The sequence below is a fragment of the Lithobates pipiens genome, unplaced genomic scaffold, assembly GCF_037356315.1.
Source record: "Lithobates pipiens isolate NorthernLeopardFrog02 unplaced genomic scaffold, aLitPip1_a1.2 Scaffold_25, whole genome shotgun sequence".
NCBI classification, from domain to species: Eukaryota; Metazoa; Chordata; class Amphibia; order Anura; family Ranidae; genus Lithobates; species Lithobates pipiens.
This window is the reverse complement of record NW_027507787.1, coordinates 105,329,687-105,401,382: the sequence shown is the minus strand read 5'-3', so window position 1 is coordinate 105,401,382 and position 71,696 is coordinate 105,329,687. Positions and strand designations below refer to the sequence as shown.

The 71,696-nt window shown below is 48.1% G+C and overlaps 5 pseudogenes; all 5 read right to left on the bottom strand.

The window, feature by feature from the left end:
• Window positions 1-47,200: 47,200 nt before the first annotated feature.
• Window positions 47,201-47,319, bottom strand: LOC143931583 (5S ribosomal RNA; annotated as a pseudogene).
• A 104-nt stretch (window positions 47,320-47,423) lies between these two features.
• LOC143932239 (5S ribosomal RNA) lies at window positions 47,424-47,542 on the bottom strand (annotated as a pseudogene).
• Window positions 47,543-47,651: 109 nt separating this feature from the next.
• LOC143931645 (5S ribosomal RNA) lies at window positions 47,652-47,770 on the bottom strand (annotated as a pseudogene).
• Window positions 47,771-48,289: 519 nt separating this feature from the next.
• Window positions 48,290-48,408, bottom strand: LOC143931187 (5S ribosomal RNA; annotated as a pseudogene).
• A 756-nt stretch (window positions 48,409-49,164) lies between these two features.
• Window positions 49,165-49,283, bottom strand: LOC143931970 (5S ribosomal RNA; annotated as a pseudogene).
• Between the last annotated feature and the right edge of the window lie 22,413 nt (window positions 49,284-71,696).

The following is a 71,696-nucleotide window of genomic DNA, read 5'->3' as shown; positions in this document are numbered from 1 at the left end:
CCTGACACACGCTGACCTACCTGACATACATACACTGACCTACCTGACACACACTGACCTGGTCCCTGACATACAAACTCTGATTGACCTACCTGACCAGGAGGAGATAGACTTCATGTGTTCAGGTACTACAGCAGCAGCTCATCTGTGGTGCTGGTGTGCAAGGCAGCCAGAGGAGAAGAGGAGAGCCGCCCGTCCAAGTGGGTATTGATGTGGTGCGGCCGCCGCATTGTCATTTCTGCCTACTTCCTGCTCCAGCACAGCAAGCTGGGAGAGGACTAAGATTGCAGGAGTGTAGGCTAAGGGAGCCGCTGCGAATGCTGCTCAGGGTGGCGGTGTCATCCCTTTCTCTCCCTCCTGGGCTCTACACTCCACGCTACCATAACAGCTGTGGGACAATCCAGACCAGAAGTCGTAGGCCAGGCCCCACGAGCACTAGCGCGGAGGAGGAGGAAGTGCAATCCTCCTCTGCTTTGAATGTTGGGCAGTGTGGGCACAGTGGGCAGTGACGTTAATGGTTGCTAGCCGCCAGGCGGCTATAGCAATCAGTGACCAAGAGTAAAGTCGGGTGGAAGCGGGGCAGAGCTAAAGCTGGAGCTGGAGCCAACCATGGCTCAGTCTGCCCCTGTTCCCTGCATTCTGGACCGAGACTCTGGGCTACTGGTCCCAGACTACGGCCACCCCTAAAGATGCCTCTGTTTGTTCCCAAAGTAGGGACGTACATCAGAGTGCAATGGTCGGCAAGTGGTTAAAGCGACGCAGTGCCGAATCGCAAAAAGTACTCTGGTCTTTGGCCAGCCAAATGGTCCTGCGCTGAAGTGATTAAATGCCCACTCTCACACAGGGGGACACTCTCACACACATACAGGGACACTCACACACGGGGAGACACACACGGGGAGACACTCACACAGGGGGACACTCTCACACACACACAAACACAGGGGGACACACACACACACAAACACAGGGGGACACACACACAGGGGGACACTCACACAAGGTGAAAACACTCACACAGGGGGACACACACAGGGGGACACACACACACACAGGGGGACACACACACACACAGGGACACACACACACAGGGGAAGACACACACACAGTGGGAGACACACACAGGGGGACACACACACAGGGGGACACACCACACACAGGGGGAGAGACACACACACACAGGGGGAGAGACACACAGGGGAAGAAATACACACACAGGGGGAGACACACACACAGGGGAAGAAACATACACACACACACACACGCAGGGGGAGACACACACACAGGGGGACACACACACTCACACCACACATGGGGACACGCACACTCACACGGGGGGCACACACAATCACATGGGGGACACACACACTCACACGTACACACACACAGGGGGACACACACACACACAGGGGGAGACACACACACACACACACACAAGGGGAGACACACACAAGGGGAGGCACACACACAGGGGACACACTCTCTCAAACAGGGGGACACACACACACACACGGGGACACACACACTCCCACCACACACACAGGGGGATACACACTCACACACACACACACAGGGGGACACACACACACAGGGGGACACACACTCACCACACAGGGGGACACTCTCACACAAACACACATACAGGGACACACACACGGGGAGACACACACACACGGGGGACACACACACACGGGGGGACACACACAGGGACACACACATAGGGGGACATGACATACAAACTCTGATTGACCTACCTGACCAGGAGGAGATAGACTTCATGTGTTCAGGTACTACAGCAGCAGCTCATCCGTGGTGCTGGTGTGCAAGGCAGCCAGAGGAGAAGAGGAGAGCCGCCCGTCCAAGTGGGTATTGATGTGGTGCGGCCGCCGCATTGTCATTTCTGCCTTCTTCCTGCTCCAGCACAGCAAGCTGGGAGAGGACTAAGATTGCAGGAGTGTAGGCTAAGGGAGCCGCTGCGAATGCTGCTCAGGGTGGCGGCGTCATCCCTTTCTCTCCCTCCTGGGCTCTACACTCCACGCTAACATAACAGCTACGGGACAATCCAGACCAGAAGTCGTAGGCCAGGCCCCACGAGCACTAGCGCGGAGGAGGAGGAAGTGCAATCCTCCTCTGCTTTGAATGTTGGGCAGTGTGGGCACAGTGGGCAGTGACGTTAATGGTTGCTAGCCGCCAGGCGGCTATAGCAATCAGTGACCAAGAGTAAAGTCGGGTGGAAGCGGGGCAGAGCTAAAGCTGGAGCTGGAGCCAACCATGGCTCAGTCTGCCCCTGTTCCCTGCATTCTGGACCGAGACTCTGGGCTACTGGTCCCAGACTACGGCCACCCCTAAAGATGCCTCTGTTTGTTCCCAAAGTAGGGACGTACATCAGAGTGCAATGGTCGGCAAGTGGTTAAAGCGACGCAGTGCCGAATCGCAAAAAGTGCTCTGGTCTTTGGCCAGCCAAATGGTCCTGCGCTGAAGTGATTAAATGCCCACTCTCACACAGGGGGACACTCTCACACACATACAGGGACACTCACACACGGGGAGACACACACGGGGAGACACTCACACAGGGGGACACTCTCACACACACACAAACACAGGGGGACACACACACACACAGGGGGACACACAAACAGGGGGACACTCACACAAGGTGAAAACACTCACACAGGGGGACACACACAGGGGGACACACACACACACACACAGGGGGACACACACACACACAGGGACACACACGTGTGTGTGAGTGTGTCCCCCTGTGTGTGTGTGTCCCTGTGTGTGTGTGTCCCTGTGTGTGCGTGTGCGTTCTTCCTCCAGTTTCCCCCTGTGTGCTCCCCCCGTGTCTCCCTGTGCAGGTGTGGTGCCCAAGGGGGCCCCATGAGCTTCTATTGCCTGGGGGCCCCATTAGTTGTCAGTCCGCCCCTGGTCACCGAGGACCTTTTTGACATTCAAAGGTCAGGAGTGTGCCTTTTTTAGTCACCAAGGACCATTTTCGGCATTTAATCACTTCAGCGCAGGACCATTTGGCTGGCCAAAGACCAGAGCACTTTTTGCGATTCGGCACTGCGTCGCTTTAACCACTTGCCGACCATTGCACTCTGATGTACGTCCCTACTTTGGGAACAAACAGAGGCATCTTTAGGGGGTGGCCGTAGTCTGGGACCAGTAGCCCAGAGTCTCGGTCCAGAATGCAGGGAACAGGGGCAGACTGAGCCTTGGTTGGCTCCAGCTCCAGCTTTAGCTCTGCCCCGCTTCCACCCGACTTTACTCTTGGTCACTGATTGCTATAGCCGCCTGGCGGCTAGCAACCATTAACGTCACTGCCCACTGTGCCCACACTGCCCAACATTCAAAGCAGAGGAGGATTGCACTTCCTCCTCCTCCGCGCTAGTGCTCGTGGGGCCTGGCCTACGACTTCTGGTCTGGATTGTCCCGTAGCTGTTATGGTAGCGTGGAGTGTAGAGCCCAGGAGGGAGAGAAAGGGATGACGCCGCCACCCTGAGCAGCATTCGCAGCGGCTCCCTTAGCCTACACTCCTGCAATCTTAGTCCTCTCCCAGCTTGCTGTGCTGGAGCAGGAAGAAGGCAGAAATGACAATGCGGCGGCCGCACCACATCAATACCCACTTGGACGGGCGGCTCTCCTCTTCTCCTCTGGCTGCCTTGCACACCAGCACCACGGATGAGCTGCTGCTGTAGTACCTGAACACATGAAGTCTATCTCCTCCTGGTCAGGTAGGTCAATCAGAGTTTGTATGTCATGTCCCCCTATGTGTGTGTCCCTGTGTGTGTCCCCCCGTGTGTGTGTGTCCCCCGTGTGTGTGAGTGTCCCCGTGTGTGTGTGTCTCCCCATGTGTGTGTCCCTGTATGTGTGTGTGTGTGAGAGTGTCCCCCTGTGTGGTGAGTGTGTGTCCCCCTGTGTGTGTGTGTCCCCCTGTGTGTGTGTGTGTGTGAGTGTGTATCCCCCTGTGTGTGTGGTGGGAGTGTGTGTGTCCCCGTGTGTGTGTGTGTCCCCCTGTTTGAGAGAGTGTGTCCCCTGTGTGTGTGCCTCCCCTTGTGAGTGTCTCCCCTTGTGTGTGTGTGTCTCCCCCTGTGTGTGTGTGTCCCCCTGTGTGTGTGTACGTGTGAGTGTGTTTGTCCCCCATGTGATTGTGTGTGCCCCCCTTGTGAGTGTGCGTGTCCCCATGTGTGCTGTGAGTGTGTGTGTCCCCCTGTGTGTGTGTCTCCCCCTGCGTGTGTGTGTGTATGTTTCTTCCCCTGTGTGTGTGTCTCCCCCTGTGTGTGTATTTCTTCCCCTGTGTGTCTCTCCCCTGTGTGTGTGTGTCTCTCCCCCTGTGTGTGGTGTGTCCCCCTGTGTGTGTGTCCCCCTGTGTGTGTCTCCCACTGTGTGTGTGTCTTCCCCTGTGTGTGTGTGTCCCTGTGTGTGTGTGTGTCCCCCTGTGTGTGTGTGTGTCCCCCTGTGTGAGTGTTTTCACCTTGTGTGAGTGTCCCCCTGTGTGTGTGTCCCCCTGTGTTTGTGTGTGTGTGAGAGTGTTCCCCTGTGTGAGTGTCTCCCCGTGTGTGTCTCCCCGTGTGTGAGTGTCCCTGTATGTGTGTGAAAGTGTCCCCCTGTGTGAGAGTGGGCATTTAATCACTTCAGCGCAGGACCATTTGGCTGGCCAAAGACCAGAGCACTTTTTGCGATTCGGCACTGCGTCGCTTTAACCACTTGCCGACCATTGCACTCTGATGTACGTCCCTACTTTGGGAACAAACAGAGGCATCTTTAGGGGGTGGCCGTAGTCTGGGACCAGTAGCCCAGAGTCTCGGTCCAGAATGCAGGGAACAGGGGCAGACTGAGCCTTGGTTGGCTCCAGCTCCAGCTTTAGCTCTGCCCCGCTTCCACCCGACTTTACTCTTGGTCACTGATTGCTATAGCCGCCTGGCGGCTAGCAACCATTAACGTCACTGCCCACTGTGCACACACTGCCCAACATTCAAAGCAGAGGAGGATTGCACTTCCTCCTCCTCCGCGCTAGTGCTCGTGGGGCCTGGCCTACGACTTCTGGTCTGGATTGTCCCGTAGCTGTTATGTTAGCGTGGAGTGTAGAGCCCAGGAGGGAGAGAAAGGGATAACGCCGCCACCCTGAGCAGCATTCGCAGCGGCTCCCTTAGCCTACACTCCTGCAATCTTAGTCCTCTCCCAGCTTGCTGTGCTGGAGCAGGAAGAAGGCAGAAATGACAATGCGGCGGCCGCACCACATCAATACCCACTTGGACGGGCGGCTCTCCTCTTCTCCTCTGGCTGCCTTGCACACCAGCACCACGGATGAGCTGCTGCTGTAGTACCTGAACACATGAAGTCTATCTCCTCCTGGTCAGGTAGGTCAATCAGAGTTTGTATGTCATGTCCCCCTATGTGTGTGTCCCTGTGTGTGTCCCCCCGTGTGTGTGTGTCCCCCGTGTGTGTGTGTCTCCCCGTGTGTGTGTCCCTGTATGTGTGTGTGTGTGAGAGTGTCCCCCTGTGTGGTGAGTGTGTGTCCCCCTGTGTGTGTGTGTCCCCCTGTGTGTGTGTGTGAGTGTGTATCCCCCTGTGTGTGTGGTGGGAGTGTGTGTGTCCCCGTGTGTGTGTGTGTGTCCCCCTGTTTGAGAGAGTGTGTCCCCTGTGTGTGTGCCTCCCCTTGTGTGTGTCTCCCCTTGTGTGTGTGTGTGTGTGTCTCCCCCTGTGTGTGTGTGTGTCCCCCTGTGTGTGTGTACGTGTGAGTGTGTGTGTCCCCCATGTGATTGTGTGTGCCCCCGTGTGAGTGTGCGTGTCCCCATGTGTGGTGTGAGTGTGTGTGTCCCCCTGTGTGTCTCCCCCTGCGTGTGTGTGTGTGTGTATGTTTCTTCCCCTGTGTGTGTGTCTCCCCCTGTGTGTGTATTTCTTCCCCTGTGTGTCTCTCCCCCTGTGTGTGTGTGTCTCTCCCCCTGTGTGTGGTGTGTCCCCCTGTGTGTGTGTCCCCCTGTGTGTGTCTCCCACTGTGTGTGTGTCTTCCCCTGTGTGTGTGTGTCCCTGTGTGTGTGTGTGTCCCCCTGTGTGTGTGTGTGTGTGTGTCCCCCTGTGTGTGTCCCCCTGTGTGAGTGTTTTCACCTTGTGTGAGTGTCCCCCTGTGTGTGTCCCCCCCTGTGTTTGTGTGTGTGTGTGTCCCCCTGTGTTTGTGTGTGTGTGAGAGTGTCCCCCTGTGTGAGTGTCTCCCCGTGTGTGAGTGTCCCTGTATGTGTGTGAGAGTGTCCCCCTGTGTGAGAGTGGGCATTTAATCACTTCAGCGCAGGACCATTTGGCTGGCCAAAGACCAGAGCACTTTTTGCGATTCGGCACTGCGTCGCTTTAACCACTTGCCGACCATTGCACTCTGATGTACGTCCCTACTTTGGGAACAAACAGAGGCATCTTTAGGGGTGGCCGTAGTCTGGGACCAGTAGCCCAGAGTCTCGGTCCAGAATGCAGGGAACAGGGGCAGACTGAGCCATGGTTGGCTCCAGCTCCAGCTTTAGCTCTGCCCCGCTTCCACCCGACTTTACTCTTGGTCACTGATTGCTATAGCCGCCTGGCGGCTAGCAACCATTAACGTCACTGCCCACTGTGCCCACACTGCCCAACATTCAAAGCAGTGGAGGATTGCACTTCCTCCTCCTCCGCGCTAGTGCTCGTGGGGCCTGGCCTACGACTTCTGGTCTGGATTGTCCCACAGCTGTTATGGTAGCGTGGAGTGTAGAGCCCAGGAGGGAGAGAAAGGGATGACACCGCCACCCTGAGCAGCATTCGCAGCGGCTCCCTTAGCCTACACTCCTGCAATCTTAGTCCTCTCCCAGCTTGCTGTGCTGGAGCAGGAAGTAGGCAGAAATGACAATGCGGCGGCCGCACCACATCAATACCCACTTGGACGGGCGGCTCTCCTCTTCTCCTCTGGCTGCCTTGCACACCAGCACCACAGATGAGCTGCTGCTGTAGTACCTGAACACATGAAGTCTATCTCCTCCTGGTCAGGTAGGTCAATCAGAGTTTGTATGTCAGGGACCAGGTCAGTGTGTGTCAGGTAGGTCAGTGTATGTATGTCAGGTAGGTCAGCGTGTGTCAGGTAGGTCAGTGTGGGTCACGTAGTTCATCCTTTTTTCCCCACAAATAGAGAGGTTTTTTTTTTTTTTGAAGGTATTTGATTGCCTCTGCAATTTTTTTTTTTTGCGATATAAACGGAAAAATCTAAAAAATATTGAAAGAAAATTATATTTTCTGCTTTTTGTTATAAGAAAAATCCAATAAACTCAATTTTATTCATACTTTTAGGTCAAAATGTATTCAGCCACATGTCTTTGGTAATGTTAATAAGTGTATATTTATTGGTTTGCGCAAATGTTATAGCGTCTGAAAACGATGGTACATTTTCTGGAATTTACGCATCTTTTAGTTTATGACTGCCTATCTCATTTCGTACAAGGTTGCTTCAGCTGTTGCTGTCCGAAAAGGGTCATCATACAGGCGTGCCATAGCCTTGAAGAACTGATCCAAGGTATTCACAGAAGGGCTGCATTGTTCCAGCAGGCCATGGGCCCACGTCTGGGGATCGTCCCTCAACAGTGAAATGGTGAACCCCACCTTGGTCGCTTCTGAAGAAAATGTCTAAGGTTGCAGGGAGAAGTAAAGAAAACATGAGTTCTTGAAGGATCTGAATTTCCTTCGGTCCCCATAAAAGTGCTCTGGGGCTGGGACTCGTGGTTCTGGAGAGGTTGAAGTTGTAAAAACAGGAACTTGACCAGAGGAGGTGGGCGGTTCAAGAGTGCTGCAGGTGTTCCTTCAGCCAGAGATATCTTTCTTGGAGCTCCTGAATAGCTGGAGTAAGGGCCTTAACTTCTTGTAAAATGGCCTCCATTGGGGAGTCACCTCTGTCGGCCTCTGGCATGGCTGGATTATACTGTCACGATCAGGAGTGAGGCCGAGATGCTGAGAGGGCTCCCCTTGCGGCCGAGTGCAGCACAACCCTGAAGATGACACAGGGATGCAGTGCCCACAGTAGCACAGGTTGCCAGGTAGCAGCAGCAGAGGACAAGAGCCTGGGTAAACAAGTCTCTGGGGGCAACCGTGCTAGGAAGTCCAAGAGCGGAGCAGCAGAAGTCCAGAAGAGTAGTCAAGCCAAGACGGGATCGGGTGCAGGGAGCAGACAAGGAACGTCGGGTACAAGCCAGGAGTAAGAGCCAGGAGAACAACAGGAGCAGGTCGAGCAAGCCGAGTCGGTACACAGGAGATCGGATAGCAGAAATCACGGGTACAGGTACACAGGGGAGCTGACAATAATCCAGCGGTGCAGCACTGTCAGGCGAACGTTTAAATAGGCGAGGTGCCCAGGTCACGTCGTGAGCGCGTCGAGGCGATCGTACGGCTACGTCGAGTACGTTGCGTGTTCGTATCAACACCGCGTATGCCCGCCTGGTTAGACGTAGCGTCGGCCGTTCGTCTTGAAACTACCTTACGCTTCCGTAGGCGCTGACGCGCGTTAACACGAACGTACCTCGTGAGATTGCGCCTATTTCCCTGACAGTTGGTAATACGCTGAGAATAGAAAAAATTGTCTATCAGCATAGAGGTTGCCCTGATAAATTTGAAAAACTATGGGGGCCGTGGCTGGATACTAGTTTTTTTTCTGGATAAAAAAAAAAAGAAGGTCGACAACTTTATGTCAAACAAGGGGTCCGCTAGCAGGAGGAACAGACGCATTAGTCTTCCCAGGGGATCAGTTTTCACTGATCTATGCTTTTCCTCTAGTTCTGATACTTCCGCGCCTTGTCCGCAGGATTAAGCAGGAACAAGAAGAGGCGATTCTGGTGACCCCAGCCAGGTCCCAGAAGATCTTAATTTTTCAAGATCATAAAGATGGCAGTAGGAGTCCTTTGGACTCTGCCATTATAGCCAGACCTTTCTTGCACAAGGTCCGGTATTTCATCCAACTTTATGGACAAGGAGTTTATAAAAAGATAAAGATAAGACTCTATAAAAGATCGTGGGTGATCTCCTTCAGTAGTGTCTACTTTGACTAATGCCAGGAAGCCGGCTTCCACAATTACTTACTATAGAATCTGGAAGGCATAGGTTTCTTGGTATGGATCCAGGAGTTGGCACCCCAGGAAGTATGTCAATAGGCAGGATTCCTGCCTATGTGATCTGAAATGAAGCTGGCCTTGACTTTTATCAAGAGCCAGATCCAGGCCATGTCAATGTCTTTTCCTACGGCCTGTTGCTTCCTACTCTTGGTGCGTAGCTTATTCAGGGGGTAACACAGTTTATCCCCCATATCAAGGCACCTCTAAATACTTAGGATTTAAAATTGGTCTTGTCGGCTTTGTTAAATCAGCCGTTTGAACCTTACGAGAAATTCTCTTGGTTCTTTGACAAGTAAGATAATCTTTTTTTGCTTGCCATTTCTTCTACTAGAAGAGTATTGGAACTAACGACTCTGTCTTGTAAGAGCCATATTTCATCATGCATAAGGATGAGGTGGTTTGATGTCCTCATCCTGAATTCTTACCAAAGGTGGTAACAGGTTTTCATTTAAACCAAGATATTATTCTTCCCTTTTTCTCCCCAGAAGCCTTAATCTGGGGAAGAGAAAGCACTACAGTCACTTGATGTAGTAAGAGCGATCAGAATCTATTTAAATGCGACCGCTGAGATTTGCAAAACACGGGTTTTGTTTGTACAGCCAGAGGGTCCAAGATATGGACAGGCAGCATCAAGAGCCACTATTTTCCAAATGGATTTGTCAAGTGATTGATCAAGCTTCAGCTTAAAGAAGAAAATTCTTCCTTCTCATATTAAGAGCACATTCATCCAGGGCGATTAGTGCCTCTTGGGTGGTGCATTATTAGGCCTCTATGGCTAAGATCTGTAAGACCGCAACTTGGTCTTTGGTTCAGACGTTTATCTGTTTTTTTCAAATCGATATTAAAGGTCATGAGGATATTGCCTTTGGGCACAGTATACACTGCAGACTGCAGTATGAGTCCTCTGGCCTGCTGTTTCCTTGATTCTGTCTCCCCCCTTCAGTTGCCATTGCTATGGGACATCCCACATAGTTATTACTATGGCTCTGTGTCCCCTGATGTAAGAAAAGAAAATAGGATTTTTAAAACAGCTTACCTGTAAAATCCTTTTCTTTGATGTACATCAGGGGACACAGAGGTCCCTCCCTTCTTCTTCTTATACACTTTGATTGCTTGGCTACAAAACTGAGGACTCCCAATAATGGGAGGGGTTACATGGGGGAAGTTCACGCCTTAAGGGGCGTGCCAGTGTCCAGCACCTGATATGTCGATATAACCCACATACCCTGTTTCCCCGAAAATAAGACCTAGCATGATTTTCGGTGATGGCTGCTAACCTTCAATCCTGTGTCTGGGTTTTGCTGGAAACTTGTAGCCTCGAGTTCTCATCCCAGGAGTCAGGTGGGCTCCTATCAAGAGGTCAGAGTGTGTATCTGTGCAGTAAAGCTGAACGATTCTGGCTAAAATGAGAATCATGATTTTTTTTGCTTAAAATAAAGATCACGATTCTCGCTGCGTAACATCATCTTTTACAATATATAAAAAAATCGGGCTAGCGTCACTGTTTTTCTATTTATTTTTTATTTGTTGAAGTGTATTTTTTCCCAAAAAACTGTGCTTGAAAGACCCCTGCACAAATACAATGTGACATAAAATATTGCAACAACCGCCATTTTATTGTGTAGGCTCTGTTAAAAAAAAATATATGTAATGTTTGGAAGTTCTAAGTAATTTTCTAGCAAAAAATACTGATTTTAACTTGTAAGCAACAAGTGTCAGAAAAAGGTTTAATCTTTAAGTGGTTAAACTGACCTCATTTACACAAAGTTCATCCCTTTCATCTCTAAAAGTACTAAATGTTACAATGTTTATAGTTATCTCCCAGCGCTGACAATTTTGTGAAAAATGTGGCAAGCTACCTGTTTTTTTGACAGCTGAGTGAGCAGAGAACTTTCTGCACTTGTTACGGGAATGAATCAGGGAAATGCGCATAGAGATCGGGAGGGGGGGTTGAATCAAGATCACAATTTTTGAACGAATAATTGTGCAGCTCTACTGTGCAGCAAGGTGCAGCAATCTTCAAGGCTAAGCGAGTCTGAACAGCCGCTGGTCTGAGGGACTGGTATGCATAGCAGCAGGACTATGGAAGATTCTCGGTCTGAAAATCCGGCAGTGGCCGACCGGCCGGAATGAAATCTCCTGCGCATCGACATCGCGGCTCCGGCCACTCACAGCGCCGGAGCCGCGATACCCAGAAGATACACAGAGGGAGCATGTCAGCTCCCTCGGCGTGGATCGGGCCAGATGTCGGGGCCTCGTTCTAAGGTAAGTATTTCATAATGAGCTAGTATGCGGTGCATACTAGCTCATTATGCCTTTTGATTTGCAGGTGTTAAAAAAAAAATAGCGGGTTTACTACCGCTTTAATACAGTAAACATAAGGAACACAGCAAATCAATTTCCCTCATGCTTCTATGTGAAAAAAAAACAGCACACCCAGCTATTTTTGGTCACCGACAGGGGCGGACTGATGTGAAACATCCATAGTTTTTGCCGTATCCAGGGCAGAGGGAGTCCCTTTTAACGGCACAAAATGCGCCATCTTGGACAGGCGGTCTACTACCACCAAGATGGTCGTAAACCCTTCAGAGGGAGGTAACTCTACAATAAAATCCATGGAAATTTCTTTCCATGGTTTCTCCGGGACTGGCAGTGGCCTTAACAGACCCCAGGGTCTGGCGTTAGATCCCTTGTTACGTTGGCAGATGGTACAGGAGTCAACGTATTCTTTACAGTCTGCCCTTAAGGTAGGCCACCATAAGGACCGCTGTACAAGGTCAATCGTCTTCCGGACTCCAAAGTGGCCTGCTAGTTGGTGGTCATGGAAAGTCTTTAATACCAGTAACCTGGCTTGCCGAGGAACAAAAATCTTGTCCCGATGATATAGAAGCCCTCCTTGGCTTCTCAGGGAAGAAACTTCAGTTTCCATACACTGACTAGTGGCCTGCTCGATTGAAGACCTTAGATCCGGTTGAATCAGTAAGAAATTTTGGGGGGACAAAATTGTACTGGGTGGGACTCCTTCCGGGGTATCAGGAAACATCCGGGATAAAGCATCCGCTTTACTGTTCTTAGACCCTGGGCGATAGGTTATGTGGAAATTAAACCTTGAAAAGAACAAAGCCCATCGGGCCTGTCGGGGTCTCAGACGTTTGGCTGTGCGGAGGTACTCTAAGTTCTTATGGTCGGTAAAAATTAGAATGGGGTGAGCGGCACCTTCCAGGAGATACCTCCATTCTTCAAGAGCGGTTTTAATCGCTAGAAGTTCCCGATCCCCCACATCGTAGTTCCTCTCTGGGGAACTCATTTTCCGAGAGAAAAAGGCTACGGGATGCAGTAATGCCTTAGAACCTTGACGTTGAGATAAAATAGCCCCTGTGGCCACCTCCGAGGCGTCAACTTCCAGCACGTAGGGCAAGGCGGGATCTGGATGCTGCAGGATTGGTGCAGTGGTAAAGAGGGTCTTGAGCTGGTCAAAGGCGGACTGAGCTGCTGGGGACCAGTGGAACTTGGTGTGTTGGCGAGTGGTCTGGGTGATGGGGGCTACAATGGTGGAGAAGCTCCTTATGAATCTTCGGTAAAAGTTTGCAAACCCGATGAATCTCTGAACACTCTTTTTGTCAGAAGGAGCGGGCCAATCCAGGATAGACTTCACTTTCTGCGGGTCCATGGCAATTCCACCTGTGGTGATGAGTCCCAAGAAATGAATGGATTCCTTTTCGAAATCACACTTCTCGGCTTTGACATATAACCCATGTGTTCTAAGAATACATAGTACCTTCTTAACATGTACCCTGTGAAGTTCCAGAGAAGTTGAAAAAATAAGAATGTCGTCAAGATAAGCGACAACAAAGTGGTCTAAATGCTCCCGGAAGATATCATTAATGAAATGCTGAAAGGTTGCTGGGGCATTACATAGTCCAAAGGGCATGACTAAATACTCGAAATGCCCGAATCTTGTTCTGAAAGCGGTCTTCCACTCGTCCCCCTCCCGGATACGGACAAGGTTGTAAGCCCCACGTAGATCGAGTTTGGTGAAGATACGTGAGGTGTGGAATCTTTGGAAGAGTTCGGGGATGAGCGGAAGTGGGTAACGGTTTTTAATGGTAATATTATTTAATTCCCTGTAGTCCACACATGGTCTTAAAGTCTTGTCCTTTTTTTCCACAAAAAAGATGCCTGCACCGGCAGGGGATGAAGAGGGACGAATGAATCCTTTGGCCAGGTTCTCATCTATGTATTGTCTCAGGGCCTCAAGTTCAGTCTCAGAAAGGGGAAATATCCGGCCAAAGGGAATGGGAGCCTCGGGTAATAACTCGATGGGGCAATCATAGGGGCGTTGTGGAGGTAGGGTATCGGCTTTCTTCTTGTCGAACACATCTCTAAATTCCTGGTAAACTGCTGGTATGTGAGGAACTGGACTGGGTACAGGTTGAACGGTCAGACAACTGGGCAAGTCATGGGATACGGAATCCAGGCAATGCTGTTGGCAATAGGCAGATGTGAAGGATACCACCTTCTTGAGCCAATCGATCCGGGGGTTGTGAGCCTGTAGCCAAGGAATCCCTAGGATAACAGGGAACATCGGAGAACTCAGAACATCGAATTTAAGGAATTCCCGATGACCTGAATCGGTGATCGCCAGGATGGGTATTGTTTCCCTGGTGACATGGCCAGAACTAGGTAAGGAGCCATCGGCCAGATGGACAGTCAATCTCTGTTTCTTGAGGTTAAGTGGGAGAGCCAGACTCTTAGCCAGGGTTAAGTCCAGGAAGCAGCTACAGGCTTCGGAGTCAATTATTGCCTGTAGAAGAACTCCTTTACCTGCCACCATCAATGTGACCGGAAGGGTGATATGGGCGGAAGCCGACTTTGCTACCTGAAGGTGAAAAGGAGTGCAGTTGACTGGTTTACTTGCTCTTGTGGGGCAGTTGTTAATGAAATGTCCTGATTCCCCACAATAGAAACAAAGGTGTGCCTGTCGGCGATGAAGTCTCTCTTCGGAGGTTAAAGCGGGATGAGGCATGCCCTTCCAAACGGAGGTTACTGCTGGGCGAGCTGAAGGTGGAGCCTGGATAGAACAAGAAATCCGAGCGCGTTCAGACTGGCGCTCCCGTAGACGCCTGTCGAGCTGGATAGTGAGTAGGATAAGATCCTCAAGGGTAGAGGGAACCTCTAATCTGGCTAACTCGTCTTTGAGGGCTTCAGACAACCCCACCCGATATTGATATCTTAGTGCTGCTTCATTCCAGCCGGAATCAGAGCTCCAGGTACGAAATTCTACTGTATAGTCCTCTACAGGCCGCTCACCCTGGCGAAGGGCGTACAAGGTTGCTTCAGCTGTTGCTGTCCGAAAAGGGTCATCATACAGGCGTGCCATAGCCTTGAAGAACTGATCCAAGGTATTCACAGAAGGGCTGCATTGTTCCAGCAGGCCATGGGCCCACGTCTGGGGATCGTCCCTCAACAGTGAAATGGTGAACCCCACCTTGGTCGCTTCTGAAGAAAAGGTCTAAGGTTGCAGGGAGAAGTAAAGAAAACATGAGTTCTTGAAGGATCTGAATTTCCTTCGGTCCCCATAAAAGTGCTCTGGGGCTGGGACTCGTGGTTCTGGAGAGGTTGAAGTTGTAAAAACAGGAACTTGACCAGAGGAGGTGGGCGGTTCAAGAGTGCTGCAGGTGTTCCTTCAGCCAGAGATATCTTTCTTGGAGCTCCTGAATAGCTGGAGTAAGGGCCTTAACTTCTTGTAAAATGGCCTCCATTAGGGAGTCACCTCTGTCGGCCTCTGGCATGGCTGGATTATACTGTCACGATCAGGAGTGAGGCCGAGATGCTGAGAGGGCTCCCCTTGCGGCCGAGTGCAGCACAACCCTGAAGATGACACAGGGATGCAGTGCCCACAGTAGCACAGGTTGCCAGGTAGCAGCAGCAGAGGACAAGAGCCTGGGTAAACAAGTCTCTGGGGGCAACCGTGCTAGGAAGTCCAAGAGCGGAGCAGCAGAAGTCCAGAAGAGTAGTCAAGCCAAGCCGGGATCGGGTGCAGGGAGCAGACAAGGAACGTCGGGTACAAGTCAGGAGTAAGAGCCAGGAGAACAACAGGAGCAGGTCGAGCAAGCCGGGTCGGTACACAGGAGATCGGATAGCAGAAATCACGGGTACAGGTACACAGGGGAGCTGACAATAATCCAGCGGTGCAGCACTGTCAGGCGAACGTTTAAATAGGCGAGGTGCCCAGGTCACGTCGTGAGCGCGTCGAGGCGATCGTACGGCTACGTCGAGTACGTTGCGTGTTCGTATCAACACCGCGTATGCCCGCCTGGTTAGACGTAGCGTCGGCCGTTCGCCTTGAAACTACCTTACGCTTCCGTAGGCGCTGACGCGCGTTAACACGAACGTACCTCGTGAGATTGCGCCTATTTCCCTGACAGTTGGTAATACGCTGAGAATAGAAAACATTGTCTATCAGCATAGAGGTTGCCCTGATAAATTTGAAAAACTATGGGGGCCGTGGCTGGATACTAGTTTTTTTTCTGGATAAAAAAAAAAGAAGGTCGACAACTTTATGTCAAACAAGGGGTCCGCTAGCAGGAGGAACAGACGCATTAGTCTTCCCAGGGGATCAGTTTTCACTGATCTATGCTTTTCCTCTAGTTCTGATACTTCCGCGCCTTGTCCGCAGGATTAAGCAGGAACAAGAAGAGGCGATTCTGGTGACCCCAGCCAGGTCCCAGAAGATCTTAATTTTTCAAGATCATAAAGATGGCAGTAGGAGTCCTTTGGACTCTGCCATTATAGCCAGACCTTTCTTGCACAAGGTCCGGTATTTCATCCAACTTTATGGACAAGGAGTTTATAAAAAGATAAAGATAAGACTCTATAAAAGATTGTGGGTGATCTCCTTCAGTAGTGTCTACTTTGACTAATGCCAGGAAGCCGGCTTCCACAATTACTTACTATAGAATCTGGAAGGCATAGGTTTCTTGGTATGGATCCAGGAGTTGGCACCCCAGGAAGTATGTCAATAGGCAGGATTCCTGCCTATGTGATCTGAAATGAAGCTGGCCTTGACTTTTATCAAGAGCCAGATCCAGGCCATGTCAATGTCTTTTCCTACGGCCTGTTGCTTCCTACTCTTGGTGCGTAGCTTATTCAGGGGGTAACACAGTTTATCCCCCATATCAAGGCACCTCTAAATACTTAGGATTTAAAATTGGTCTTGTCGGCTTTGTTAAATCAGCCGTTTGAACCTTACGAGAAATTCTCTTGGTTCTTTGACAAGTAAGATAATCTTTTTTTGCTTGCCATTTCTTCTACTAGAAGAGTATTGGAACTAACGACTCTGTCTTGTAAGAGCCATATTTCATCATGCATAAGGATGAGGTGGTTTGATGTCCTCATCCTGAATTCTTACCAAAGGTGGTAACAGGTTTTCATTTAAACCAAGATATTATTCTTCCCTTTTTCTCCCCAGAAGCCTTAATCTGGGGAAGAGAAAGCACTACAGTCACTTGATGTAGTAAGAGCGATCAGAATCTATTTAAATGCGACCGCTGAGATTCGCAAAACACGGGTTTTGTTTGTACAGCCAGAGGGTCCAAGATATGGACAGGCAGCATCAAGAGCCACTATTTTCCAAATGGATTTGTCAAGTGATTGATCAAGCTTCAGCTTAAAGAAGAAAATTCTTCCTTCTCATATTAAGAGCACATTCATCCAGGGCGATTAGTGCCTCTTGGGTGGTGCATTATTAGGCCTCTATGGCTAAGATCTGTAAGACCGCAACTTGGTCTTTGGTTCAGACGTTTATCTGTTTTTTTCAAATCGATATTAAAGGTCATGAGGATATTGCCTTTGGGCACAGTATACACTGCAGACTGCAGTATGAGTCCTCTGGCCTGCTGTTTCCTTGATTCTGTCTCCCCCCTTCAGTTGCCATTGCTATGGAACATCCCACATAGTTATTACTATGGCTCTGTGTCCCCTGATGTAAGAAAAGAAAATAGGATTTTTAAAACAGCTTACCTGTAAAATCCTTTTCTTTGATGTACATCAGGGGACACAGAGGTCCCTCCCTTCTTCTTCTTATACACTTTGCTTGGCTACAAAACTGAGGACTCCCAATAATGGGAGGGGTTACATGGGGGAAGTTCACGCCTTAAGGGGCGTGCCAGTGTCCAGCACCTGATATGTCGATATAACCCACATACCCTGTTTCCCCGAAAATAAGACCTAGCATGATTTTCGGTGATGGCTGCTAACCTTCAATCCTGTGTCTGGGTTTTGCTGGAAACTTGCAGCCTCGAGTTCTCATCCCAGGAGTCAGGTGGGCTCCTATCAAGAGGTCAGAGTGTGTATCTGTGCAGTAAAGCTGAACGATTCTGGCTAAAATGAGAATCATGATTTTTTTTTTGCTTAAAATAAAGATCACGATTCTCGCTGCGTAACATCATCTTTTACAATATATAAAAAAATCGGGCTAGCGTCACTGTTTTTCTATTTATTTTTTATTTGTTGAAGTGTATTTTTTCCCAAAAAACTGTGCTTGAAAGACCCCTGCACAAATACAATGTCTAGGCTCTGTTAAAATGTCTAGGCTCTTTATTGTCTAGGCTCTGTTAAAAAAAATATATGTAATGTTTGGAAGTTCTAAGTAATTTTCTAGCAAAAAATACTGATTTTAACTTGTAAGCAACAAGTGTCAGAAAAAGGTTTATTCTTTAAGTGGTTAAACTGACCTCATTTACACAAAGTTCATCCCTTTCATCTCTAAAAGTACTAAATGTTACAATGTTTATAGTTATCTCCCAGCGCTGACAATTTTGTGAAAAATGTGGCAAGCTACCTGTTTTTTTGACAGCTGAGTGAGCAGAGAACTTTCTGCACTTGTTACGGGAATGAATCAGGGAAATGCGCATAGAGATCGGGAGGGGGGGTTGAATCAAGATCACAATTTTTGAACGAATAATTGTGCAGCTCTACTGTGCAGCAAGGTGCAGCAATCTTCAAGGCTAAGCGAGTCTGAACAACCGCTGGTCTGAGGGACTGGTATGCATAGCAGCAGGACTATGGAAGCATAGCCAGGTTGGCTAGCATTTTCTCCAGTTCATGTTTTGATGTTGAAGAACTCTTGTATAGGAACCTCTATTCATGGACATTTTTAACACTAGGGCGGTGCTGGCGTCGGCGGTAAAGTGCTGCTATTTTTAGCGGGGCTTTACCGTCGTTTTAGCGACGGTATGCGGCCACTAGTGCTGCAGTTTTAACCCCCGCTAGCGGCCAAAAAAGGGTTAAAACCGCCCACAAAGCACCGCTGCAACTGCGCTTTGCCGGCAGTATAGCCGCACTGCCCCATTGATTTCAATGGGTAGGAGCGGTGAATAAACCGCTCCAAAGATGTGGCTAGAAGGACTTTTTTCACTGCCCTGCTAGCGCACCACTCCAGTGTGAAAGCGGCTGTTTTTTTCAGGCGCTACATAAGTGCTATTTTTAGCGCTGTAGCGCCTGAAAACCACCCCAGTGTGAAGGGGGCCTTAGGCTCGATTCACATCTATGCATGTTGCATTTGAGCGTTTTTGCAGTGCTTGTTGCGTTTTTGGACATGCGTTTTTGCCGCGTTTATTTTTTTTTTCTTCACTGTGGTTGCTTGCCAACCAGCTATATACAGTGAAAAAAACAAAACAAAACTGCAAATCGCAGTAAAAATGCAGTGCTTGCGTTTTTTGATGCAGCTCCATTGACTTCTATTAATGAAAAAACGCTGCATTTTTGCATGAAAAAAATGCCCCGCCCTTTCCAAAAATGCAGAGGCACAAAAATGCATTGATGTGAACATGTTCCATAGGAACCCATGTTAAAAAAAATGTCCCTGCATCTCTGCAAAATGCATCAAAAAACGGGTTAGTGTGAATCCAGCCTTAAAATCCATTATATTTTATTTAGAAATTTCCTCTAAATGACTCTAGATGCAGCCGTCAAGGCCAGTGTAAATGAGGCCTAATAGTCAATAGTCTGGTGTAAAATGCATAAAAAAGCACACCTATGCTTTCTTTTTTTTTTTTTTTTTGTGCATTTTCAGTTTTGCATAAACACCCTACAGTCCATTTAACATGGTTTCCTATGGATGTAGTTCACATCTGTGCATTTTTTGTAAAGGGCCAGGGATTTTCTGTTTTTTGGTTACATTAGATGGTTTAAATGGTCTAAAGATGTGCATTGAAAAATGCTAAATACGCCTGCAATATGCAAACTGCAAAAGTGTGAATCAGACCTTGGACAGATTTAGAAGCTGCAGTGTGCATGGGCACTTAGGCTGGATTCACGCCTGTGCATTTTGGAGATTTGTACTACAGAATGTGTTCCATATGAAAACATGTTAAGTGGGCTGTAGTGAAAATCTGCAGAATGCAAAAATCACAAAAAATGCATGGGTGTGAATCAAGCCTTATAGCTTATGAAGAAAAAACTATCCAAGGAAAAACCCTTACCTTTTTTTTATGTATAGGTTTTGCTTGCAAAAGCTTTCTTCTGTCTCCCAGGATGCCAGTTTTTCAGACAAGAGATTGGCAGCATTTTTTTTTAAATTTGGAGCACTGGCCTTTGCTTGTGACCAGACAGTGAACCCTAACTTGTTACAATGTTGTATCCTCCTATCAGGACATGTTTTGGACTTTTAAACCCAGGTGACTCTGTGCTGTTTCTTCCTTTGCATTTTGGATTTTATCTAGAGTGGATTGAATTTATCAGAGTCTGTGACCAGATCATCCAGTGCGTTGGAAGAAGTGAATATCAAGTCACATTCAGGTATGTACACCACTTTCATGTTGTGAAGTTTGTCAGTCACTAGAGAGATGACATGTGGGCTTATTTTTGAAGTGCAGTTTGCCGCTTTTGTAAACTTGCGTGATGCTGTCTATTGGTGAATGAGGGATTTATCTGGAAAGTTGGTTTGCAGGGTTTCTTCTTCCTTTTTTATTTTTCAATGTTATATACTTAGAATGCAAGGGTAGAGCATACTGCCGTATACTCTATATTGTGTAGTATGTGATATGTAATGCAAACATCTTGCATTCTGTAGTTTTTCTGTATTGTAAGCACATTTAAGCTTGCCATACACTGTACAATGTGATTTTACAACCTTCTTTAGAACTACCAGAAACTATACGGTGCAAGTGACTGTCCATTTGTGTTCTTTCGCATAGTTTTATTCAAGCCATACACATGGTGGTTTTTAGGGTTTTTTTTTTTTACTTTAACATGCAGGTTGAAGGAGGGAAAAGCGGATCCCCCCCCCCCCCCCCCATTCACACATTTCTCTTTGGATGGGGTAATCTTTCCTACTGTGGCATTGCAGTATGACAGTGGGCTGTTTTCAAATTACTAGTGTTGTCAGCTATCCACACTGATCATTGGGGAAAATTGTCTGGTTGTGCACAAGTCATCCAATAGATCAACTTCTGTACAACCAGCCAGCCTGTACATGGATCAAAATTCAGCCATTCCTGCTAAACAAGCAACATTTTTTGACTCCATGTACAGCCAGGCTAACTCTAAAGCACAACCTCTGTACAATCAGATTGTCTCTTGTATGGCCAGCTGAAAATGCAAAAGATTTTAGTGTCTCTTGTCAATAACAGTCCAGGTGATAGAGGGGCTTATTTTGAAGTGCAGATACCCAAGTGTATCTTTCAGTTTAATGTAAGTTGGCGATTATGTTCTATTTGTGAATGAAGCATGAGGGAAATTGATTTGCTGTGTTCCTTATGTTTACTGTATTAAAGCGGTAGTAAACCCGCTATTTTTTTTTTAACACCTGCAAATCAAAAGGCATAATGAGCTAGTATGCACCGCATACTAGCTCATTATGAAATACTTACCTTAGAACGAGGCCCCGACATCTGGCCCGATCCACGCCGAGGGAGCTGACATGCTCCCTCTGTGTATCTTCTGGGTATCGCGGCTCCGGCGCTGTGAGTGGGCGGAGCCGCGGAGATTTCATTCCGGCCGGTCGGCCACTGCCGGATTTTCAGACCGAGAATCCCCTTGTGCGCATGCGCCGCTGCAGTCAGCGGCGCATACCGAGGGGAATATGTCCTAAACTGTACAGGTTTAGGAGATATTTTTTTTACCTACAGGTAAGCCTTATTATAGGCTTTCCTGTAGGTAAAAGTTAAAAAAATGAATATACAACCACTTTAAAGGTGTTGTAAAGTAAAATTTTTTATTTTTTTAAAATAACAAACATGTCATACTTACCTCCACTGTGCAGCTCGTTTTGCACAGAGTGGCCCCGAACCTGCTCTTCTGGGGTCCCTCGGCGGCTGTCTCTGCTTCCTCCCGCAGGTGCTTCTCACGTTAATGCGAGCTCCCTCGCATTGGTGAGAAGCACTGCGGGCGCGCTCCCGTGATACAGCCGGCGGCTATAGCCGCTCGCTGTATCACAAGGCCCCGCCCCCCGGCGCGCTGCATCATTGGATGTGATTGACAGCAGCGCGAGCCAATGGCTGCGCTGCTTTCAATCCATCCACTCCAGCCAATCAGCGGCCAGGCTGAGCGGCGAAGAGGAAGTCGGGGGCGAGCGCAGGATTTTCGAGGGGTCAGGTAAGTAAAACGGGGGGACTGGGGGCGCCGGCAGTGTGAGATGTTTTTTCACCTTAATGCATAGAATGCATTAAGGTGAAAAAACATTTACCTTTACAACCCCTTTAAGACACTACAGATTAGGGAATATGCCAGGGACTTGTATCCTATTTGAGATCTTGACTTCAACCATAACAAAAAACGCATTGCATAGACCTAGTTTTTCTGTCTTGTTATGCACATTTAGGGTGGTCATACACTATACAATCTCCTTAAGACCCCTTTCACACTGAGGCAGTTTTCAGACATTTTAGCACTAGAAATGGCCTCTAAAAAGTGCCTGGAAACTGCCTCCCATTCTGTGCATTGTGTGTTTTCACACTGGGGCAGTGCACTTGCGGGATGTTAGAAAAATTCCTCCAAGCAGCATTTTTTGAGGGGCTTGGAAGCACTGTATTTAGCGCTTTCAAAATGCCCCTGCCCATTGAGTTTTACTTTTTCTACCTTTCCATTTTTAAATGCAACGCATAAACAGAGTGATCATTGCTGAGCTGGCAGTCTGTCAAAATGGACATGTCATGTGTGAAATGCACCTAACATTAACCACTTGCTTACTGTGCACTTAAACACCCTTCCTGCCAAGACCAATTTTCAGCTTTCGGTGCTCTCACACTTTGAATGACAATTACTCAGTCATGCAACACTGTACCCAAATGAATTTTTTGTCCTTTTTTTTCCCAGAAATAGAGCTTTCTTTTGGTGGTATTTGATCATCTCTGGGGTTTTTATTTTTTGCGCTATAAATGAAAAAAGACCGAAAATTTTGAAAAAAAAACGCATATTTCTTTGTTTCTGTGACAGAATTATGCAAATTATTAATTTTTCTTAATAAATTTTGGCCACAATTTATACTGCTACATATCTTTGGTAAAAAATACCCCAAATTAGTGGATATTATTTGGTCTTTGTGAAAGTACTGGTGGCCTATCTTGCTTCTTGTGACCCGAACAAGCCAGGGAAGTACAAATAACCCCCAAATGACCCCTTTTTGGAAAGTAGACATCCCAAGGTATTTAGTAAGAGGCATAGTGAGCTTTTTGATGTTGTCATTTTTTTCCCACAATTCTTTGCAAAATTAAGATTTTTAATTTTTTTAATTTTTCTCCACAAAATTGTCATTGTAATAGGTTATTTCTCTCACATGGCATGTGTATACCACAAATGACACCCCCAAAAAAATTCTGCTACTCCTCTTGAGTATTACAATACCACATGTGTGGGACTTTTTCACAGCCTGGCCACATAGAGAGGCCCAACATGCAGGGAGCGCCATCAGGTGTTCTAGGAGCATAAATTACACATCTAACTTGTTGACTACTTATTACACTTTTGAAGGCCCTGGAGCACCAGGACAATGACACGTAACACTGATGACAGATGGCACTGATACGTGGCAATGATGACACTTATACGTGGCACTGATGACACGTGGCACTGATGACAGATGGCACTAATATATGGCACTAATGACAGATGGCACTAATATGTGGCACTAATGACAGATGGCACTAATATGTGGCACTGAAGACACGTGACACTAATACGTGGCACTGATGACAGGTGGCACCAATACGTGGCACTAATACGTGCCACCGATGACAGATGGCACTAATACGTGGCACCAATGACGCGTGACACTGATGATAGATGGCACTGATAAATGGCATTGATGACACGTGACACTGACAACAGATGGCACGTGACACTGACAGGTGGCACTGATGACAAATGGCACTGATACGTGGCACTGATGACAGATGGCACTAATATGTGGCACTGATGACAGATGGCACTATGTGGCACTGATGACACGTGGCACTGATGACAGATGGCACTGATACGTGGCACTGGGGACAAATGGCACTGACAACAGGTGGCACTGGGGACAGATAGCACTGACAACAGATGGCACTGGGGCAGGTAGCACTGGGGTGGATGGCACTGGAGTGGATGGCACTAGATTTTGTTTTTGTGGGGAATGCTGGTATTTATGTGTTTGTTGTCATTCTTGTTGTCTGTGTTTTGCTCTTTCTTGCAGGTTTCGGTGATGAGGGTCATCATAGCAGCTGTAGCGGTGGTGTCTTTTGGTCTTTGCTGGGGCAAAAGAAAACAGATGATGGAAATGTGGGGGGAGCTCATAGCGATATGGGCCCCCTTTTGGTGTATCCCAGCGGAAGGGTAGGCTGGAATACGGGATTTGGTGGCACTGCGGGAAAGGTGGTTGTCACCGGGCTGATAAACAGGTGTTTAAAAGGTGGAAAGTGGTACCGTCAAAGACCAACTGACTGGGAGTTCTTTCAAATTGCCGTTACTAAACAGTGGTTATATATATATTTAATAAAGTTATTTAAGTTATTGGTTTGAAGAGTTGTTAATAAAGGCTGCTATGGCCATTTATACTCCAAAACTCCTGTGTGGCCTGATTATTGGGATAGAGGGGGAGTTATATAGAGTAAAAGGTAATAAGAAATATATGAAAGGTGAAGGGAAAGGTTAAAGCCAAGGGTAAAAGTTCCTGTACTACTTCAATCTAGGGTTGCCACCTTTTCTTCAAGCCAAACCTAAACATTTTCACGGCGCATGGCAATTTTTTTGTAGTACACACTATAGGATTGTAAAATACCTTGGGTTACCCAAAAAGAGTAGTAATGAAGTGTGCTACAGTGAACAGTTGCTATAGCCAAATTGCATTAAAAGTGGGGGGACTTAAAGGGGCATGATTAAATAAAACAAAAGCATTTAGTGTACCCATAAAATATGATATGATTAATAAAAGAAATGTCAGTGAAAATAGCCTACCTTAAAAGTCAACACTGTCAGCCAGTAGAGCAGAGGACGGTGTCAGTAGGGCAGTGGACGGTGTCAATAGAGCAGTAAATGGTGTCAGTAGGGCAGTGGACAGTGTCAGTAGGGCAGGCAGTAGACAGTGTCAGTAGAGCAGGCAGTAGACAGTGTCAGTAAAGCAATGGATGGTGTCAGTAGGGGCAGTAGACAGTGTAAGTAGAGCAGTGGACGGTGTCAGTAGAGCAGTGGACGGTGTCAGTAGAGCAGTGGACGGTTTCAGTAGAGCAGCGGACAGTGTCAGTAGGGCAGGCAGTAGACAGTGTCAGTAGGGCAATAAAGGGTGTCAGTAGAGCAGCGGACGGTGTCAGTAGAGCAGCGGACAGTGTCAGTAGAGCAGCGGACAGTGTCAGTAGAGCAGCGGACAGTGTCAGTAGGGCAGGCAGTAGACAGTGTCAGTAGGGCAGTAAATGGTGTCAGTAGAGCAGTGGACGGTGTCAATAGAGAAGTGGACGGTGCCAGTAGAGCAGTGGATGGTGTCAGTAGAGCAGCGGACGGTGTCAGTAGGGCAGGCAGTAGACAGTGTCAGTAGGGCAGTAAATGGTGTCAGTAGGGCAGTAAATGGTGTCAGTAGAGCAGCGGACGGTGTCAGTAGGGCAGGCAGTAGACAGTGTCAGTAGGGCAGTAAATGGTGTCAGTAGAGCAGTGGGCGGTGTCAATAGAGCAGTGGGCGGTGTCAATAGAGCAGTAAATGGTGTCAGTAGAGCAGTAAATGGTGTCAGTAGAGCAGAGGACGGTGTCAGTAGAGAAGTTAATGGTGTCAGTAGAGCAGTGGACGGTGTCAGTAGAGCATTGGACAATGTCAGTAGGGCAGGCAGTAGACAATGTCAGTAAGGCAGTAAATGGTGTCAGAGCAGTGGACGGTGTCAGTAGGGCAGTAAATGGTGTCAGTAGAGCAGTGGACGGTGTCAGTAGTGCAGTGGAGCAGTAAATGGTGTCAGTGGAGCAGTAAATGGTGTCAGTAGAGCAGTGGACGGTGTCAGTAGAGCAGTGGACGGTGTCAGTAGAAAAGTGTAAATGGTGTCAGTAGAGCAGTGGACGGTGTCAGTAGGTCAGTAAATGGTGTCAGTAGGGCAGTCAATGGTGTCAGTAGACCAGAGGACGGTGTCAGTAGAGCAGTAAATGGTGTCAGTAGAGAAGTGGACAGTGTCAGTAGAGCAGCGGACAGTGTCAGTAGAGCAGCGGACAGTGTCAGTAGAGCAGGCAGTAAATGGTGTCAATAGAGCAGTGGACGGTGTCAGTAGAGCAGTGGACGGCGTCAGTAGAGCAGTGGACGGCGTCAATAGAGCAGTGGACAGTGTCAGTAGGGCAGTGGACAGTGTCAGTAGGGCAGGCAGTAGACAATGTCAGTAAGGCAGTAAATGGTGTCAGTAGAGCAGTGGACGGGGTCAGTAGAGCAGTGGAGCAGTAAATGGTGTCAGTAGAGCAGTAAATGGTGTCAGTAGAGCAGTGGACGGTGTCAGTAGAGCAGTGGACGGTGTCAGTAGAGCAGTGGACGGTGTCAGTAGAGAAGTAAATGGTGTCAGTAGAGCAGTAAATGGTGTCAGTAGGGCAGTGGACGGTGTCAGTAGAGCAGTGGATGGTGTCAGAGCAGTGGACGGTGTCAGTAGAGCAGTAAACGGTGTCAGTAGGGCAGTAAGTGGTGTCAGTAGACCAGAGGACGGTGTCAGTAGAGCAGTAAATGGTGTCAATAGGACAGTGGACGGTGTCAGTAGGGCAGAGGACGGTGTCACCCGGTGAGAACTGTATATATGGATGCTGTCTGGGGAGTGGAGAACAGTATATATGGGGGGACTGTATATATGGATAGTGTATGGAGGGGGGGTGTTTGCATAGTGTATGGTGGGGGGAGGGGTGTGTAAATGGTGTCAGTAGAGCAGTAAACGGTGCCAGTAGGGCAGTGGACGGTGTCAGTAGGGCAGTGGACGGTGTCAGTAGGGCAGAGGACGGTGTCAGTAGGGCAGAGGACGGTGTCAGTAGAGCAGTAAACAGTGTCAGTAGGGCAGTAAAAGGTGTCAGTAGACCAGAGGACGGTGTCAGTAGAGCAGTAAATGATGTCAGTAGGACAGTGGACAGTGTCAGTAGGGCAGAGGACGGCGTCAGTAGGGCAGAGGACGGCGTCAGTAGAGCAGAGGACGGTGTCAGCAGAGCAGGAGGACGGTGTCAGCAGAGCAGGAGGACGGTGTCAGCAGGGCAGGAGGACGGTGTCAGCAGGGCAGGAGGACGGTGTCAGCAGGGCAGGAGGACGGTGTCAGCAGGGCAGGAGGACGGTGTCAGCAGGGCAGGAGGGCGGTGTCAGTAGGGCAGAGGGGTGTGTGTATAGTGTATGGTGGGGGGAGGGGGGTGTATGTATAATGTATGGTGGGGGGTGTATGGTGGGGGAGAGGGTGTATGTATATTTTTAGATTGTGAGCTCTAGCGAGCAGGGCCCTCTGATTCCTCTTGTACCAAATTGTAATGTAAATGTGATGTCTGCCCTCATGTTGGCGCTATATAAAACCTGTATAATAATAATAATGTATGGTGGAGGAAGGGGGTGTATGGTGGGGGAGGGGTGTATGTATAGTGTATGGTGGGGGGAGGGGGGTGTATGTATAATGTATGGTGGGGGGAGGGGGGTGTATGTATAATGTATGGTGGGGGGAGGGGGGTGTATGGTGGGGGAGGGGTGCATGTATAGTGTATGGAGGGGGAAGGGGTGTATGTATAGTGTATGGTGGGGGGAGGGGGGTATGTATAATGTATGGTGGGGGAGGGGGGTGTATGGTGGGGGAGGGGGTGTATGTATAGTGTATGTTGGGGGAGGGGGTGTGTGGTGTGGGAGGGGGGTGTATGTATAATGTATGGTGGGGGGAGGGGGTGTATGTATAATGTATGGTAGGGGGAGGGGTGTGTATGGTGGGGGGAGGGGTGTATGTATAGTGTATGGTGGGGGGAGGGGGGTGTATGGTGGGGGGAGGGGTGTATGTATAGTGTATGGTGGGGGGAGGGGGGTGTATGGTGGGGGGCGGGGTGTATGTATAGTGTATGGTGGGGGGAGGGAGGTGTATGTATAGTGTATGGTGGGGGGAGGGGGTGTATGTATAATGTATGGTGGGGGAGGGGGGTGTATGTATAGTGTATGGTGGGGAGAGGGGGAATGAGAGGTGAGAGTACTTTGAAAACCTGACAATGAAAAAACGTACCTTACATGCTTGGCTGCAGTCCAGCGCGATCTCTGCACACATTCCAGAGCAGCAGGGAATGGGGAGGCTCCGCCCACGTCCTTGTCCCTTCTACAGCCAGCCAGAGGATTGGAGGAGAGCACCATGGAGGCTCCGCCCACCTCCTTGTCCCTTCTGCAGCCAGCCAGGGGATTGGAGGAGAGCACCATGGAGGCTCCGCCTCTGCCTCCCGCCTCACGTTCTGTACTCAGAGTCTCAGACAGCTAAACAGGAGCAGAAATTAATAAGCGCTACGCCGCTGCGGACCCCGAAATTGAGGAGACACGGCCGCGCAGGAAGGGAGCCACTGACGGGTCTGAAAGGAATAATGTGCCCGGGTCTCAGGTGGTTAGAGACCCGGGCACATGTTTCAAAACCCGTACTGTCTGGGTTCATCTTGGACAGGTGGCAACTACTTCAATCTGACTTCTAGGCAACTTGTACCCATTGATTTCAATAGAAGTTGCCTCCAAGTCTGATCCCCTGTCTTAACTGAAGTAACTTTCCAGGAAGTAAAAATAGGCAAACCCCTCCCTCCCACAGAGCTGATTATTATGTGATTGACCACTGGTAAAGTCCCCTGTCCTGGAAGCAACTTCAAGTTGCCTTATAAGTTGCCTCAAGTCGTGCTGTGATTCATACTCAAGTCGTGTCCAAGTTGCCTCCCAAAGTCTCGCTCAAAGTCATGTTGCCCCTGTGTGAATGGACTATAACTGGACCCCTGCTGCGAGCCACATCTGTCTACCAAGCCTTAAGCCTCGTACACATGATTGGATTTTTGGCCAACAAAACGTCAGACTTTTGTCCGAAAGGCGTGTGCCGTAAACTTGTCCTGCATACAAGATTATACACAATTGTAGGCCAACAAACACGAATGCAGTGATGTACTACGTGGAATTTCAGCTCTTGGGCGCCACCCTTTGGGCACCTTCTGCTAATGTCGTGTTTGGTGAGCATTTATTCCGCTCATGCGTGCTTGTACTTTGGACTTTTGTGCAACAAGCTTGTGTACATACGATGCAAAAATCTGACAACAGACCGTTGTCTGCCAAAAATGTACTAGCATGTCATCTAACATTTGTTGTGATTGGACACAGCTGATCATGTGGTAAAGAACCTATGTGTGAACCGTGTGTATACAACAGTTTCGGACAAAATCCGTCGGACAAAATCTGACGGATTTCGTTGTCGGAATCTCCGACCGTGTGTACAAGGGCTTAGAGTTGCCCTCTCATCCCTTTAAAACCAAACACATGTGAATTTCACGGGTTCTGTGGCTGATTCAGGTGGTAATTAAACTCACTTGGTGCCTTATCTGCATTAAATTGGTTTCAGAACCTGTGCAATTCATATGTGTTTGGGTCTAAAGGGATGAGGTGGCAACTCTAGGTCCAGTGAGGCCAAATTTTTGGTGCCTTTTGGGGGGTCTGCTTCTGGTGCGGTCTTCTGGTGCCTTTGGGGGGTCTGCTTCTTGTGCGGTCTTCTGGTGCCTTTGGGGGGTCTGCTTCTGGTGCGGTCTTCTGGTGCCTTTGGGGGTCTGCTTCTGGTGCCTTTGGGGGGTCTGCTTCTGGTGTGGTCTTCTGGTGCCTTTGGGGGTCTGCTTCTGGTGCGGTCTTTGGGGGTCTGCTTCTGGTGCGGTCTTTGGGGGTCTGCTTCTGGTGCCTTTGGGGGTCTGCTTCTGGTGCCTTTGGGGGTCTGCTTCTGTTTCGGTCTTCTGGTGCCTTCTTTGGGGTTCTGCTTCTGTTTCGGTCTTCTGGTGCTTTTGGGGGGTCTGCCTCTGGTGCCTTTGGGGGTCTGCTTTTGGTGTGGTCTTCTGGTGCCTTTGGGGGGTCTGCTTCTGGTGCCTTTGGGGGGTCTGCTTCTGGTGCAGTCTTCTGGTGCCTTTGGGGGGTCTGCTTCTGTTGTGGTCTTCTGGTGCCTTTGGGGGGTCTGCTTCTGGTGTGGTCTTCTGGTGCCTTTGGGGGGTCTGCTTCTGTTGCAGTCTTTGGGGGTCTGCTTCTGGTGTGGTCTTCTGGTGCCTTTGGGGGTCTGCTTCTGGTGCGGTCTTCTGGTGCCTTTGGGGGTCTGCTTCTGGTGCGGTCTTCTGGTGCCTTTGGGGGGTCTGCTTCTGGTGCGGTCTTCTAGTGCCTTTGGGGGGTCTGCTTCTGGTGTGGTCTTCTGGTGCCTTTGGGGGTCTGCTTCTGGTGCGGTCTTCTGGTGCCTTTGGGGGTCTGCTTCTGGTGCGGTCTTCTGGTGCCTTTGGGGGTCTTCTTCTGGTGCGGTCTTTGGGGGTCTGCTTCTGGTGCGGTCTTCTGGTGCCTTTGGGGGGGTCTGCTTCTGGTGCGGTCTTCTGGTACCTTTGGGGGGGGTCTGCTTCTGGTGTGGTCTTCTGGTGCCTTTGGGGGTCTGCTTCTGTTTCAGTCTTCTGGTGCCTTCTTTGGGGGTCTGCTTCTGTTTCGGTCTTCTGGTGCTTTTGGGGGGTCTGCTTCTGGTGCCTTTGGGGGTCTGCTTCTGGTGTGGTCTTCTGGTGCCTTTGGGGGGTCTACTTCTTGTGCGATCTTCTGGTGCCTTTGGGGGTCTGCTTCTGGTGCGGTCTTCTAGTGCCTTTGGGGGTCTTCTTCTGGTGCGGTCTTGGGGGGTCTGCTTCTGGTGCCTTTGGGGGTCTGCTTCTGGTGCGGTCTTTTGGTACCTTTGGGGGGGTCTGCTTCTGGTGTGATCGTGGTTATCTGGTGCCTTTGGGGGGTCTGCTTCTGGCGTGGTCTTCTGGTGCCTTTGGGGGTCTGCTTCTGGAGCGGTCTTCTGGTGCTTTTGGGGGTCTGCTTCTGGATTGGTCTTCTGGAGCCTTTGGGGGTCTGCTTCTGGTGTGGTCGTCTGGTGCCTTTGGGGGTCTGCTTCTGTTTCGGTCTTCTGGTGCCTTCTTTGGGGGCCTGCTTCTGTTTCGGTCTTCTGGTGCTTTTGGGGGGTCTGCTTCTGGTGCCTTTGGGGGTCTGCTTTTGGTGTGGTCTTCTGGTGCCTTTGGGGGGTCTGCTTCTTGTGCGGTCTTCTGGTGCCTTTGGGGGTCTGCTTCTGTTGCTGTCTTTGGGGGTCTGCTTCTGGTGCAGTCTTCTGGTGCCTTTGGGGGGTCTGCTTCTGTTGTGGTCTTCTGGTGCCTTTGGGGGGTCTGCTTCTGGTGTGGTCTTCTGGTGCCTTTGGGGGGTCTGCTTCTTGTGCGGTCTTCTGGTGCCTTTGGGGGGTCTGCTTCTTGTGCGGTCTTCTGGTGCCTTTGGGGGGGTCTGCTTCTTGTGCGGTCTTCTGGTGCCTTTGGGGGGTTTGCTTCTGTTTCGGTCTTTGGGGGTCTGCTTCTGGTGCGGTCTTCTGGTGCCTTTGGTGGTCTGCTTCTGGTGCCTTTGGGGGGTCTGCTTCTGGTGCCTTTGGGGGTCTGCTTCTGGTGTGGTCTTCTGGTGCCTTTGGGGGTCTGCTTCTGGTGCAGTCTTTGGGGGGTCTGCTCCTGGTACGGTCTTCTGGTGCCTTTGGGGGTCTGCTTTTGGTGCGGTCTTCTAGTGCCTTTTGGGGTCGTCTTCTGGTGCGGTCTTTGGGGGTCTGCTTCTGGTGCCTTTGGGGGTCTGCTTCTGGTGCGGTCTTTTGGTACCTTTGGGGGGTCTGCTTCTGGTGCGGTCTTCTAGTGCCTTTGGGGGGTCTGCTTCTGGTGTGGTCTTCTGGTGCCTTTGGGGGGTCTGCTTCTGGTGTGGTTTTCTGGTGCCTTTGGGGGTCTGCTTCTGGTGCGGTCTTCTGGTGCCTCAAAAGTCCTTGCACCAGCCCTGTCACCACCAAATCTGCGGTGGAAGCGTCAGTTACTTCAAGAGTCCTTTTTACAATGAGAAAGACCTCCTCAGAGCAGTCTTTTGGGTGGGTGAATAACCCTTTGCTCTTGCTGTTCTTTAGGTTCTGGGGTTACAGGCACACTGGTTTCTTCTTCCTGCATATCAGCTTCAGTTTCCTCAATGAAGGATGGAAAGTCTTAGGGGTCTGTTGTCAGCAGGTAAGATTGAGCGTCTTCCAACTCTTCAAAAGGTGGACTTTAAGGTCCAAACTCAGGATCCTCTGGCCTGAGAGTCACCTCAATCACCTTGGGAGGAGAAGAAAAGGGGAGGTGGCAGGCCCTGACATTTGAGATGGCCACAGACAATCTTTCTCTTTATACTCTGTTTTCATCTTCAGAAACGGGTAGAGAGTGAGATACAGTCACTGGCTGGGATCTTTGTGAGTCCATGGGTGTGAACTGTAAATCTGGCTCTGGTGGCACGTTGTGGAAAATGTTAGATGTATTTTTATATGTATTGTCATAAGAGTCCCCCTGCGTTCATTCTCCCCTAGCCCGCGCTAAAGAGCTGACTGGGGCAGACTGACACTGGTTGAGATCCGTTAGGTAACGTTAACACCACTTGATCTTACCGGATTTAACGAATATCTATTAGCCTGAATGATTTTTGGCCAGAAAATTTGATAAGGGGGGCTAACCCTTCCTTATGTACCACCTAATATCTCTATTGTGATGTGGAATATCTCTGAAATGATGTGAGATCAAACGTTAAAACCAATTGCTCTTCCCGGATCTAATGAATATCTATTTTTCAGGGCTGGTTTAGCCCTTACTTCTCTGGGTTGGCTGCTCAGCTGTCGGCTAATTGCCAGCTCTCATCTCTCTCCACAGTTACCAGCTGTTCCTTATCATGCTCGTCTGACCTGCCTACTTAAAGCTGTCCAGCTGACTTCATCTCTGCCTTCGCCTTGGTCACATCACAAGAAACCATCTCCTGCAGTTCTGTTTAAAGACTGGCTTGCTGACATCCCTTCTGGCTCCTTTTTCCGCTTGCTGCTGTTTCACTTGGATCCCTGACTTCTGGCCTGGCTGATTACCCGATCTGGTTATTGAACTCTGGCCTGGCTGACTACTCGATCGGGTTGCTGGAGTCTGGCTATGCTTTGACTACACTTTCTCTACTCACCTTTTTATTTAATAAACAAGTGTGATTTAATTGTACTTCTGTCTCGGTCTGATTCATGGTTTCTGACACTATTAGCCTGAATGATTTTTGGGCAGAAAATTGCATGTGGGGGGGCTAACCCGTCCATATGTACCACGTAATATCTGTATTTTGATGTGTAATATCTCTGAAATGATGGGAGATCTAACATTAAAACTACTTAAGATCTTACCGGATCTAAGGAATATCTATTAGCCTGAATGGTTTTTGGGCAGAAAATTAAATAAGGGGGGCAACCCCCCTCATTATTCACTTAATAAGTCTCTAATTATGTGAGATTGAACGTCAAAACCACTTGATCTTACCGGATCTAATGAATATTTTTTTCTGGCCAAAATTGCATGTGGGGGGATAACCCGTCCATATGTACCACCTAATATCTCTATTTTGATGGGAAAGGAGATAAGGGGAGGGGGCAGCCCCCCTCATTAATCTCTTAATAAGTCTCTAATTATGTGAGATCTAACATTAAAACCACTTGATCTTACCGGATCTAACAAATATTTATCAGCCTGAATGATTTTTGGCCAGAAAATTTGATAAGGCGGGCTGATGACGGGTTAGCCCCCCCTGCAAATAACTGTTAATATTGCTTCTTCTGTATGAGATCTAACGCAAACAACAGTTGGTCTAACCTGATCTAAAAAAGATCTAACAAACTGAATACGATTTTTTTTAAAATACTGTACATTGTAATAAATCACAGCAGAGGGAGGCTAGAGGTTACAGAAAGGTCACTGTGCAATACAAACAACCAAACATTGAATACCAAAAATGGTCCTCAGTTACCAAAAAAAGCCCGGACCTTCTAGGCTAAATATTATCCTTGGAGGCCAAAAATGGGCCCCAGTGAAAAAAAACAGCACACCCAGCTATTTTTGGTCACCGACAGGGGCGGACTGACCAGTCGGTCACTCGGGTGCCGCCCGAGGTCATTAGGTGCCCGGCCCGGTCTCGGCCAGATGAGAGGCCACTTGAAGCAGATGTGCCGTATCACATGCCGCGATCATGCCGATTACAATACTGCAAACGATACTTCTAACGGCACGCTGCTCCCCGCCGCCCCCTCCTTCCCTCCCGTCCGTCCCAGGTGATGTCACAACGCATACCGTACAAGCACCTGGGACGGACGGGAGGGGAGGAGGGGTCGGTGGGGAGCAGCGCACCGTTAGCAGTATTGTAATTGGCATGATCGCGGCATGTGATACGGGCACAGCAGAAGAGTGGAGGGGCCGGCAGGGAGCTGCGCCGTTATTATCGGCATCCGGTAAGTGAAGCCTGGGCCTGCCACAAGTGATGGGAGGCGGCAGTACAGAATGCATGTGGCCCTGGATCCCCCCAACCTACAGTGTCCCCCTCTGTGAGTGCCCCCCCGTTTGTGAGTGTCCCCCTGTGTGTTTGTCCCCCTGTGCCCCCGTGTGAGTGTGTCCCCCTGTGTTTGTGTCCCCATGTGTGTGTCCCCCTGTGTGAGTGTCCCCCTCTGTGTGTGAGTGTCCCCATGTGTGTGTGAGTGTGTGTGTCCCTGTGTATGTCCCCCTATGTGTGCGTCCCTGTGTGTGTCTCCCCGTGTGTGTTCCCCCGTGTGTGTGAGTGTCCCCGTGTGTGTGCGTCTCCCCGTGTGTGTGTCCCTGTATGTGTGTGTGTGAGAGTGTCCCCCTGTGTGGTGAGTGTGTGTCCATCTGTGTGTGTGTCCCCCTGTGTGTGTGTGTGTCCCCCTGTGTGTGTCCCCCTGTGTGAGTGAGTGGGCGTGTCCCCCTGTGTGTGAGTGTGTATCCCCCTGTGTGTGTGGTGTGAGTGTGTGTGTGTCCCCCTGTGTGTGGTGTGTGTGAGTGTCCCCGTGTGTGTGTGTCCCTGTTTGAGAGAGTGTCCCCTGTGTGTGTGTGTGTGTCCCCCTGTGTGTGTGTCTCCCCTTGTGTGTGTGTCCGTATGAGTGTGTGTCCCCATGTGATTGCGTGTGCCCCCCGTGTGAGTGTGCGTGTCCCCATGTGTGGTGTGAATGTGTGTCCCCCCCTGTGTGTGTGTGTGTGTGTTTCTTCCCCTGTGTGTGTGTCTCCCCCTGTGTGTGTATTTCTTCCCCTGTGTGTCTCTCCCCCTGTGTGTGTGTCTCTCTCCCCCTGTGTGTGTGTCCCCCTGTGTGTGTGTCCCCCTGTGTGTGTCTTCCCCTGTGTGTGTGTGTGTGTCCCTGTGAGTGTGTGTCCCCCTGTGTGAGTGTTTTCCCCTTGTGTGAGTGTCCCCCTGTGTTTGTGTGTGTGTGTGTGTCCCTGTGCTTGTGTGTGTGTGAGAGTGTCCCCCTGTGTGAATGTCCCCCTGTGTGTGTCTCCCCGTGTGTGAGTGTCCCTGTATGTGTGTGTGTGTGAGAGAGTGTCCCCCTGTGTGGTGTGAGTGTGTGTCCAACTGTGTGTGTGCCCCCTGTGTGAGTGAGTGTGCGTGTGTATCCCCCTGTGTGTGTGTGTGTGAGAGTGTATCCCCCTGTGTGTGTGTGTGGTGTGAGTGTGTGTCACCCTGTGTGCGGCGTGTGTGAGTGTCCCCGTGTGTGTGTGTCCCCCTGTGTGTGTGTGAGTGTCCCCCTGTGTGTGTGCCTCCCCTTGTGTGTGTCTTCCCTCTTTGTGTGTGTGTGTGTCTCCCCCTGTGTGTGTGAGAGAGAGTGTCCCCCTGTGTGAGTGTGTGTCTCTGTGTGAGTGTGTCCCCCTGTGTGGTGTGTCCCCCCTGTGTGTGTGTGTCCCCCTGTGTGTGTGTGTGTCCGTGTGAGTGTATGTCCCCCCATGTGATTGTGTGTCCCCCCCGTGTGAGTGTGTGTGCTCCCCTGTGTGAGTGTGCGTGTCCCCCTATGTGTGGTGTGAGTGCGTGTGTCCCCCTGTGTGTGTGTGTCTCCCCCTGTGTGTGTGTATCTCCCCCTGTGTGTGTGTGTGTTTCTTCCCCTGTGTGTCTCTCCCCCTGTGTGTGTGTGTCTCTCCCCCTGTGTGTGAGTGTGACCCCCTGTGTGTGTCTCCCCCTGTGTGTGTGTCCCCCTGTGTGCGTCAGTGTGTCCCTGTGTGTGAGTGGTTCCCCCTGTGTGTGTAAGTGTGTCCCCCTGTGTGTGTGTGTGTGTGTGTGAGTGTGTCCCCCTGTGTGTGTGTGTCCCTGTGTGTGTGTGTCCCTGTGTGTGTGTGTCCCTGTGTGTGCGTGTGCGTTCTTCCTCCAGTTTCCCCCTGTGTGCTCCCCCCGTGTCTCCCTGTGCAGGTGTGGTGCCCAAGGGGGCCCCATGAGCTTCTATTGCCTGGGGGCCCCATTAGTTGTCAGTCCGCCCCTGGTCACCGAGGACCTTTTTGGCATTCAAAGGTCAGGAGTGTGCCTTTTTTAGTCACCAAGGACCATTTTGGGCATTTAATCACTTCAGCGCAGGACCATTTGGCTGGCCAAAGACCAGAGCACTTTTTGCGATTCGGCACTGCGTCTCTTTAACCACTTGCCGACCATTGCACTCTGATGTACGTCCCTACTTTGGGAACAAACAGAGGCATCTTTAGGGGGTGGCCTTAGTCTGGGACCAGTAGCCCAGAGTCTCGGTCCAGAATGCAGGGAACAGGGGCAGACTGAGCCTTGGTTGGCTCCAGCTCCAGCTTTAGCTCTGCCCCGCTTCCACCCGACTTTACTCTTGGTCACTGATTGCTATAGCCGCCTGGTGGCTAGCAACCATTAACGTCACTGCCCACTGTGCCCACACTGCCCAACATTCAAAGCAGAGGAGGATTGCACTTCCTCCTCCGCGCTAGTGCTCGTGGGGCCTGGCCTACGACTTCTGGTCTGGATTGTCCCGCAGCTGTTATGGTAGCGTGGAGTGTAGAGCCCATGAGGGAGAGAAAGGGATGACGCCGCCACCCTGAGCAGCATTCGCAGCGGCTCCCTTAGCCTACACTCCTGCAATCTTAGTCCTCTCCCAGCTTGCTGTGCTGGAGCAGGAAGAAGGCAGAAATAACAATGCGGCGGCCACACCACATCAATACCCACTTGGACGGGCGGCTCTCCTCTTCTCTGGCTGCCTTGCACACCAGCACCACGGATGAGCTGCTGCTGTAGTACCTGAACACATGAAGTCTATCTCCTCCTGGTCAGGTAGGTCAATCAGAGTTTGTATGTCATGTCCCCCTATGTGTGTGTCCCTGTGTGTGTCCCCCCGTGTGTGTGTGTGTCCCCCGTGTGTGTGAGTGTCCCCGTGTGTGTGTGTCTCCCCGTGTGTGTGTCCCCCTGTGTGGTGAGTGTGTGTCCCCCTGTGTGTGTGTGTCCCCCTGTGTGTGTGTGTGAGTGTGTATCCCCCTGTGTGTGTGGTGGGAGTGTGTGTGTCCCCGTGTGTGTGTGTGTCCCCCTGTTTGAGAGAGTGTGTCCCCTGTGTGTGTGCCTCCCCTTGTGTGTGTCTCCCCTTGTGTGTGTGTGTGTGTGTGTCTCCCCCTGTGTGTGTGTGTGTACGTGTGAGTGTGTGTGTCCCCCCATGTGATTGTGTGTGCCCCCCGTGTGAGTGTGCGTGTCCCCATGTGTGGTGTGAGTGTGTGTGTCCCCCTGTGTGTGTGTCTCCCCCTGCGTGTGTGTGTGTGTGTATGTTTCTTCCCCTGTGTGTGTGTCTCCCCCTGTGTGTGTATTTCTTCCCCTGTGTGTCTCTCCCCCTGTGTGTGGTGTGTCCCCCTGTGTGTGTGTCCCCCTGTGTGTGTCTCCCACTGTGTGTGTGTCTTCCCCTGTGTGTGTGTGTGTGTCCCCCTGTGTGTGTCCCCCTGTGTGAGTGTTTTCACCTTGTGTGAGTGTCCCCCTGTGTGTGTGTCCCCCTGTGTTTGTGTGTGTGTGTGTCCCCCTGTGTTTGTGTGTGTGTGAGAGTGTCCCCCTGTGTGAGTGTCTCCCCGTGTGTGTCTCCCCGTGTGTGAGTGTCCCTGTATGTGTGTGAGAGTGTCCCCCTGTGTGAGAGTGGGCATTTAATCACTTCAGCGCAGGACCATTTGGCTGGCCAAAGACCAGAGCACTTTTTGCGATTCGGCACTGCGTCGCTTCAACCACTTGCCGACCATTGCACTCTGATGTACGTCCCTACTAGTGATGGACGAACTTCCGACGGGACGTTTCGCGAAAGCGAAATGCGAACGGACCCAAACGTTCGCGAAACCGAACGTTCGCCGCGGGCCCCATTGACTTCAATGGGAGGCGAACTTTGCAAACCTTCATGTCGAATTTGCGGCCACGTGGTAATTATTAGGGGGTAAAACGTAGTCCCACCATCTGGACAATGACATAATACATGTATGAGGTGAATTTGGGATCGATAACTACAAGCATTTTTATTTTATTTGGGAAATTGTTCTAACAATTCAGGACTATGGAGCTAATGAAGGCAATGGAGGAGAGGGAAGGTCAGGGACCAGGGTAGGCAAAGAAGAGGGTGCAGGAGATGATCACCAGCAGCGTGACATACCGGAATGACACATGCACCGTGATAGAGGCATCTGACAGCAGCACCGTAATACAGAGCACTGACAGCAGCACCGTGACATACAGCGCTGACAGCAGCACCGTGACATACAGCGCTGACAGCAGCACCGTGACATACAGCGCTGACAGCAGCACCGTGACATACAGCGCTGACAGCAGCACCGTGACATACAGCGCTGACAGCAGCACCGTGACATACAGCGCTGACAGCAGCACCGTGACATACAGCGCTGACAGCAGCACCGTGACATACAGCGCTGACAGCAGCACCGTGACATACAGCGCTGACAGCAGCACCGTGACATACAGCGCTGACAGCAGCACCGTGACATACAGCACTGACAGCAGCACCGTAAGCAGCCCCAGGAGGAAGTCAGCACAGCACAGGGATGGTGTGATCCCCTCATAATAAGAACCCCCAGGAGGAAGTCAGCACAGCACAGGGATAGTGTGATCCCTTCATAATAAGAACCCCCAGGAGGAAGTCAGCACAGCACAGGGATATCATAAGCAGCCCCAGTAGAAATATGACACCGCTCAACCTCTTCAAAGAGGAGGGTAGGGGCATATAGTACGGTGTGCTTTTTTGGGTCAAGGAAGTGAGCCAAATGAATTAAGAAGGTCTGTGTGCTTGATTAAAAAAATAGTTTATAGACATATACATGGTCTACTGGTCACATGTGTTGAATTCCTCCGAGATCCATGCCTCATTCATTTTTAGAAATGTGAGGTAGTTAACACTGTCGTGAGCTAGGCGAGTACGCTTATCGGTCACAATCCCCCCTGCTGCGCTGAACGTCCTTTCGGACAGGACACTGGATGAGGGGCAAGCCAACAGTTCGATTGCAAATTGGGCAAGCTCTGGCCAGAGGTCAAGCCTGCCCACCCAGTAGTCTAGGGGTTCATCACTCCTCAGAGCGTCCACATCGGCCGTTAACCCAATGTAGTCGGACACCTGACGGTCTAGGCGTTCCCTGATGCTGGATCCGGATGACACCTGTCGATGGGTCGGCTGAAAGAATGACCTCATATCCGAAGTCACCAACACATCTTCAAACCGGCCTCTTCTTGCAGGCGCTGTTGGATTGGTACCCGCAAATCCTTCTCTGGGAGTGGGAATTGCTCCTCTGCCAGCGCACGCAAAAGCAGAATGCAGCATTTCTCGAAGCAAGGCCTGGAAGTGCTGCATTCTGACAGCCCTCTGCGACGGCGGTAACATTTCCGCCATTTTGTGTTTGTACCGGGGGTCTAAGTACGTTGCCACCCAGTACTGGTCCTTGACCCTCATGCTTTTTATACGGGGGTCCCTATTAAAACACTGGAGCATGAAGGCCCCCATTTGCACTAAAGTGGAAGCGGTGTGGTGGCCTGGCTCCTGCTCATCATCCAGGATAATGTCGTCCTCTTCATTCTCCTCTCCCCATCCTCGCACAACAGGGATCCCAGAAAGGTTTAAAGCATGCTCTTCTTGCTCCTGCTCATCCGCCCCGGCACCATCCTCCTCTGACTCCTCATCAGACTCCTGTTGTTGACTTGTCTCAGATAGAGTAGCCCCCCCTGGGAATTCATCCAGCATTGCGACTTCCTCATCTTCCCGCTCCTGCTCCTCCACAGCCTGATCAATGACACGACGCAATGCACGCTCCAGAAAGAAGGCATAAGGTACCATGTCACTGATGGCGCCATGGCTGCGACTGACCAGTTTGGTGATCTCCTCAAATGGCCGCAGAAGTCTGCATGTGTCGCGCATGAGCAGCCACTGGCGCGGTGAAAAAAAACCCAGCTCCCCAGAACCGTTTCTTTCGCAGAGTTCATACAGGTAGACGTTAACTGCACGTTTCTGCTGGAGCAGCCTATCAAGCATATAGAAGGTTGAGTTCCATCGCGTCGGGCAATCGCAAATAAGACGTCTGACCGGCAGATGGTGTCGCCGCTGAATGTCAGCAAGGCGAGCCATGGCCGTGTAAGATCTTCTGAAATGGGCCGAGATTTTCCTTGCCTGCCGCAAGATGTCCTGGACCCCAGGGTATTTGACAAGGAATCGCTGCACGACCAAGTTTAAGACGTGTGCCATGCACGGCACGTGCGTGATTTTGCCCTGTTTCAATGCGCTAAGCAGATTGGCACCGTTGTCACACACCACTTTACCAACTGTCAAATTGAGCGGTGTTAGCCACTCATCTGCCTGTGAACGCAAAGCTGAAAGGAGTGCCGGGCCAGTGTGGCTCTTTGCTTCCAGGCACAACAGACGCAGCACGGCATGGCAACGTCTCACCTGGCATGTGGAATAGGTTCTGGGGAGCTTGGGCGGTGCAGTGGAAGAGACGCTAGCAGCGGAAAAGGAGGAGGCAGCTGAGGAGGAGAGGGAGGAGGATGGAGTAGGAGGAGGAGAAGAAGAGTCAGGCCTGCATGCAATCCGTGGCGGTAAAACCAAATCTACACGGGTGCCACGGGTTACATGCTTGACGGCCGTCAGAAGGTTCACCCAGTGGGCAGTAAAACTGATATACCTTCCCTGCCCGTGTTTGCTAGACCACGTGTCTGTGGTCAGATGTATCTTGGCACCGACACTGTGTGCCAGAGATACATTCACTTGCCGCTGAACATGGCCATATAGCTCTGGGATGCCCTTCTCTGAGAAATACTTCCTTCCTGGGACCTTCCATTGTGGTGTTCCAATGGCCACAAATTTGCGAAAGGCCTCCGAGTCCACCAGTTTATATGGCAGTAGTTGGCGGGCTATGAGTTCTGACAAGCCAGCCGCCAACCGTTGGGCAAGAGGGTTATCCGGCGTCATCATTTTTTTACGCTCAAACATTAGGCCCACGGAAGCCTGCCTTTTTGCAGAAAAATGTGAGCTTGGCGTGATGGAAGGTGGAGTGGAGGACAATTGTGAGGAGAGAGGAGAAGGAGAAGTAGAAGACGAGGCTGGACGGTGAGAGCCTGCAGTGTGGCTTTGTGTGTTCCGTTGCTCCCACTGGGCTCGGTGATGGCTGCTCATGTGCCTTCTTAAGGCGGTCGTCCCTAGGTGAGTATTGGGCTTACCGCGACTAACGCGTTGACTGCAAAGATTGCAGATGGCAACGCTATTGTCAGCAGCGGACACGTTAAAAAAAGCCCACACTGCGGAGCCATGTGCCGGTGTCCTGGGAGCGCCAGATGTGACCGTACATGGTCGATGACTCGCTCCTGATACATTTGCAGTCTGCTTTGTCCCTGCTGTGCAATGTAAGTCATTGCTGCTTCTCCTCCCTATCTGCTGGTCCATATCTCCCTCTGAACTCCCCTCCTCTTCCTCTCTTGTGGGCACCCACGTGACATCACTAGACACGTCATCATCAACGTCACCTTCCCCACCGCTATAAGTAGAGATCTCGGAGTAGGCAGCAACACCGGGGACCAACCTCCTCCTTGGGCTGATCTGGGTACTGGCGTCAGACTGCTGAGTAGCGCTTGTTGCTACCTCCTCTTCCTGATCCAATACCAAGAGTGGCTGCGCATCAGAAATGTCCTCTTGATATGGATCGGAAAATAATTCCAGTGACTCAAGCGGAAGGTATGTGGTGGTGGTGGTGGTGGTCGTGTTGTTGGTGGTAGTGTCTTTGGGGGTGCACATAGCAGAGAGTGAAGAAGAGGGTGCAGATCGAGAGGATGAGGAGGGTGCAGAAGAGTAAGGCTGAGCGAGCCACTCAACCAAGTCTGGTGCATCCTTTAAAGTAATTGAACGCACCTTCTGCAACTTCCCACTTTGGCTCAAGCCTGTTGCTCCTGCCCTACCCCTACCACCCCTGCGGAAGGGCCTGCCTCTTCCTCTGCCTGTCATTTTTTAAATGACCCTGTGACAAAACTCTTAGTCCCTATACCGATGAAGGACTGCTGCAGTATAGGGCAGCGGTCAGCAGTGGTGCACGTCAACCCTATCTATTGTGGACCGATAGCGGTCCTTACAGAACAGCAGACTGTACCGCACTCAAGCCTATGTACCGTAGCACCCTATACCAAGTTACCAGTCCTTATAAGAACTTTTGTGGACCAAGCAGGTTGTGTATTAGTGTTTAGCAGACTGTACGTCAGTCCCTATACCGCTGAAGGACTGCTGCAGTATAGGGCAGCGGTCAGCAGTGGTGCACGTCAACCCTATCTATTGTGGACCGATAGCGGTCCTTACAGAACAGCAGACTGTACCGCACTCAAGCCTATGTACCGTAGCACCCTATACCAAGTTACCAGTCCTTATAAGAACTTTTGTGGAACAAGCAGGTTGTGTGTTAGTGATTAGCAGACTGTACGTCAGTCCCTATACCGCTGAAGGACTGCTGCAGTATAGGTGAGCGGTCAGCAGTGGTGCACGTCAACCCTATCTATTGTGGACCTATAGCGGTCCTTACAGAACAGCAGACTGTACCGCACTCAAGCCTATGTACCGTAGCACCCTATACCAAGTTACCAGTCCTTATAAGAACTTTTGTGGACCAAGCAGGTTGTGTATTAGTGTTTAGCAGACTGTACGTCAGTCCCTATACCGCTGAAGGACTGCTGCAGTATAGGGCAGCGGTCAGCAGTGGTGCACGTCAACCCTATCTATTGTGGACCGATAGCGGTCCTTACAGAACAGCAGACTGTACCGCACTCAAGCCTATGTACCGTAGCACCCTATACCAAGTTACCAGTCCTTATAAGAACTTTTGTGGACCAAGCAGGTTGTGTATTAGTGTTTAGCAGACTGTACGTCAGTCCCTATACCGCTGAAGGACTGCTGCAGTATAGGGCAGCGGTCAGCAGTGGTGCACGTCAACCCTATCTATTGTGGACCGATAGCGGTCCTTACAGAACAGCAGACTGTACCGCACTCAAGCCTATGTACCGTAGCACCCTATACCAAGTTACCAGTCCTTATAAGAACTTTTGTGGAACAAGCAGGTTGTGTGTTAGTGATTAGCAGACTGTACGTCAGTCCCTATACCGCTGAAGGACTGCTGCAGTATAGGTGAGCGGTCAGCAGTGGTGCACGTCAACCCTATCTATTGTGGACCGATAGCGGTCCTTACAGAACAGCAGACTGTACCGCACTCAAGCCTATGTACCGTAGCACCCTATACCAAGTTACCAGTCCTTATAAGAACTTTTGTGGACCAAGCAGGTTGTGTATTAGTGTTTAGCAGACTGTACGTCAGTCCCTATACCGCTGAAGGACTGCTGCAGTATAGGGCAGCGGTCAGCAGTGGTGCACGTCAACCCTATCTATTGTGGACCGATAGCGGTCCTTACAGAACAGCAGACTGTACCGCACTCAAGCCTATGTACCGTAGCACCCTATACCAAGTTACCAGTCCTTATAAGAACTTTTGTGGAACAAGCAGGTTGTGTGTTAGTGATTAGCAGACTGTACGTCAGTCCCTATACCGCTGAAGGACTGCTGCAGTATAGGGCAGCGGTCAGCAGTGGTGCACGTCAACCCTATCTATTGTGGACCGATAGCGGTCCTTACAGAACAGCAGACTGTACCGCACTCAAGCCTATGTACCGTAGCACCCTATACCAAGTTACCAGTCCTTATAAGAACTTTTGTGGAACAAGTGAGTTGTGAATGTTTAGCAGACTGCAGCAGAAGGGCAGCAGTCAAGTATAATATCCTTTCTATATTTGGAAGAAAGAATATTATACATGTACAAGCCTATTACTGTACCACTGATACCAGTCCTGAAAAGAACCTTTGTGGAACTAATAATAACAGCAAGTCTTTAAAATTACCCTCACTGCCTGACAACACTGCTTCCTTCCTGTCCCTATACAAATTGGCAAAAAAAGAGAACGATTAGTGGTTACTGGAACAGCTCTTTTGTGGACCTTGATAGTAACAGCTAATGATGATGATGATGATGATGATGATGAAAGACTAATCTGGCTGTCCCTGTAGCATACACCGTCCTTTCCCTTTCTCTAAACTAACAAAAGACACTCAGGCTGCTGCAAGAATCAGCAGCACAGCAAACCTATCAACACCTAACACCTATACCAGTCCTGAAAAGAACTTTTGTGTACCAAATAGCTAGTGGTTTATCTCTCCCTACTCCACACAGGAACCTGTCCCTATCGTAACAGAAGAAAGAATGTAAAATGGCCACCGGATCGGGTGTATTTATAGGTTAGGGGGAATGTACAAGTGTCCATGTGCTGTCATGTCTCAATTGGCTGTCCTGTATCACATGATAAACGTGTCACCAAAGGTTAAAGTTCTTGTATACATTAAACACGTAAGTCCGCCGCGGCGAACGACGGAAAAAGGCGTTCGAACGTGCGGACCGCGAATGTCGGAAATTCGCCGCGAAACGACCGCCGGGCGAACCGTTCGGCCATCACTAGTCCCTACTTTGGGAACAAACAGAGGCATCTTTAGGGGGTGGCCGTAGTCTGGGACCAGTAGCCCAGAGTCTCGGTCCAGAATGCAGGGAACAGGGGCAGACTGAGCCATGGTTGGCTCCAGCTCCAGCTTTAGCTCTGCCCCGCTTCCACCCGACTTTACTCTTGGTCACTGATTGCTATAGCCGCCTGGCGGCTAGCAACCATTAACGTCACTGCCCACTGTGCCCACACTGCCCAACATTCAAAGCAGAGGAGGATTGCACTTCCTCCTCCTCCGCGCTAGTGCTCGTGGGGCCTGGCCTACGACTTCTGGTCTGGATTGTCCCGCAGCTGTTATGGTAGCGTGGAGTGTAGAGCCCAGGAGGGAGAGAAAGGGATGACGCCGCCACCCTGAGCAGCATTCGCAGCGGCTCCCTTAGCCTACACTCCTGCAATCTTAGTCCTCTCCCAGCTTGCTGTGCTGGAGCAGGAAGAAGGCAGAAATGACAATGCGGCGGCCGCACCACATCAATACCCACTTGGACGGGCGGCTCTCCTCTTCTCCTCTGGCTGCCTTGCACACCAGCACCACGGATGAGCTGCTGCTGTAGTACCTGAACACATGAAGTCTATCTCCTCCTGGTCAGGTAGGTCAATCAGAGTTTGTATGTCAGGGACCAGGTCAGTGTGTGTCAGGTAGGTCAGTGTATGTATGTCAGGTAGGTCAGTGTGGGTCACGTAGTTCATCCTTTTTTCCCCACAAATAGAGAGGTTTTTTTTTTTTGAAGGTATTTGATTGCCTCTGCAATTTTTATTTTTTTATTTATTTTTTTTGCGATATAAACGGAAAAATCGAAAAAATATTGAAAGAAAATTATATTTTCTGCTTTTTGTTATAAGAAAAATCCAATAAACTCAATTTTATTCATACTTTTAGGTCAAAATGTATTCAGCCACATGTCTTTGGTAATGTTAATAAGTGTATATTTATTGGTTTGCGCAAATGTTATAGCGTCTGAAAACGATGGTACATTTTCTGGAATTTACGCATCTTTTAGTTTATGACTGCCTATCTCATTTCTTGAGGTGCTAATATGGCATAGTTGACTTCTTTTTTTCCCTTGTTTCCCAAGGTGACCATCTTGGTGTTTGTCAAGAGGGTTGAGGGTGCCAAAAGTGAGTGCCTATGGCAACATCACCCTGAAAGCATCTGATACTAAGCAGGGACGGGCCTGGTTAGTACCTAGATGGGAGACCGCCTGGGAATACCCTCTTGAGAAATGCCAAGATGGTCACCTTGGGGAACCACAAAAAAAGGCGGTCTCCCATCCAGGTACTAAGCAGGCCCATCTCTGCTTAGTCTTCAAGACCAGATGAGATCGGGTGCTTTCAGAGTGGAGTGGCCATAGGCAATCTCTTCTGGCACCCAAAACCCTCTTGAGAAATGCCAAGAAGGTCATCTTGGGAAACCAGAAATAAAAAACAGGTCAACTAATGCAGGTACTAACCAGGCCCGACTCTGCTTAGCCTCCAAGATCAGGTGCTTTCAGGGTGATGTGGCTGTAGGCAATCTCTTTGGGCACACTCCACCCTCTTGACAAACGACAAGATGGTCATCTTGGGAAACAAGGGAAAAAAAAAACAAGTTAACGGCAAAAAAAAAAGATGCCTATGGCACATGCTATTCTCAGGCGGTCTCCCATCCAGGTACTGACCAGGCCTGACCCTGTTTAGCCTCCGAGATCAGACGAGATTAGGGCTTTGAGGGTGATGTGGCCATAGGCAATCTCTTTGGGCACCGTCAACCCTCTTGACAAACCTCAAGATGGTCACCTTGGGAAACAAGGGAAAAAAACAAGTTGACGCAAAAAAAAAAAGAAAAAGAAGACTGCAGCTCCTGGTATTCCCAGGCGGTCTCCCCTCCAGATGCTAATCAGGCCCGACCCTGCTTAGCCTCCAAGATAAGACGAGATTTTGAGCTTTCAGGGTGATGAGGCCAAAGACAATCTCTTTGGGCACCCTAAACCTCCTTCACAAATGCCAAGATAGTCACCATGGAAAACAAGGAAAAATAAGTCAACGGCAAAAAAAAAAAAAAGAAGCCTATGCTACCTGGTATTCCCAGGCAGTCTCCCATCCAGGTACTAACCAGGCCTAAGCCTGCTTAGCCTCCGAGATTAGAAGAGATTGGTCGCTTTCAAGGTGATGTGGCCATAGGAAATCTCTTTGGGTGCCCTCAACCGTCTTGACAAACGCCAAGATAATAACCTTGGGAAACAAGGGAAAAAAATAAGTCAACGCCCCCCCCCCAAAAAAAAGAAGCCTACATCACCTTGTATTACCAGGCGGTTTCCCATTCAGGTACTAACCAGGCCCTACCCTGCCCATAGGCAATCTCTTTGGGCACCCTCATCCCTCTTGACAAATGCAAAGATGGTCACTAAGCCCGACCCTGCTTAGCCTCCGAGATCAGACGAGATTGGGCGCTTTCACGGTGATATGGCCGTAGGCAATCTCTTTCGGCACCCTCAACCCTCTTGACAAACGCCAAGATGGTCACCTTAATTGAAAAAAAAAACAAGTCAACATCAAAAAAAAAAAAAAAAGAAACCTACGGCACTTGGTATTCCCAGGGGGTCTCCCATCCAGGTTTTAACCAGGCCCAACTCTGCTAAGCCTCCAAGATCAGATGAGATTGGTTGCTTTCAGGGAGATGTGGCCGTAGGCAATCGCTTTGGGGACTCTCAACCCTCTTGAAAAATCCCAAGATGGTCACCTTGGTAAACAAGGGAAATTAACAAGTCAACTCCCAAAAAAAAAAAAAAAAAAAAAGTCTATGCCACCTGGTATTCCCAGGCAGTCTCCCATCCAGGTACTAACCAGGCCCAACCCTGCTTAACATCCGAGATCAGATGAGATCAGGCGCATTCAGGGTGATGTAGCCGTAGACCATTGTGCTGGCCACTCTAAACCCTCTTGACAAACGGCAAGATGGTCACCTCTGCAAACAAGCAAAAAAATTAAAACAGGTCTTCAACGCCAACAACATATAAAAAAAAAGCCTACGGCACCTGGTATTCCCAGGGGGTCTCCCATCCAGGTTCTAACCAGGCGCGACCCTGCTAAGCCTCCGAGATCAGATGAGATTTGTTGCTTTCAGGGAGATATGGCCGTATTCAATTGCTTTGGGCACTCTCAACCCTCATAAAAAACGCAGAAGATGGTCACCTTAGTAAACAAGGGAAAATAACAAGTCAACACCCAAAAAAAAAAAAAAGTCTATGCCACCTGGTATTCCCAGGCAGTCTCCCATCCAGGTACTAACCAGGCCTGACCCTGCTTATCCTCCGAGATTAGACGAGATTGGTCGCTTTCAAAGTGTTTTGGCCATAGGAAATTTCTTTGGGCGCCCTCAACCGTCTTGACAAACGCCAAGAAACAAGGGAGAAAACAAGTCAACGCCAAAAAAAAAAGAAAAAAAGAAGCCCGTGGCACTGGGTATTCCCAGGAGGTCTCCCATTTGTTACTAACCAGGCCAAATGCTGCTCAACCTCCGGGATCAGACAAGATCAGGAGCTTTCAGGGTGATGTGGCCATAGGCAATCTCTTTCGGCACCCTCAACCCTCTTGACAAACGCCAAGATGGTCACCTTGGGAAACAAGGGAAAAAAAACAAGTCAACAACAAAAAAAAAAGAAACCTACAGCACTTGGTATTCCTAGGGGGTCTCCCATCCAGGTTCTAACCAGGCCCAACCCTGCTAAGCATCAGAGATCAGATGAGATCAGTTGCTTTCAGGGAGATGTGGCTGTAGGCAATTGCTTTGGGCACCCTGAACCCTCTTGAAAAAAAAGCCCAAAAAAGAAAAAAAGAGAAGCCTATGGCACCTGGTATTCCCAGGCAGTCTCTCATCCAGGTACTAACCAGGCTTGATCATGCTTAGCCTCCGAGATTAGTCACTTTCAGGGCAATGTGGCCATAGGCAATTTCTTCGGACACCCTCAACCATCTTGACAAACGCCAATATAGTCACCTTGGGAAACAAGGGAAAAAAACAAGTAAACGCAAAAAAATAAATAAGCCTACGGCACCTGGCCATCCAGGTATTAACCAGGCTCAGCCCCTGCTTAGCCTCCGAGGTGAGACAAGATGGGGCGCTTTCAAGGTGATGTGGCCGTAGCCAATCTTTTTGGGCACCGTCAACCCCCTTGACAAATGCCAAAATACACTTTGGGAAACAAGGGAAAAAACAAGTCAATGCCCCAAATGAAAAAAAAAAGGAAGCCTATTCCTAGGTGGTCTCCCATCCAGGTACTTACCAGGCCCGACCCTACCCATGGGCAATCTCTATGGGCACCCTCATCCCTCTTGACAAACGCAAAGATGGCCACTAGGCCTGACCATGCTTAGCCTCCAAGATCAGATGAGATTGGGCGCTTTCACGGTGATATGGCTGTAGGCAATCCCTTTGGGTATCCTCAACCCTTTTTGACAAACGCCAAGATGGTCACCTTGAGAAACAAGGGAAAAAAACAAGTCAATGCCAAAAAAAAAAAAAAAAAAAAAAAAAGAAGCCTATAGCACCTGATATTCCCAGGTGGTCTCCCATCCAAGTACTAACCAGGCCCGCCACTGCTTAGTCTCTGAGATCAGATGAGATGGTTTGCTTTCAGGGTGATGTGGCCGTAGGCAAGCTCTTTATGAAACTTCAACCCTCTTGACACTCATCAAGAGTTCTGCGGTTTGAGTTGGAACAGCAGCATTTCCAGTTCGTAGCCCTGCCCTTTGGGCTAGCCACAACACCCCAGGTGTTCACTAAAGTGCTGGGTCCACCTCTAGCCAGATTAAGGGCACATGGCATAAGTCGTAGCATACCTAGACAATCTGTTACTAATCAGTTGGCTCATTTAGAGCAAAGCATACGCACTACAACCATCTGAAGAGTTCAGATTCTAAACCTAGAGAAATCTTCCTTAACACTGCTAAAAAAGCTGGAGTACTTGGGTCTGATCGTAGACAGAGCCCACGAAAAAGGTGCTCTTGCCTCGGGCAAAGATCAACTCCATAAGAGTTGGTGCGGATGGTCAGGTCAAATGGCCTAATCTCGGAGGCTAAGCAGGGTCAGGCCTGGCTAGTACCTGGATGGGAGACTGCCTGGGAATACCATGTGGCATAGGCTTCTTTTTTTTTTTTTTGCCGTTGACTTGTTAAGTGTTTAATTAAGGTTAGATATACCACTACATATCTAACATATCCAAACTATATATTAACCTCCCATATCAATAGTGTTTTATTAACCCTAAATTAACATAACCAACCCCAATGTGTATATTTAATAATCTTGTTAACAAATTCATTATTACTATTAAGGCCTGTGACATATCAAATATAATACATCCATACAATTTAGTGACTCTTTCTTGCCTTTTCGACTTACTTCCTTTTACCCATTACCATTATACCCCCCTACATCCCCTCCCTCCCAACACCCAACGCTGTTAGCTGTGCTTTTTAGGCTTCAAAGAGAAAAGCGCCCCCCCCCCTGAGCTTTCAGCGGTATCGCCTTGTTCAAGATTGCTTCTCCTTTTACTTTTTTACTTTATTTACTTCTTTTTACTTTATTTCCTTACTAACCTTGAACAGTGTCCATAGAGTGGTGGTCAGCATCATATTTTGCTTGTTCAGCTTTACTTTCTCCTGTCACCTTTCACCATCCTTTCACCATCCAGCTCTGTTCTTTTTCGTACCCCCTCGGAGGTTCACGAGCTCTCCCGAGGTTCCCCGAAATCTTTCCGGGATCTCCCGATCTCTGCCGTCCTCTGCCCGACTCCTCTGTGACACTTCCGAGGCTTCCGAAGGGAGGATCACATCTGTCGGCTCCGTCTCTCAAGCCTTAGACACGGACCGGCGTTCGGATCCACTCCCTCCCCCAGCCTCTCTCAGCTTCAGATCTGGCGGCGCAGGGACCGGCACTCCACGGGGTCCTCCAATCCACCGGACGTACGGCTCCAAAGAACGGCGTTCCACGGGCTCTCCACCTCCTCACAGTGATCACGCCAGGCACTCCATCCACTTAGCCACAGGTGAGGGGGTGAAAGGGATATCCCTTATGCAGCTTGGAAATTTGCTGTGTTAGCAATCCCTGAGTGAGTCCTTCCAGGGAGATTTCATATGCGGCTCAGAGTCTCCATAACGTAGCTTAACTTCTGTGCAGATATTAATATGTAGGCTCCATAATCTCTTTATGCCACAGCACAGGCACCAGCAGCAGCAGCAGCTTCCTACACCAGCGTGTCAGCATGCCGACCTCATGGAGCTCACCTAGTCAGCAGCTCCTCCCCCCTCCATCAGGTGTCTGGTGCCTTTGGAGGTCTGCTTCTGGTGCCTTTGGGGGTCTGCTTCTGGTGCCTTTGGGGGGTCTGCTTCTGGAGCGGTCTTCTGGTGCCTTTGGGGGTCTGCTTCTGGTGTGGTCTTCTGGTGCCTTTAGGGGTCTGCTTCTTTTTCGGTCTTCTGGTGCCTTCTTTGGGGGTCTGCTTCTGTTTCGGTCTTCTGGTGCTTTTAGGGGGGTCTGCTTCTGGTGCCTTTGGGGGTCTGCTTCTGGTGTGGTCTTCTGAGTTTAGGATTTCACTATCTACAAATGATTACTAATGCCTTGGTGGGGGGAGGGAATGGGGAAGAAGACTAACCACCTATGATTTAGGGTGCGTTTTTTACTGTGCTGACTAAAGTGTTAATCATCTCAACAATTGCTGGTTACTAAGTAGATACCAACTATTTTTAAAATAAAGCTAAATGCAAAACTTTTTTTTAAGTTTTGGACAGAGTGGAGAGGGACTGGAACACCTTTTAGGTTTGTATTGCTACCTATGCCCCATTAGAAATATTCATTCTTTATATTTGTCCTGTTTCCTATTATCATCAAAAGTGTCAGTAAAAGAAAATGCCAAATTTTGGGTAGTCCCTAGAACAGTTATAGAGGGGAAATCTTCCAATGGGGACATTCGTTCTGGTGACCTGGCGGGCCCCAAATGGATTCCACTAATTTGCAGGGCTTTCCTCTCACTTCCTGTTTAGGCTATGGGACAGGAAATAAAGGTAAATCTCTCCAATGGGGCACAGATAACAAGAAAAAATTGGACATGTTATAGCCCTTCCTTACTCTATCCGAAATGCCTACAGTTGTACTTTAAAATTTTATGATTTGGCATAATTTTCTGCTCCCCTGACAATGGTCACTAGTATAGAGAGCTGCATCTTATCATTCCTTATGGGGATACAGACAACAATAAAAACTAACCTGTTCTCACTCTATCCAAAACTTTAAAAACAAAAAAAAAGTTTTGGCTATACATATACTTTAAACTTCTTTTTTTTTTATAAATTAAAACTGTACCTGTGAAGAGAAATGTAAATACTCTCCTGCTCCCTGCTCGATTGATCTCAGCTTTGATCAAGAGAAATCCTCAGTTAATGTCTATGCAGAAACTGACACTCTGGGAGTGTCGTCTTCTGTCAACCATATAGTGCTTAGTGCTATGCCCTTTAACCCTTATGTCAATAAAGGGCACAGCAGTGACTTGGCTCCCGACATAGGTTAGAGCCTAAATTGGTGGTTGTTATCCAGCAGGAGGGAAAATCTTCATCCTGCAAGGTGTTAACAACAGATGCCAGCCTTCTAGGCTGGGGAGCAGCCCTGGAAGAAGATTCTGTCCAGGGGAGATGGTCCAGGTTAGAGGACCTTGCCTATCAACTTTGTTGGAGGTTTTCAGGCAGTACATCTGGCCATAGAATCTTGGTGGTCAGATAACGGGACTGTCCTGACAGGATTCAGTCTGACAGAGCCACGGCGGTGGTTTACATCAATCACCAGGGGAGTCGTGCAACCCAAAAAAAGAGGTGAATAATGTTCTAGCTTTGGCAGAACATAACACTCCTTGCCTAGCGGCAAATTTAATATTTCAGGTGTACTACTTGAGACGCCAACAATTATTTCTGGGAGAATGATCTCTTCACCTCGATATCTTCCTAGCAATATGTCAGATGGGGTATCCTGACATGGAGCTATTCGTGTCCAGATTCATTAAGAAAGTCGACAACGGCCGTATCTTTGGGAGATACTGAGGCGTTTTGGCTTTGGCGCTGGGTACATATCCTGAGTATGGCTGCTTTATTACCACCCGAGCGCGGCCATTAGGGAGGCCGGTAGGCTATCTTTGTCATTCTGTCTTGGTCGAGGCCCTTTATCTCCCCTGCTGTTTGCCCTGGCAATAGAACCACTGGCCATTAGGATCAGGGAGCACAGAGGCATCACAGTTTTCTGCTATGGGGATAGACAGGAAAAGGTGATGCTTTATGCAGATGATACTATGATTTTGCTGGGGGACTCAGCACAGTCTCTGGATAACACATTAGATACAGTGACCCGCTTTGGGGAGTTCTCTGGTCTTAGGATAAACTGGTCCAAATCCGCACTTATGCCTATAGATGAGCCACAACCACAGCAGGGGGGACAAGTGGGAGAGATCCCTAACGCCCTCCAGTTTAAATATCTGGGGATACAGGTGACACCGCAAATCAGAGACTATGTTGCGTTAAACATTGCACCGCTGCTGACCAGGTTTCGCTCCAGGACTAAGACTTGGAATTTGCTGTGTATGTTGGCTGCAGGCAAGGTGAACCTTATTAAAATGATCCTAATGCCCCAACTGTTATACATGTTGCACAACTCTCCTGTGGTGATCCCGCTGAAGACTTTTAGGATAGTGAACTCCATCTTTCGTGAGCTAATATGGAAAGGCCGACCCCCTAGGATTAAATTAGAGCATCTCCAACACCCAAAGTGGGACGGGGGGCTTGCGCTGCCGAACCCCTGGCTGTACTATTTAGCCTCTCAACTACAACATTTAATAGGCACTATGGCCCCTGAGAGTGACCCCACTGGCAGAGTCCCTAGCGCTTCTGAGGCCATCATGTTGTACACGGTGGGCGGGGGATCTGTTCAGACTGCCCTGGAGGCTCAGGCCTTCGGCAAACCCCCCCAAAAAAGTTTCCCCACATATAACTTAATACAGAAAGTATGGAACAAAACCAAATATTTGCAGGGAGCTACGAGTATTAGTGAATACAGCCCTATCTGGGCTAATGAGTCATATCCTGAATTAGCAAAGCTGCAGCATAAGGAAAGGTGGCAGAGGAGGGGAGTGTTTTATCTAACGCAGATAATCAGTAATGGTCAACTGTTATCCTTTGATACTCTGAGAGCGAGATATCAACTCCCGGCACATATGTACTTTTATTATATGCAACTTAGGCACGCCTTTCTGGCCCAATCAAAGGTTTCGGACTGGCAGCTGGAGGGATTGCCTCTTGTGTCCCAGCTTAAATCAGCTGCCAACGCAAAAGGATTTATCTCGCAGAGCTATGCTACCCTTTTAAGCAGGTTCTTGTTGAAACACCCCCTGCGGTTAAAAGGAAATGGGAATTAGATGTGGGACCCCTGGAAGATGAGCAGTGGGAAGAGGTGTTGCAATCGGTGGCAATCTGCTCGCTGAATGTGACGCATAGACTTACCCAACTGTACACCATACTGAGAATTTACTATACTCCCCGTAGGCTACACTCTATGGGCCTTACACCGACACCGGTGTGTACCAGATGTAAAAAGGGATCACGGTGACTTACTACACATGCTGTGGCGATGCCCCAAACTTCATGTCTATTGGAGGGGGGTGAGGGGCACCCTGAGCACGGTGTTTCGGGTGTCAGTCCCCTGGGATCCTCGGTGTTGCATTCTGAACTTGCTGGATGAGTTGGACTGGGAATGGCATACTAGAGAGGCTCTGACCAGGGCGCTCTTTATTGCCCGCAAGTTGATAATGCTCCACTGGAAATCGGACTCCATCGGTCCGGTAGTGGACCACCACTGTTAGTAATACGCTGAGAATAGACAAAATTGTCTATCAGCATAGAGGTTGCCCTGATAAATTTGAAAAACTATGGGGGCCGTGGCTGGATACTAGTTTTTTTTCTGGATAAAAAAAAAAAGAAGGTCGACAACTTTATGTCAAACAAGGGGTCCGCTAGCAGGAGGAACAGACGCATTAGTCTTCCCAGGGGATCAGTTTTCACTGATCTATGCTTTTCCTCCAGTTCTGCTACTTCCGCGCCTTGTCCGCAGGATTAAGCAGGAACAAGAAGAGGCGATTCTGGTGACCCCAGCCAGGTCCCAGAAGATCTTAATTTTTCAAGATCATAAAGATGGCAGTAGGAGTCCTTTGGACTCTGCCATTATAGCCAGACCTTTCTTGCACAAGGTCCGGTATTTCATCCAACTTTATGGATAAGGAGTATATAAAAAGATAAAGATAAGACTCTATAAAAGATCGTGGGTGATTTCCTTCAGTAGTGTCTACTTTGACTAATGCCAGGAAGCCGGCTTCCACAATTACTTACTATAGAATCTGGAAGGCATAGGTTTCTTGGTATGGATCCAGGAGTTGGCACCCCAGGAAGTATGTCAATAGGCAGGATTCCTGCCTATGTGATCTGAAATGAAGCTGGCCTTGACTTTTATCAAGAGCCAGATCCAGGCCATGTCAATGTCTTTTCCTACGGCCTGTTGCTTCCTACTCTTGGTGCGTAGCTTATTCAGGGGGTAACACAGTTTATCCCCCATATCAAGGCACCTCTAAATACTTAGGATTTAAAATTGGTCTTGTCGGCTTTGTTAAATCAGCCGTTTGAACCTTACGAGAAATTCTCTTGGTTCTTTGACAAGTAAGATAATCTTTTTTTGCTTGCCATTTCTTCTACTAGAAGAGTATTGGAACTAACGACTCTGTCTTGTAAGAGCCATATTTCATCATGCATAAGGATGAGGTGGTTTGATGTCCTCATCCTGAATTCTTACCAAAGGTGGTAACAGGTTTTCATTTAAACCAAGATATTATTCTTCCTTTTTTCTCCCCAGAAGCCTTAATCTGGGGAAGAGAAAGCACTACAGTCACTTGATGTAGTAAGAGCGATCAGAATCTATTTAAAGGCGACCGCTCAGATTCGCAAAACACAGGTTTTGTTTGTACAGCCAGAGGGTCCAAGATATGGACAGGCAGCATCCATAGCCACTATTTTCCAAATGGATTTGTCAAGTGATTGATCAAGCTTCAGCTTAAAGAAGAAAATTCTTCCTTCTCATATTAAGAGCACATTCATCCAGGGCGATTAGTGCCTCTTGGGTGGTGCATTATTAGGCCTCTATGGCTAAGATCTGTAAGACCGCAACTTGGTCTTTGGTTCAGACGTTTATCTGTTTTTTTCAAATCGATATTAAAGGTCATGAGGATATTGCCTTTGGGCACAGTATACACTGCAGACTGCAGTATGAGTCCTCTGGCCTGCTGTTTCCTTGATTCTGTCTCCCCCCTTCAGTTGCCATTGCTATGGGACATCCCACATAGTTATTATTATGGCTCTGTGTCCCCTGATGTAAGAAAAGAAAATAGGATTTTTAAAACAGCTTACCTGTAAAATCCTTTTCTTTGATGTACATCAGGGGACACAGAGGTCCCTCCCTTCTTCTTCTTATACACTTTGATTGCTTGGCTACAAAACTGAGGACTCCCAATAATGGGAGGGGTTACATGGGGGAAGTTCACGCCTTAAGGGGCGTGCCAGTGTCCAGCACCTGATATGTCGATATAACCCACATACCCTGTTTCCCCGAAAATAAGACCTAGCATGATTTTCGGTGATGGCTGCTAACCTTCAATCCTGTGTCTGGGTTTTGCTGGAAACTTGCAGCCTTGAGTTCTCATCCCAGGAGTCAGGTGGGCTCCTATCAAGAGGGCAGAGTGTGTATCTGTGCAGTAAAGCTGAACGATTCTGGCTAAAATGAGAATCATGATTTTTTTTTGCTTAAAATAAAGATCACGATTCTCGCTGCGTAACATCATCTTTTACAATATATAAAAAAATCGGGCTAACGTCACTGTTTTTTTTATTTATTTTTTATTTGTTGAAGTGTATTTTTTCCCAAAAAACTGTGCTTGAAAGACCCCTGCACAAATACAATGTGACATAAAATATTGCAACAACCGCCATTTTATTGTCTAGGCTCTGTTAAAAAAAATATATGTAATGTTTGGAAGTTCTAAGTAATTTTCTAGCAAAAAATACTGATTTTAACTTGTAAGCAACAAGTGTCAGAAAAAGGTTTAATCTTTAAGTGGTTAAACTGACCTCATTTACACAAAGTTCATCCCTTTCATCTCTAAAAGTACTAAATGTTACGATGTTTATAGTTATCTCCCAGCGCTGACAATTTTGTGAAAAATGTGGCAAGCTACCTGTTTTTTTGACAGCTGAGTGAGCAGAGAACTTTCTGCACTTGTTACGGGAATGAATCAGGGAAATGCGCATAGAGATCGGGAGGGGGGGTTGAATCAAGATCACAATTTTTGAACGAATAATTGTGCAGCTCTACTGTGCAGCAAGGTGCAGCAATCTTCAAGGCTAAGCGAGTCTGAACAGCCGCTGGTCTGAGGGACTGGTATGCATAGCAGCAGGACTATGGAAGCATAGCCAGGTTGGCTAGCATTTTCTCCAGTTCATGTTTTGATGTTGAAGAACTCTTGTATGGGAACCTATATTCATGGACTTTTTTAACACTAGGGCGGTGCTGGCGTCGGCGGTAAAGTGCTGCTATTTTTAGCGGGGCTTTACCGTCGTTTTAGCGACGGTATGCGGCCACTAGTGCTGCAGTTTTAACCCCCGCTAGCGGCCAAAAAAGGGTTAAAACCGCCCACAAAGCACCGCTGCAACGGAGCTTTGCCGGCAGTATAGCTGCACTGCCTTATTGATTTCAATGGGTAGGAGCGGTGAATAAACCGCTCCAAAGATGTGGCTAGCAGGACTTTTTTCACTGCCCTGCTAGCGCACCACTCGGCTTTCACACTGGAGTGAAAGGGGCTGTTTTTTTCAGGCGCTACATAAGTGCTATTTTTAGCGCTGTAGCGCCTGAAAACCACCCCAGTGTGAAGGGGGCCTTAGGCTCGATTCACATCTATGCATGTTGCTTTTGAGCGTTTTTGCAGTTCTTGTTGTGTTTTTGGACATGCATTTTTGCCACGTTTTTTTTTTTTTTTCTTCACTGTGGTTGCTTGCCAACCAGCTATATACAGTGAAAAAAAAAACTGCAAATCGCAGTAAAAATGCAGTGCTTGCGTTTTTTGATGCAGCTCCATTGACTTCTATTACATGAAAAAACGCTGCATTTTTGCATGAAAAAAATGCCCCGCCCTTTCCAAAAATGCAGAGGCACAAAAATGCATTGATGTGAACATGTTCCATAGGAACCCATGTTAAAAAAAATGTCCCTGCATCTCTGCAAAATGCATCAAAAACCGCGTTAGTGTGAATCCAGCCTTAAAATCCATTATATTTTATTTAGAAATTTCCTCTAAATGACTATAGATGCAGCCGTCAAGGCCAGTGTAAATGAGGCCTAATAGTCAATAGTCTGGTGTAAAATGCATAAAAAAGCACACCTATGCTTTTTTTTTTTTTTTTGTGCATTTTCAGTTTTGCATAAACACCCTACAGTCCATTTAACATGGTTTCCTATGGATGTAGTTCACATCTGTGCATTTTTTGGAAAGGGCCAGGGATTTTCTGTTTTTTGGTTACATTAGATGGTTTAAATGGTCTAAAGATGTGCATTGAAAAATGCTAAATACACCTGCAATATGCAAACTGCACAAGTGTGAATCAGACCTTGGACAGATTTAGAAGCTGCAGTGTGCATGGGCACTTAGGCTGGATTCACGCCTGTGCATTTTGGAGATTTGTACTACAGAATGTGTTCCATATGAAAACATGTTAAGTGGGCTGTAGTGAAAATCTGCAGAATGCAAAAATCACAAAAAATGCATGGGTATGAATCAAGCCTTATAGCTTATGAAGAAAAAACTATCCAAGGAAAAACCCTTACCTTTTTTTATGTATAGGTTTTGCTTGCAAAAGCTTTCTTCTGTCTCCCAGGATGCCAGTTTTTCAGACAAGAGATTGGCAGCATTTTTTTAAAATTTGGAGCACTGGCCTTTGCTTGTGACCAGACAGTGAACCCTAAGGCCGCGTACACACGGGCGGACTGTCTGACGGACTTGGTCCGCTGAAACGTGTTTCAGCGGACAGTCCGCTCGTGTGTGGGCTTCAGCTGACTTTTTCAGCGGACAGTCTGGCGGACTAAGTCTTTCGGAATTTCCGTAATATTGTCCGTCCAAACTTGGTTTCAGCGGACAGTCCGCTCGTGAGTAGGCAAGTTGGACGGACTAAGTATGGCGCATGCTCAGAAAGGATTTACACGCCCGAAGGTTGCATTGCAGTGTATTGGACGTCGTATTTCTAGTCCCGTCGTACGTGCTGTACACGTCATCGCGCAAGCTTTCAGCGGACTGTCTGTTCATCGTGTGTGGTCAAGTCCGTTCATTCAAAAGTAGGACGGACTGTCTGTCGGATTGTCTGACGGACTTAGTTGGACGGATAGTCCGCCCGTGTGTACGCGGCCTAACTTGTTACAATGTTGTATCCTCCTATCAGGACATGTTTTGGACTTTTAAACTCAGGTGACTCTGTGCTGTTTCTTCCTTTGCATTTTTGATTTTATCTAGAGTGGATTGAAATTATCAGAGTCTGTGACCAGATCATCCAGTGCGTTGGAAGAAGTGAATATCAAGTCACATTCAGGTATGTACACCACTTTCATGTTGTGAAGTTTGTCAGTCACTAGAGAGGTGACATATGGGCTTATTTTTGAAGTGCAGTTTGCCGCTTTTGTAAACTTGCGTGATGCTGTCTATTGGTGAATGAGGGATTTATCTGGAAAGTTGGTTTGCAGGGTTTCTTCTTCCTTTTTTATTTTTCAATGTTATATACTTAGAATGCAAGGGTAGAGCATACTGCTGTATACTCTATATTGTGTAGTATGTGATATGTAATGCAAACATCTTGCATTCTGTAGTTTTTCTGTATTGTAAGCACATTTAAGCTTGCCATACACTGTACAATGTGATTTTACAACCTTCTTTAGAACTACCAGAAACTATACGGTGCAAGTGACTGTCCATTTGTGTTCTTTCGCATAGTTTTATTCAAGCCATACACATGGTGGTTTTTATTTTTTTTATTTACTTTAACATGCAGGTTGAAGGAGGGAAAAGCGGATCCCCCCCCCCCCTTCCCACATTTCTCTTTGGATGGGGTAATCTTTCCTACTGTGGCATTGCAGTATGACAGTGGGCTGTTTTCAAATTACTAGTGTTGTCAGCTATAGCCACACTGATCATTGGGGAAAATTGTCTGGTTGTACACAAGTCATCCAATAGATCAACTTCTGTACAACCAGCCAGCCTGTACATGGATCAAAATTCTGCCATTCCTGCTAAACAAGCAAAATTTTTTGACTCCATGTACAGCCAGGCTAAGGCCGCGTACACACGGGCGGATTGTCTGTCCAACTTAGTCCGCTGAACCGTGTTTCAGCGGACAATCCGCTCGTGTGTGGGCTTCAGCTGACTTTTTCAGCGGACTGTCTGACGAACAAAGTCTTACGGAATTTCCGTAATTTTGTCCGTTCAAACTTGGTTTTGTCCGTCCAAACTTTGTTTCAGCGGACAGTCCGCTCGTGTGTAGGCAAGTTGGACGGACTAAGTATGGCGCATGCTCAGAAAGGATTTACACGGCCGAAGGTTGCATTGCAGTGTATAGGACGTCGTTTTTCTAGTCCCATCGTACGTGCTGTACACGTCATCACGCATGCTTTCAGCGGACTGTCTGCTCATCGTGTGTGGTCAAGTCCGTTCATTCAAATTTTGAACGGACTGTCTGTCGGATTGTCTGACGAACTTAGTTGGGCAGACAATCCGCCCGTGTGTACGCGGCCTAACTCTAAAGCACAACCTCTGTACAATCAGATTGTCTCTTGTATGGCCAGCTGAAAATGCAAAAGATTTTAGTGTCTCTTGTCAATAACAGTCCAGGTGATAGAGGAGCTTATTTTGAAGTGCAGATACCCAAGTGTATCTTTCAGTTTACTGTAAGTTGGCGATTATGTTCTATTTGTGAATGAAGCATGAGGGAAATTGATTTGCTGTGTTCCTTATGTTTACTGTATTAAAGCGGTAGTAAACCCGCTATTTTTTTTAACACCTGCAAATCAAAAGGCATAATGAGCTAGTATGCACCGCATACTAGCTCATTATGAAATACTTACCTTAGAACGAGGCCCCGACATCTGGCCCGATCCACGCCGAGGGAGCTGACATGCTCCCTCTGTGTTTCTTCCGGGTATCGCGGCTCCGGCGCTGTGAGTGGCCGGAGCCGCGATGTCGTCACTCCCACGCATGTGCGTGGGAGATTTCATTCCGGCCGGTCGGCCACTGCCGGATTTTCAGACCGAGAATCCCCTTGTGCGCATGCGCCGCTGCAGTCAGCGGTGCATACCGAGGGGAATATGTCCTAAACCGTACAGGTTTAGGAGATATTTTTTTTACCTACAGGTAAGCCTTATTATAGGCTTTCCTGTAGGTAAAAGTTAAAAAAATTAGTATACAACCACTTTAAGACACTACAGATTAGGGAATATGCCATGGACTTGTATACTATTTGAGATCTTGACTTCAACCATAACAAAAAACACATTGCATAGACCTAGTTTTTCTGTCTTGTTATGCACATTTAGGGTGGTCATACACTATACAATCTCCTTAAGACCCCTTTCACACTGAGGCAGTTTTCAGACATTTTAGCACTAGAAATGGCCTCTAAAAAGTGCCTGGAAACTGCCTCCCATTCTGTGCATTGTGTGCTTTCACACTGGGGCAGTGCACTTGCGGGATGTTAGAAAAATTCCTCCAAGCAGCATTTTTTGAGCGGCTTGGAAGCACTGTATTTAGCGCTTTCAAAATGCCCCTGCCCATTGAGTTTTACTTTTTCTACCTTTCCATTTTTAAATGCAACGCATAAACAGAGTGATCATTGCTGAGCTAGCAGTCTGTCAAAATGGACATGTCATGTGTGAAATGCACCTAACATTAACCACTTGCTTACTGTGCACTTAAACACCCTTCCTGCCAAGACCAATTTTCAGCTTTCGGTGCTCTCACACTTTGAATGACAATTACTCAGTCATGCAACACTGTACCCAAATGAATTTTTTGTCCTTTTTTCCCACAAATAGAGCTTTCTTTTGGTGGTATTTGATCATCTCTGGGGTTTTTATTTTTTGCGCTATAAATGAAAAAAGACCGACATTTTTGAAAAAAAAACGCATATTTCTTTGTTTCTGTGACAGAATTATGCAAATTATACATTTTTCTTCATAAATTTTGGCCACAATTTATACTGCTACATATCTTTGGTAAAAAATAACCCAAATTAGTGGATATTATTTGGTCTTTGTGAAAGTTAGAGAGTCTACAAGCTGTGGTGCGAATCGCGCAAAATTGATCACATCTGATGTACTGGTGGCCTATCTCGCTTCTTGTGACCCGAACAAGCCAGGGAAGTACAAATACCCCCCAAATGACCCCTTTTTGGAAAGTAGACATCCCAAGGTATTTAGTAAGAGGCATAGTGAGCTTTTTGATGTTGTCATTTTTTTTCCCACAATTCTTTGCAAAATTAAGATTTTTAACTTTTTTAATTTTTCTCCACAAAATTGTCATTGTAATAGGTTATTTCTCTCACATGGCATGTGTATACCACAAATGACACCTCCAAAAAAATTCTGCTACTCCTCCTGAGTATTACAATACCACATGTGTGGGACTTTTTCACAGCCTGGCCACATAGAGAGGCCCAACATGCAGGGAGCGCCATCAGGTGTTCTAGGAGCATAAATTACACATCTAACTTGTTGACTACTTATTACACTTTTGAAGGCCCTGGAGCACCAGGACAATGACACGTAACACTGATGACAGATGGCACTGATACGTGGCAATGATGACACTTATACGTGGCACTGATGACACGTGGCACTGATGACAGATGGCACTAATATATGGCACTGATGACAGATGGCACTAATACGTGGCACTGATGACAGATGGCACCAATACGTGGCACTAATACGTGCCACCGATCACAGATGGCACTAATACGTGGCACCAATGACGCGTGACACTGATGACAGATGGCACTGATAAGTGGCATTGATGACACGTGACACTGACAACAGATGGCACGTGACACTGACAGGTGGCACTGATGACAAATGGCACTGATACGTGGCACTGATGACAGATGGAACTAATATGTGGCACTGATGACAGATGGCACTATGTGGCACTGATGACACGTGGCACTGATGACAGATGGCACTGATACGTGGCACTGGGGACAAATGGCACTGACAACAGGTGGCACTGGGGACAGATAGCATTGACAACAGATGGCACTGGGGGCAGGTAGCACTGGGGTGGATGGCACTGGAGTGGATGGCACTAGATTTTGTTTTTGTGGGGAATGCTGGTATTTATGTGTTTGTTGTCATTCTTGTTGTCTGTGTTTTGCTTTTTCTTGCAGGTTTCGGTGATGAGGGTCATCATAGCAGCTGTAGCGGTGGTGTCTTTTGGTCTTTACTGGGGCAAAAGAAAACAGATGATGGAAATGTGGGGGGGAGCTCATAGAGATATGGGCCCCCTTTTGGTGTATCCCAGCGGAAGGGTAGGCTGGAATACGGGATTTGGTGGCACTGCGGGAAAGGTGGTTGTCTCCGGGCTGATAAACGGCCGGAGGCCTGGTGTGGTAAATGTGGTCCCACAGTGTAATGGTGGAGAATGTTATGTTTAAAAGGTGGAACGTGGTACCGTCAAAGACCAACTGACTGGGAGTTCTTTCAAATTGCCGTTACTAAACAGTGGTTATATATATATATTTAATAAAGTTATTTAAGTTATTCTTTTGAAGAGTTGTTAATAAAGGCTGCTATGGCCATTTATACTCCAAAACTCCTGTGTGGCCTGATTATTGGGATAGAGGGGGAGTTATATAGAGTAAAAGGTAATAAGAAATATATGAAAGGTGAAGGGAAAGGTTAAAGCCAAGGGTAAAAGTTCCTGTACTACTTCAATCTAGGGTTGCCACCTTTTCTTCAAGCCAAACCTGAACATTTTCACGGCGCATGGCAATTTTTTTGTAGTACACGCTATAGGATTGTAAAATACCTTGGGTTACCCAAAAAGAGTAGTAATGAAGTGTGCTACAGTGAACAGTTGCTATAGCCAAATTACATTAAAAGTGGGGGGACTTAAAGGGGCATGATTAAATAAAACAAAAGCATTTAGTGTACCCATAAAATATCATTCGATTAATAAAAGAAATGTCAGTGAAAATAGCCTACCTTAAAAGTGGACACTGTCAGCCAGTAGAGCAGAGGACGGTGTCAGTAGGGCAGTGGACGGTGTCAATAGAGCAGTAAATGGTGTCAGTAGGGCAGTGGACAGTGTCTGCACTTGTTACGGGAATGAATCAGGGAAATAGAGATCGGGAGGGGGGGTTGAATCAAGATCACAATTTTTGAACGAATAATTGTGCAGCTCTACTGTGCAGCAAGGTGCAGCAATCTTCAAGGCTAAGCGAGTCTGAACAGCCGCTGGTCTGAGGGACTGGTATGCATAGCAGCAGGACTATGGAAGCATAGCCAGGTTGGCTAGCATTTTCTCCAGTTCATGTTTTGATGTTGAAGAACTCTTGTATGGGAACCTATATTCATGGACTTTTTTAACCACTTAACAACCGGCCCATAGCCGAATGACGGCTACAGGGCGGTTGTTTAACTCTGGGAGGCCGTCATATGATGTCCTCCCAGAATTCCGCTTTCACGCACCCCTGGAGCGCGCACTCGAGAGCATCCGTGACCGCATCACGGATCACGGTAAACGGCCGCTCATCATGGCTGTTTACCACGTGATCACTCTGTCAAATGATGGAGTTATCACTTGTAAACAAACCGGCGTCATGTTATGACGCCGGTTCCTCCCTCCCCCTCTCTGTACCGATCGGTACAGCGGAGGGGGAAGAGATCGGTGTCAGCAGCGCTGTGGGCTGCATCTGCAGTGCCCACATCGCTGCTCAACGAAATTTAACCCCTCAATTCCCTGCCATTACTCTGCAATACTCTGCAATACCCTGCAACACTCTGCAATGCTCTGCAACACCCGCCAATACCCTGCAACACTCTGCAATGCTCTGCAACACCCGCCAATACCCTGCAACACTCTGCAACATCCGCCAATACCCTTCAACACTCTGCAACACCCGCCAATACCCTGCAATGCTCTGCAACACCCGCCAATACCCTGCAATGCTCTGCAACGCAATACTCTGCAACGCCATACTCTGAGATACCCAGCCATACTCGGAGATACCCAGCCATAGTCGGTGATGCCCTGCAATACCCAGCCATAGACATCCCCCCCTCCCGCCGCCCTCCGGTGCTTCTACCGACTCGCCAATACGATCAAAGCCAGAATCTTTTTTTTTTTCAGGCTTCCCAGCTTAGAGGTGAGATGCGGGGTCTTATTGACCCCATATCTCACTGTAAAGAGGACCTGTCATGCCATATTCCTATTATATCTCCTCTAATATTAAAAAACACAACTAGAAACATACAGTAGAGTATCCCCTCCCACAGAATTAGGTATATTAAATTATAATATCCAACGCTGTGCATGAAAGTTTACCCCGTATTGAAGCCCACCATATACTCTAAGGCCCCTTTCACACGGGACGGATCAGTAATGATCCGCCCCGTGATGATTCGCTCACTCAGCGGGGACCACTCCGTTGTCCCCGCCGAGCCGGCGGTGGACAAGGCGGTCTCCGCACACTGTGCAGGGACCGCCCTGTCAGCTCTCCGCTCTCCTCTATGGGGATCGGATGAGCACGGACCGTCTGTCCGTGTTCATCCGATCCGCTCTGCAGACGGATAGAAAAATAGGATTTTCCTCCTTCTGCAGAATCGGACAGTAGCGGAGGCGGACGATATCGGGTGTCTGCGGATTTTCATCCGCAGACACCCGCTATCCCATAGGGGTGAATGTATGCCTGTATTTCATCCGCAAACGGATGGATGAAATACGAACATATCGTCCGCATGTGTGAAAGGGGCCTAAAAAGTCTGAGAGTGAATCCCCTCTTGTGTGCTCACACTGCTAGATCGTACTATATCAGGCCATTACAAAATCCACAAAGGTAAGCAAAGGACAAATAATAATAGAAATAATAATACATAAAATATAAGAAATTAACCACATCAATACCAGACACTTAAACACCTTCCCGCCCAGACCAATTTTGAGCTTTCTGCGCTGTTGCAATTTCAATGACAATTGCGTGGTCATGCTACACTGTACCCAAATGGATTTTTTTTCATTTTTTCCCCACAAATAGAGCTTTCTTTTGGTGGTATTTGATCACCTCTGCGGTTTTTATTTTTTGCTAAACAAATAAAATAAGACAGAAAATTTTGAAATTTTTTTTTTGGTTTCAGTTTCAAAACTTTATAAACAAGTACGCTTTCTCCTTCACTGATGGGCACTGGTGGGGCGGCACTGATGGGCACTGATAAGGCAGCACTGATGAGGTGGCACCAATGAAGTGGCACTGATGAGGTGGCATTGATGGGCACTGATATGTGGCACTGATAGGTGGCACTGATGGGTGACACGGATGGACACTGATAGGTGGCACAAATTGGCATGGATGGGTGGCACGGATTGGCATGGATAGGTGGCACGGACGGGCATGGATAGGTGGCACGGTTTATGCTTTGCATGTGGGTGTTAGCGGTACTAGCACTAACCTATCGCTGCCTGAGGCGACGCAGACCCTGACCCTAAAACCTAATTGATATCACCCGCCGGGTGATCAGGGGGTTAAACCTTTATTGGGTAATAAATGGTGGGTGCCCTGATGCTATAAAAAGCAAACTAACCAGAGTCACCCGTAACACTTATACGGTGATCAGTGGTGAAAGGGTTAACTAGGGGCAATCAGGGGGTTCAAATTTTTATTGGGTAGTATATGGGGGTACCTAACGCTATAAAAACCTGGCGGTGAACCTAAAAAAATAACTAGCTACCTAACGACACTAGTGACACTAATGCAGCGATCAGAAAAACGATCGCTTAGTGACACTGGCAAAAGGGGGTGAAAGGGTTAACTAGGGGCAATCAGGGGGTTAAAACCATTATTGGGTAGTATATCGGGGTACCTAGCGCTATAAAAACCTGGCGGTGAACCTAAAAAAAAACTAGCTACCTAGCGACACTAGCGACACTAATGCAGCGATCAGAAAAATGATCGCTTAATGACACTGGCAAAAGGGGGTGAAAGGGTTAACTAGGGGCAATCAGGGGGTTAAAACCATTATTGGGTAGTATATCGGGGTACCTAGCGCTATAAAAACCTGGCGGTGAACCTAAAAAAATAACTAGCTACCTAGCGACACCAATGCAGCGATCAGAAAATGATCGCTTAGTGACAGTGGCAAAAGGGGGTGAAAGGGTGATATAGAGCACTGACACCTGCACCGTGATAGAGTGATCTGACAACAGCACCGTGATAGTGAGCACTGACATCAGCAGCGTGACATAAAGCACTGACACCAGCACCGTGATATACAGCACTGACACCTGCACCGTAAGCAGCCCCAGGAGGAAGTCAGCATAGCACAGGGATGGTGGGAGCCTCTCATAATGAGCATAGCACAGGGATGGTGGGAGCCCTTCATAATATGCACAGCTAAATGAGGCCCAATAGTCAATAGTCTGGTGTAAAATGCATAAAAAAGCACACCTATGCTTTTTTTTTTTTTTTGTGCATTTTCAGTTTTGCATAAACACCCTACAGTCCATTTAACATGGTTTCCTATGGATGTAGCTCACATCTGTGCATTTTTTGGAAAGGGCCAGGGATTTTCTGTTTTTTGGTTACATTAGATGGTTTAAATGGTCTAAAGATGTGCATTGAAAAATGCTAAATAAACCTGCAATATGCAAACTGCAAACTGCACAAGTGTGAATCAGACCTTGGACAGATTTAGAAGCTGCAGTGTGCATGGGCACTTAGGCTGGATTCACGCCTGTGCATTTTGGAGATTTGTACTACAGAATGTGTTCCATATGAAAACATGTTAAGTGGGCTGTAGTGAAAATCTGCAGAATGCAAAAATCACAAAAAAAGCATGGGTGTGAATCAAGCCTTATGGCTTATGAAGAAAAAACTATCCAAGGAAAAACCCTTACCTTTTTTTATGTATAGGTTTTGCTTGCAAAAGCTTTCTTCTGTCTCCCAGGATGCCAGTTTTTCAGACAAGAGATAGGCAGCATTTTTTTTAAATTTGGAGCACTGGCCTTTGCTTGTGACCAGACAGTGAACCCTAACTTGTTACAATGTTGTATCTGAAGGGATATTTAGCTTAACCGCTTTCATTATTTAAGAAATTTGGTTTCCATTTTGTGTCTCTCTCCAACATCCACCTCACAAAATGTATGCTCAAGTTTTGCTACTCTAGTTTCGTTTCCCATGTTACTGTTATCTTCTTTCAGTTGTTTCGTTTCTTGGAAAGCACATGATTTTGAGGAATTGCTAGTTTCACTTTTATTGTAGGCTGTACTTGTATATGATTGGATAATCTGTATGACACGTTCAAAGGGCGGTACTTTCTGAAAGCCCCCTTTAAATATTCACACCAAAGAATAAAGATTAGATTTGCTCGGAGAGACTTTGTTGTTTTGTGTCATTGTCTCAATGGGCGAATCTCCCAGGCCTGTGTGGGGATTGATCGTCACATTTTACCAGAGGTAATTGAAGGGTTAACTACCTCTAGACAATCTACATTCCCTTCAGTTTGGGGGCTCGTCCGAGGTCGATTATAATATATGTCTATATGGTGAGTTGAATTGATATATGTATCTCTCACTGTGACATCTATTTAAAAAATCGTTCTTTGAACCTGTGATTTATGTAGAAGTTGTTTTCAGACCTCGTTGATAAGTTTAACTGCTCTGAGAAGCAGTAAAAAAAGCTGTTCTGAGTTAACAGTGATAAAGCCTTGGGTGGGCTTTAATGGACTCTGAGAAGTTCATTTAATAAGACTGCTTTAAGAAGCAGCACCTGTTCCCGTGTGAACAGGTAGAGAAGCCTTGGGTGGGCTTTAATGGACTCCGAGAAGTTCATTTAATAAGACTGCTTTAAGAAGCAGCACTTGTTCCCGTGTGAACAAGGAGAAAGCTCTGGGGGGGCTTTCACGGACTCTGAGAAGTTCGTAGGAAAATGATTTATACAGTACTGTAATTATAAGAAAAAAGTCTGCTAAAGTGTGACGGACAAAACCCTTCTCTTTGCTTATCTTCCTATCGCCTGTAGAAGTTTATAAGATGATCTGTTAACTGTTTGTGTGGAATTTGTCAGCGTTGTAAGGTAAGACGACGCTTTCCACTGCACTGTGTTATAAGGGTACTTAAATAAAAGGCGACAGACGCGTCTTGCGGTGAACTCCCGGCTCCTTTTTGTGATTGATGGAAGTTCCCCAACCGAAACGTAGAGCGATGCTACAGTATCCGGTGATGTATTTATGTTTTCTCTTAATGATTTACATATGAATGCTTTGACTCCAATGTATAAGATAGTGAGCATAGTAGCAGTGTTTATAACACTCTCTTAAGGTAATACATAAATTGGCATAGTCGGTAGTATACTCTGAGGCTAACTTTTGATCAAAACATGCTATTTGAATAATTCTTTTTGCTACTGACATCTCTTGCACAGGGGAAGTCAGGTGCAAAATTTGGACATTTGGCTTTTTGCCAACAGGGTTCAAGTGCTAATATCTCACTGACCGTAATAGATAGTGAGGAATTGTTTGCGGCATTGGTACTACAGCAATTGAAAGTACTGTTTGAACCTGTTGGCACTCTGCCAAAAAAAAAAAAAATTGTAAATATAAATAAAAATTGTTTGGTTATAAAAATAAGAAAAGTAATAATGCACAAAGCTTGCTTGTGATCAGGGGAACCTCTGGCCATAAGGAGTGCTTGTTGGAATTTTGCCAAGAAAAAAATAATAAAAAAAAAAAAAAGTAAAGGAAATAAAAGTCAGAATGTTTAGAAATAAAATAAGGATGAAAATAAACATGCTGTGGAGATCCCCGGCTGGACCGAGGCTCCCTATAGCATCCTAGCCACAACATTATCCACGATGGGTTTAACAGAGACATGAGATGGTGGATTTAAGGGTTAAATCAACGTTTTCTATGCATGTACCAAGCACCCCCCCTCCTCCCCCTTACATTCCACAACCAGATAAGAGTTTCATGAAAGACTTCATTACATGAGGACACACAGCAAATATCAGAGTGGGCTACAAGCACAATAACTGATTTCTGACAGCAAAGGATGCTGCAGGATGTTTTGACATCCTTAAGCAAACACCAGTGCAGACACATTATCAAAATGATTTCTCAGGAAATAAAAGGGGTAACTTTTATAAAAGGGAGGGGGCAAGGACAAAGAGGGGGTTAAACACAGAGACAACCAAGAGAGAAATTGTCTCGCCCTACATTAACATTAACCCAGTAAGAAGGCGAATGGTGACTATAGGTTTGTACAAGACCTAAGGGCCATCAATAGCCTAATGGTACCGATTGCCCCAATAGTGCCTGATGTGTCATCAATGCTGCCATACCACAGGATGCAGAGTATTTTATTGTGATTGATTTATTGAATGCTTTTTTTATTTCCGTCCCTGTGGATGAGGAGACACAGCCAATCTTTGCTTTCTAACTAACATGGTGTAGAATGCCCCTGGGTTATGTAGACTCCTCTGCAGTCTATTCCATTGTCCTCCAAACTACTCTCAGAGCTTGGATACCAGGACACTGTTCATCCCTGCTGCAGTATGTGACTCCTCATCTGCAGTTCTACTCGGTGGCCGCCCTGGAGGATGGGGGGGATCTTTTGAAATGTTTTTTTTTTAAAGTGGTCACAAAGTGTCAAAGAAATTATTGCAATGGTGTCAGGAAATCTTGGTTGTGTACTCTCAAAAGGAGAAAGGAAAGTCAATCACAAAAGAGCTATGGTTCTTGTGGGTCTGCCCCGCCCACTTACTAAGAAAGACATGCTTACCTTTCTTGGTATGATTGGTTACTGCCGCTAATGAATACCTGACTGTTCCTACTATGACAATCTCCTGAGACAAGCCATAGGTTCAGACATGCCAGACTGTATAAAATGGTCAGATGAAATGTGCAATGCTTTTGTGTATTTGAAAAATGCTATGGTAATGGCTCCAGGGCTCGGCCTCCCTAATTATGAAAAAAAATGTTTTATTTGTTTGCAAGGGAAAATTGTAAGACTTTGTCAGGTGTCCTCGCTCAGGAGCATGGAGGCAAGTTGCGCCCTATTGTTTTTTTTCCCTCAAAGATGGTTCCGGTGCAGGTTCAGGGCATGCCTGTGTGTCTCAGAGCTCTCGCGTCATGCGCGATGATGGCTCAGATGACCACTTCTTTCACTCTGGGGCACGACACCACATTTCACACCACCAACAATGTATCAATCCTATTGAAAAATGTACATACACAGCACATGTCTGCTCAGAGGTTGAGTGGCTATGAGGTGATCGTGCTGTCTAATCCAAAATTGCACATCAAATATGCTTCTCCAAATGCAGGACCAGCACCAATCTTAAATGCCCTTTAGAATTAAAAGGAGAGCAGGATGAGGTTGTGCCACAACATGATTGCATAAACCTCATTCACCAAGACACATCACCCAGGTCTGATTTATCTTTCACAGCACTGCAGAGCACACACAGGCCAACAAACAGATAGCCAAGGGAAATGCTCTGGCTGGTTTAGCTGCTAAACAAGCTGATATTTCACAAAATGCACAGATCTAAATGCCCATGCTAGCCCCAGAATTGCCCTTCTATGATCAGGTTCTTTCAGATTTGCAGGGATTTGCAGAAGAAGCTGATCTCAGGGATTGGGACAAAATAAGTGTGCAGAAAGATCCAAAGACTGGACTTCTCTGCAAAGAGGGGAA